The sequence below is a fragment of the Olea europaea genome, chromosome 19 (genome assembly GCF_002742605.1).
Source record: "Olea europaea var. sylvestris chromosome 19, O_europaea_v1, whole genome shotgun sequence".
Lineage (NCBI taxonomy): Eukaryota > Viridiplantae > Streptophyta > Magnoliopsida > Lamiales > Oleaceae > Olea > Olea europaea.
Window position 1 is genome coordinate 10,640,345 of NC_036255.1, and position 69,485 is coordinate 10,709,829.

The window sequence follows — 69,485 nt, forward strand, 5'->3', positions numbered from 1 at the left end:
CGACCTGACCCAGTTGGATCCGTAGATGTCTTTGCTACTTGCTGACAGTCTCCTTCCTAGCTATGCTACCCTTCCTCGCCCATTGCCTTCAAAACATTCCATATAAGATATGCCTATACTTTTACAGACTTTAGATCTATAACTTTATAAGCACCATCCCCATGGAAGTCGTGATCGTGCTCTAGACCTATGGGACTAAGAACCACATTTCAAGGTCTTGCACTCACTCCCTTATCCCCCCAACCCAAAATCTTAGATGCCTGTAGTCGTATTTAGCTAGCCCCTTAAGCTTCTTAAGTTATTTCTCCCTTTCAAAGACCCCTATCATATCACCACGCCCATCTTGCTTAGATCTATAAAAATAAGCCGGTCTTTCGACTAGATCCCCCTAAAAACCATACGTGCAGGTCTCCCCACATGTGGCTCATGCCATTCGAGGTAGCCTAGCCCAGCTCCCAATCTACTACTTTCACACAACCGGCACAGGAAATTTTTTTTTTTTTTTTCACAATAATGGGTCTTAAACAAGGGCTAAAACTAAGCCCCGTTTGATTTCTGTGACGCTCCGATCTTATACGCCTCGGAACGCGCAACACCACATATTCCGACCTGATAAAGACCCGTCCGAAGTGTTTTAATACAAGCGATTCCTATTACTGACCTACCGAAGCACCTCGCCCCCGAGGTTGAGGCCAAGTGGACCCCGATTAGAAGATCCGCCGCCAATTTCAGAAAGAGATTTGTTCCAAGATCCTTCCTGCACATAAGGTTTAAATTGATTTGACGTCTCCATGAGGCTAGTTGATGTGACTTATCAACTTTATGTCAATTCAACTCAGAAGAAACAAACTGTCCGCCCACTCTACAGACGCGGCTGATTGACGCCTATGAGCAGACGCCTCATACCGCCAGATGTATACACGCGTCCCACATCCAACGGTTCATACCACCTATAAATACCCAAGGTTTGGCAAGAGGCAAAGGTAATGAAACTCTTACTACATAGCACTCCATAGTAAGCTTATATATTTTCTCCTCCCCCTTTATCATTGATTTGCACAACCCCTGGGTACTGTTCCGACCACTTAAACTTGACTTAACTGTCGGAGTGTATACGGCCGTCACCACCCCCGTTGGTTCCGGCCGTGTGCGTCTGACTATTCGCTGATTGTGCGCAGGGAGGAATACGTGGAGTAACTTTCAGTTGGCCACGTGGAAGGACCAATTTTCGAGGTCAACAGATTGGCGCCGTCTGTGGGAAACACTCCCCATTCGAAGTTTTGCGTTCTCCATCGGAGAAGTTACCGGAAAACTAGCGACTAACCCTGAAAATGGGACATTCTTGAAAAAGAACAAAGTCGAGTTACAATCCAAGTTCTCACTACCCTTGGAAAAAGAGGTATGATGAGCTACAGCCTTGAAGATGACAACCCCATGAGAGAGGCCTTTGAAGAAGATGTACTCTATAACAATGTTATTCATCAGAGACCACATCGCCGGCGTCGCCGAGGTGGAAGAACAGCCATACTCACTAAAGGAATGGCTCAGATAGCTGCAGGTATAAGAGACATAGCAGCTCAGAATATGGCAATGCAGGAACTCCTCATGCAAGCCCAAGGTCATCAGGGCTATCAAATGCCCCAAGGATCTTATCCGGTGCGGGAAGCCCCTGTATCTCACTCCCGAGGCCACATGAGTCGACACACAAAACGTCCCCTCGAAAGGGAGATGAACGCCGAAACTACATCTTATGTGCAAGGGAGTCAACCATCAGAACCACACTTGGGGGACAATTTCCCTCAGGAACATGAGGACCAAAGGTCGGTAATCGTCTTCGACTGGATAGGGGAGGGTCCTAGCAATAGGGTCCACCCAGCAAGAGGATCAGTTCATCCAGATTACGAACAAGAACATGCTCCCCCTCCTCCTCCTAGAAATAGGAGAGAAAGGAGGAACCTAGTCGATTGGGGAAGTCGAGGAGAAGTACCTCCACCTCCCCAGGACATCCAAGATGATGAAGGGTCAGATGGGCCATGTCGATCTTATGAGATTGACGACGACGATGATAATCTTCCTTTCTCAAGAGAGATCTGAAGCTTCCCAATGCCAACGAATTTCATGCCCCCTAAGATCCCCAAATATGAAGGAAAGGGGGATCCGGAGAAGCACCTCACCAAGTACATGACACAGATGAGCCTGAGGGGAGCCTCACCTGCTTTAAAATACAGAGCCTTCCATTTAACGCTAGGCGGGGCCGTCGAGGTATGGTACAGCAGGCTTCCTCCCCTAAGCATCAGAAGTTGGCCAGATTTGAAGAAAGCATTTTTGAACCAGTACCTCTTACGTAGGGAAGGAGAGGCACCAGTTCAACGCCTGCAAGATATGAGGCAGGCCCCTGGGGAGACACTGAAAAGCTATCTCGCCAGGTTTACAGACGAAATTACACACTGCGAACAGGTCACTGACAGAGAAGCCCTTTCAACCCTGAAGGGTGGGCTCAACATGAACACTTTGTTCTGGAGGGACGTGCGCAGCAAGAATCCCTCCACATATGACGAGCTGGTGGAAATGATGAGAGTGAAAATTGTTAGTGAAGAAATGATTGATCATTGCAATCGTGCCACGCAGGGACTCCCTTCTCCTCAGAGGCAGGTAGGTCGAGGACTCGCAACACACCTTGTTACTCAGCAATGGACCCCAGCAGGACATACCATAGCTCCCACATCCGAACAGGCCCTAGCTTCCGCCACATTGAATGCAGTACTGGAGCTGGCATATGATAATGCCCCTGTCGAAGCGGGACCATCCGGAAGAGCTAATGACAAGAAGAAGAAGAGGGCAAACAGACCCTTGGAAAGAGCAAGGTTTTGTACATTCCATCAACTATATGGACATGACACTAGTGAGTGTCATGATGCCTATCGACGCCCTGATCGAAGCAACCCACACACTTCCAGCAGGAACGAACACCCTCGTAGATCCGCCTCCCCGAGGAGGGGAGGGAGAGGTCACAGGGAACAATCTCCTCGGAGAAGAGAATTAAGGGACCGAGGTCAATCCAGACAGGGAAATCAAGCCCAATTTTTTGGAAGCTAGGTCATCAAGGAAATCGATACTATCATTGGGAGACCTCACGTCGGTGGCAACACCAGGAATGCCCAGAGAAATTACACAAGAGAAGCAAAGGATCCCCCAATGATCACTTACATTGTCAACGAATCAAAATTAGCAAACAGGATGACCCCAATCACCTTCTCCCAGGAAGACTCAGACGGAGTTCACCACCCCCATTGTGATGCATTGGTTGTAAGAGCCGTAGTAGCTAGAAATGGATTAAAACGCATGCTCGTTGACAATGGCAATTTCGTGAACATACTGTTCGGCTCCACTTTTGACAAAATGCAAATTGAACATGGGTTGATCCCCATGACCGACCCACTATTCGGATTCACTGGGGACAGCATCATCCCACGAGGGCTGATCACCCTACCTGTCGAAATGGGTTCGGTACCCCTAGTGGCACAGCACTTCATGAAATTTCTGGTGGTAGATCACAGATCGGCTTATCACGGAGTATTGGGCAGACCCGCTCTGAAAGATCTTTGGGCTGTCACGTCCATTCACTATTTGTGCATGAAATTTCCAACCGAACATGGGATTGCTACGGTTTGAGGCGATCAGATGGGCTCCAGGGCATGCTACCTAAACTCGCTGCGAAAGTCCGAGCCTCGAACTGTTAATGTAATTCTAACTGAGGTACCTGCTGAAGTCGATACGGACGTGGAAATGCTCGACGCCCTTGAACAACGGCATACCTCTAAACAAAAGGGAGACATCGACATGGAAGAGGCCCCTGAACAAGGACACCCTCTTGATGAGCTAGACCCCCGAATAATTGACTCTGAACCAAATGCGACCCCAATGGAAGAATTAGAGACTTTCCCCGTCAACCAGGAAGACCCCAGTTAGGTCTTGCGTATAGGGAAGTCATTGTCACCTGAAGCAAAAGTCGAGATGATACGCTTCCTGAAAGGGAACCTGGATGTCTTCGTATGGAAACATGAAGATATGGTGGGAATAGATCCTAGAATCAGTTGTCATCACCTTAACATCAACCCCTCCTATGCCCCCCATAGACAGAAGAGGCGTGCCCTCAATCCGAAACGGTACGAGGCACTGATAGACGAAGTGAACAAACTTAGCCGTAGTGGTTTCATAAGAGAGGCCATCTATCCAAGGTGGATATCCAACCCGGTTCTGGTGAAAAAGCCCAGCGGAAAATGGAGGGTATGGGTGGACTTCACAAACCTAAATAAGGCGTGCCCCAAAGATAGCTTCCCACTTCCAAGAATAGATCAACTTGTGGACTCTACTGCTGGGCATGAACTACTGAGTTTCATGGATGCATACTCAGGGTATAAACCAGATACCCATGTTCCGACCTGATGAGGAAGCTACATCGTTCATTATAGATAGGGGTCTGTATTGCTACAAAGCCATGCCCTTCGGATTGAAAAATGCCGGAGCAACATACCAGAGGTTAGTCAACATGATGTTTGCCGAACTCATTGGCAAAATCATGGAGATCTACGTAGACGACATGTTGGTCAAAAGCCTCCAAACAACCGAACACGTGAGTCAACTCGACCAAAGTTTTCAGATACTTAGAAAGTATAATATGAAATTGAATCCCCTAAAGTGCACCTTTGGAGTGGCATCGGGCCAGTTCTTGGGGTATATTGTAAATCAAAGAGGAATTGAGGTGAATCCAGCTAAAGTAACGGCCTTGCTAGAAATGAGGTCACCTCAAAAACCGAAGGAGGTCCAAAGTCTCAATGGTCGGATAGCCGCACTCAGTCGCTTCATCTCCAGAGTCACAGATAAAAGCTTGCCTTTCTTCAATGTGCTGAAGCAAGGAAAGAAATTCCAATGGACTTCGGAGTGTGAAGAAGCCTTCGAGGCTCTGAGAAAGCACCTTAGAGAGGCATCCCTCTTGTCAAAACCTCAACTGGATGAATCTCTACTACTGTATCTAGCGGTTTCGGACGTAGTAGTCAGCGCAGTCCTAATCAGGGAAGAAAATGAGCACCAATTGCCAGTATACTACATCAGCAAAGCACTTCTCCCAGCTGAAACACGCTACCCAGACATGGAAAAATTGACACTCGCCCTTATCACAGCCTCAAGAAAGCTGAGGCCATACTTCAAAGCCCACTCAATACAAGTTCTCACCAATTTCCCTCTAAAGCAGGTAATGCAGAAAACTGACGCATCAAGACGCCTGCTAAAATGGACAATCGAGCTCAGTGAGTTCGATCTAACGTTCCGACCTCGACACGCCATCAAGGGCCAGGCCCTTGTTGATTTTTTGGTTGACTTTACCAAATCCCCAGAAATGGAGGCGATAATGGAACTAGCCGAGCCCTCCACATGGAAACTGTTCGTAGATGGGTCCTCAGGAGAGGCTGGCGCAGGGCCAGGGATCGTATTGGAGAGCCCGGAAGGCCACAAGCTAAATTGTGCAGTAAGGTTTGGCTTCAAAGCTTCGAATATCGCCGTCGAATACGAGGCCCTTCTGGCAGGTCTTAGACTCGCTAAGGAGATGTGAGTCAGGAAGCTCCTGGCGAGCAGCGACTCTCAGCTCATAGTAAATCAGGTCAATGGAAACTTCGCAGCCAAAGATGGTAACATGATTGCGTACTTGAAGTTGGTTCTTGACATAATTCCTCATTTTGAAAGGTTCGAACTGACTCAAGTCCCCCGCCTAGAGAATCCACACGCAGACGCCCTCTCAAAATTAGCCAGCAGCATGGATTCAGAGCTGCTAAACATCATCCCTATTGATCACTTATCAAAGCCCTCCACCTCTGAAGGTGAAGAGATACTGTGGATAGAAGGCACCCCATTATGGATGCAGCCCATCATCGCGTACCTGAAGGAGCAAACACTGCCTGCTTCCAGAGGCGAGGCGAGGAAATTAAGAAGAAGGGCTGCACACTTCGTCCTACAAGAAGATACCCTTTACAAGAGAGGCTTCGCCTCGCCTCTTCTTCGATGCGTAGGAGGCGAAGAGGCCACATACATACTCAGGGAAATCCATGAAGGAATCTGTGGAAATCACTCCGGAGGAACGGCTCTGGCACACAAGGTTCTCCGTCAAGGCTACTTCTGGCCGACCCTGAAAAGGGATGCTTGCCAATTTGTCCAGAAATGTGACAAGTGCCAGCGCTTCTCGAACATACAAAGACAGCCTTCTCATAGCCTCTCCGTAGTAACCAGCCCTTGGCCATTCGCCAAGTGGGGCATTGACTTCATTGGTCCACTCCCAAAAGGGAGAGGAAGTGCAACTTTCACTATTGTCGCCATTGACTACTTCACTAAGTGGGTCGAGGCTGAACCCCTTGCCAGAATTACCGAGGCTAATACTACCAAGTTCGTTTGGAAAAACATCATTTGTAGATTCGGCATTCCCCACTCCTTAGTGTCTAATAACGGAAGGCAGTTCGACAACAGGAAGATGCCAGACATATGCGACGAACTGGGCATAAAGAAGGACTTCTCGACACCTCATCACCCCCAAGCGAATGGGCAAGTTGAAGCAGTGAACAAGACTATCAAACACACATTGAAAAGGAAACTTGATACCTCTAAGGGGGCCTGGGTTGACGAACTCCCCCATGTCCTCTGGGCTATCAGGACTTCTTGCCGAACTGCAACCGGTGAAACTCCATTTTCCATGACCTACGGAGCCAAGGCCATGAGTCCGATCGAAGTCGGGGTCCCATCACATCGATGGATACATTTTCAACGAGATCAGTAATGACGAGGCTCGAATAAGCGAACTACACCTCCTTGAGGAAAAGAGAGATACCTCCCAAGTGATCTTGGCAAAATATCATTGAAAGATGACCCGTTATTACAACTCCAAGCTCAGAAACAGAACTCTTCGCTTAGGCGACATCGTCCTCAGAAGAGTTTTCCAATCTTCAAAACCAACCGGGTCAGGAGTGTTTGGCCCAAAATGGGAAGGCCCTTACCGCATCCGCTGGGAATCCCGACCTAATACCTTCGAAATCGAAGATATGTCAGGAAAGGCGCTGCCTCATCAGTGGAACATCGAACACTTGAGGAAGTACTATCAATAATGAGACTTTGTTCCGATCCGATCTCAGTATGTTATAATGAATCGATTGTTCTGATCTGATCTCAGTTGTAAAATTCCCTCTAAGTGCTGGAATTGCCTTTGTAAAGGGTGATGTAATTTATCTTATGTAATGATTCTTCGGTTCCGAGCCATATCAGTTAGTGAATAGTTTCCTCAGTCCTTTAGAAGGTTCATTTAAGCGATCCGATCATCAATTATTAGCTGATTGACGTTAAGGGGCTCTTCATGTTCGCTTAAGTGGTCCGATCTCAAATTATTAATAGGTTGGCATTAAGAGTCGCTTCATACTCGCTTAAGTGTTTAAACTTATATTAACTTGAGTGGTCCGGTCTGCAGTTATTAACTGGTTATTGTCGCGAGGCAATTGGTCTGACGTTTGTCGTTCATACAAGTATAAACAGATAGAAAATACAAAAATGCAGAAGCCCAAATACTTAGCAAAAAATTTCATTTCATTGAATAAATTTAAATACAAGGAGGCCAAAGCCATTACAAAAAGTAACCCTACTATGCTGGAGGGACTTCTACATTGGCCGCCTCCTGGGCCTCCGGAGCCCCCTCGACGAGCCTATCAGGCCGACCTCCAGTTGGCTCCCCGAACTCTGCCTCCAATGAAGAGATGTCCAGAGTGGGGTGCACCTCCTTCAGTCGACCCAATAAGCTTTGGGCACTCCATGAGGCCCAGAAGTTGTCGAAGTCGTCATACAGGGGATGGTCTTCAAAGTGGTCTATGAAGTTCTGGACTGCCACCTCCCCCGCAGACTTCAACTCCTCCTTCAAAGAGGCAATCTCCTCTGACTGAGCCTCTGCCTTCTGCCTCAGCTCTGCCTTCTCTTTGTTGGAGGCCTCCAGAGCATCGGTGGCGAGCTTGTGGTGCTCATTGGCGTGATCAAGCCGCCGAGTCACAGCAGTCACGTGGCACTCCACCTCATACAACTCCTTCTTTAGCCGTTCTACTTCTGCTTTGGCTGCAGTTAGCTGGGCCTCAGCCTCCTTCTTCCCCTCCTCTGCCTGCGTGGCTTTGGCCTGAGCCGCTCGCACGGCATCCCCGTAGTGCATCGCCTCGTCGAGGCGCTTAGCGAGATCCTCCCTCTTAGAGTTCAGATCCTTCACCAAGCCCTCAAGCTGGATGCTTATACTCAGGGCCCGAGCCATGTAGGCGCTGTTCGCGGCCACCAAATCCTCAGCCGTGTAGGAGGCGGTGTGGTCCCTTCACTCCTCTATCCAGTATTTGTTGTGGACCACTGCCACCGCAACTGTTTCTGGAGGAAGAGCCTCCAACACTTCCCTTACGGGCTCTTTAGGATTGGCGCCCAGAAAGTCGACCTCCTTAGAGGGACGGGACCTTTTCCTCTTCTGCTGCCCTGACACTTGGTCAATTGGCACTGCAGCGATGGGTGTGGTGGCAGGGGCAGTGGCAGGCTCAGTTGGGGCGGGCCTTCTCTCTGGGATGGCCACCCCGGTGGGAATTGTGGTCTGCCTCAGAGCTGGGGGTGGCCTCGCCACAGTTGGGCATTTTGGAGGAGCGACACTCTTCTTGCCCTTCCTTCGAAAGTCAACCTCCGGTACCTCCTCCTCCGTCGAAGGCTGAAGCCTCTTACTGGCTTCTACCAAATCCTCCATTTGCTTTTTGTACGAGGAGGAGAAGGCCTTCAACGCCCGTGCCTCTGCCATCATCTTTTGGATGGTCTTGAAGTCGGGGCGCACCGACATCTTCTTATTAAAGTTGTCTGCAAAGAGCAAATAAGGAATTAATACAAGTCTTGGGAGTTCGGAATACAAAGCAAAGACTTCGGTCCAGTTACCTTGGGATGCCATCAGATCGTGAGTAATGAAGTGGATGTTCTTTTGGATCAGCCTATGGTAAGACCTCTTCTTCTGAGGCAGCTGGTAAATGATACAGATGGTGTCAAAGTCCTCGGTTGACAGCTCGCACCGAGGAAGAGCACCTACAAAAGAAATGTAACTGTTAGGTACAATTCGAACCGAAGAGAAATATAAGGAAAAACTATTACTATACTCACTAAGTGTTGAATACTTCGTCGGGACGGTAAGAGGCGCCAGGGGGTCTCCCTCCATTGTGTCCCATTGCCCTGCGGCACAAGCTCTCCCATTCTTTGATGGAGCTCGGCAGATCGACCACAAATGGAGTGTGGGAACCCCATGAAGTAAGGTAATACCATCCCCGGGTCTTATCCCCCCCGGCAGTAACCTTAGGCATATAAAGGGTCTGGAAAACGGAGAGGGGCATCTCCACCCCTAATGACGCCTCTTTCCACAACATCCAGGAGCCCACCATTTGGCTCCAGGAGTTCGGATTGAGCTGCGTCGGGGCTAGCCCATAGGACCTAAGCACCATCCTAAAGAATGGGTGAACGGGCAGCCTAAGTCCGGCCCTAAGGATCGCCTCACTGATGGCCACGCAGCCCGGCCTAGGGTAGCAGGCTCTCTCTTCCGGCCCAGGGAGGATCAAATCTATGCTATCAGGGATCCTATACTCTGTCCTAAGTCTCCCCAGGTCGGCCTCTCTTAATTTGGATGGGTAATCCGATGCCCCCCAATGCACAGAAGTATCTGCTGGGCTATTCGGTCGCTTCCATATATTCCCCCCCCATTATTGCCTCGGCTATTTCTGAGGAGGTCGCCACAATGGGCTCGTCCATCCTCAATAGTTCTAAACCCCTCCCCGAACCAGAACTCCCCTCTGTGGCCATTATTTCAAAATTTAAAAGCCCAAATAGGTACTGAAACTTACGAGTTTGGAGTTTTTCCTAGCCGGAAACGGTGTAAGGTCGTCGGAAGTTTAATTTTCTGGCCGAAATTGCTTAGAAAACACCGAAAATCGCCAATGACTTGAGAGAAAAATATAGTGTTTGTTTCGCAAGGGTAGAAAGCTTGAGAAAACCTTAGAGTCCTCCTTTTATAGAACGACAAATCCGATCTCCACCGTCGAATTCAAATGCGATCAATTTAGGCCGTTCACCGCATCTTCAATCTAGGCCATTGAAATGAAACGCCAGATTTGATCTACGCCCAATATGTCGCTGTGACTTTCATGCTTGCTTAAAATGCATCACCTCGGTTACAACCAGCCGTCAATAATAATTAGTAGCCGCAGCAGCCTTTTAGGAGAATGGGCATGGCACGCAACTGTCAACTTGAAAACACGCAACAGTTGTCAAATCATTTGACGTTCGAATCGCCTCGGATCGAGCTCCTCACTCAACTTTACAAAGCTTGAACGCACCTGACGCGAAGGCCCCTTTGGGTCATCGCCTCGGACGCTACGTTCCCTCCCATGCTTTACAAAGTTTTAGCCATCTCCCAACGCGTCGGCCTTGTGGGTCAGCGCACCGGTGACAGATGAGCTCCTCCCTCAACTTTACAAAGCTTGGACGCACCTGACGCGAAGGCCCCTTTGGGTCATCGCCTCGGACGCTGCGTTCCCTCAACTTTACAAAGCTTGGACGCCCCTTTGGGTCATCTCCCAATGCGTCAGTCTGTGGGGTCAGCGCACCATATTCACGAAGCTTCGACGCACTTGACGTGAAGTTCCATGCTTGTTGACCGCCTCGTACGCTACGTACAGTAACGAAGCTTTGGCACGTCCGCCTGGGATCATAACCTCGATTACTATAATAGATCAACCCCCAAAACTCCCACGACTCGCGATCCGTCAGGAAAGCAAGTCCACCCATGATATAAATATTCATACTTGGACTTGGGGGACCACTATTACACTCCGATCTTATATGCCTCGGAACGCGCAGCACCACATATTTCGACTTGATAAAGACCCGTCCGAAATGTTTAAATACAAGCGATTCCTATTACTGACCTGTCAAAGCACCTCACCCCCGAGGTCGAGACCAAGTGGACCCTGGTTAGAAGATCCGCCGCCAATTTCAGAAAGAGATTTGTTCCAAGATCCTTCATGCACCTAAGGTTTAAATTGATTTGACGTCTCCATGAGGCTAGTTGATGTGACTTATCAACTTTATGTCAATTCAACTCAAAAGAAACAAACTGTCCGCCCACTCTACGGACGCGGCTGATTGACGCCTATGAGCGGACGCCTCATACCGCCAGATGTATACACGCGTCCCACATCCAATGGTTCATATCACCTATAAATACCCAATGTTTGGCAAGAGGCAAATGTAATGAAACTCTCACTACATAGCACTCCATAGCAAGTTTATATATTTTCTCCTCCCCCTTTATTATTGATTTGCACAGCCCCTACCACTTAAATCTGATTTGACCGTCGAAGTGTATACGGCCGTCATCACCCCCGCTGGTTATGGCCGTGTACGTCTGACTATTTGCTGATTGTGCGCAGAGAAAAATACGTGGAGTAGCTTTCAGTTGGCCACGTGGAAGGATCAATTTTCGAGATCAACAATTTCCATTCTTATGAGAATGAAAATGTAAAATACAGTCGTTATGAAATTCACACGAAATAGAAAGTCAAATATAATTACTTGATATGATGAATAATGATTATATTTTTCATTTTTTTGATCAAATAATGAAAAACAAACGGGCTTAAGACCAGTAAAATAACGGATAAAATTTTGATTTTTTCAAAAAAAAAAAATCATTAAACAACGTAATCATTAGTTTACCAAACGACCAACCTTTACTTGAGAAAATAAAAAACATTTGCAGGCCAATTGTATTGGCACAACAAGCAACGTAATTTGGCCGCATAATACCCGCACCCACCATCCAGCTTCTGTGGTCAACGTTCCACTTTGAAAATTCATACCATTGATGACTTAAATTGAAACGTGTCAGTCATATAGGGATGAGAGCCGGTCGCCCATATCTCCAGCCTTTTGCTGTCACTCTAACAGGCTTAGCCGGTTCCCTGTCAATTAAGGCGGGGAAATATAGAGATTTTTGTGGTCAAACTTTCATTCTGGGGGCCCCATATACTACTCCGTCAAACTGGGCCACGTCTGGTTGGTATTATCGGGTGTTGGAAAACAATGGGGTTCGAGAAAAAGAACGCAAAATTTAGCCTTCTTTGAGTCGCATTATTCTCAAAAAAATATATTTATAAATAGTGTATTAATGAAAAATGTATGATTAAAAAATAAATAAAAATTTTGAATTTACGTGTAATATTATTTTATTGAAAATGTGTGATTAAAATGATATCAAATCACTATTTAAGAATGTATTTTTTTTGCCAAAAATGTGGCTCAAACAGAGCCTTAACAACAAAAGAAATTGAAACCAAAATTCCTGATGAGAACTAATTTAAAGGCTTGAAGACGATATCGTTGTCCTATATTTGCCCCATCTCCAAAAGTAATGAGATGCTTAAAATTATTCCGACCAATGATTTAAAAGATTATAACAAGCTTTGATGCAGAAAAAATCAAAGTGCAAATAATTTTCTACCAAAACTTCGAAGAACACAATGAAAATGTGAATATGAATGTAATACGTGATTTGACTATTTGGGGAACCAAGTATGGATTATAAAATGTTTCTAACATTTTCCCTTTGAACATGACCCCTCCATACATAGGCATCGTCCATATACTTGAGATGGTGACAAAAGTCAAGTGAAAGGTCATTAAATTCAAATCCTTAATGTTTAAAAAAAAAAAAAAAAAACGACCACTAACAGTCACAAATTTGTACCGTGCGATCGTATGTTTCATACATACCGAGACCTTACGCCCATGCGAAGGTCCCGTTCCATTCCACAGACTTCATTAGTTGGTTTTGGACAACCAATTCACAACAATGGATCAGGTTGGGATTAGCTTTTGAAAATTGAAAAATCAATTGCTGCAGGGGTTCGTCCTATGGTCTATATAGGTGGTTCCGTTATGGGGTTAACAGTGCTGACTGTGGATCCATGCAACGTGGTCCGTGGAAATAATTCGAGGGAAACTGTAATTCTATTTTAAATAACGATATTCAGCATCATCAATGTCAAACATCGATTTAGATGACAATTACATGACATTAAATGATATGTTAAACAAAATACAATGTCACATTACTCATTTAATTGAAAATATCTAGTGTGGACCTGCTAGATAGTATTATTCTTTTATTTTATGACACTTTTATTCTCGTTTTTAACATATATATATGAAATACTTTAAGAATATTGTTCGATGCCCTACAGGCAATGTCATCCAAGATTAGGGTCGATAGCCCAACTCCTCAAGTTTTATCAAGGCTAAATTCCCAACTTTTTAGTTATTCTTTTGCGTACTCTACTATGCGATTTCGTATAATTAATCTCGTTTCATGTGGTGGTGTTGGAACTGGAAGTGGTATAACTAAAGGCATATTTACCTCAAAGGAAAAGGTCATGTATCGGAGTGTTTTCAAAATACCATATAAATATTAGATGTTCACAATCGTAGAGAGTAAGTGCTTGCAAAAGCTTCAAAATGCTCTTTGATAAGTTACAAATTTCAATATTCTACTTTATTCAAATTATATTTGTTGATGGAAAAAAATATTACTTAAAAAATAAAATGAAAAGAAAAAATAAAGTATTATTGAAGTGTAAACAAAATTATTATTGAAACTTAAAGAATTTTTTATTTTTATAATAAAGAGTATATTTTGAAAATGCTCTCATGCTTACATTTCGTAATTTCACTAGCACAAATAAGGAAATACAAATTCGTTGAATTACATTTCATTGAAAATTAAAAAGAACACGTAATAAATTTTATTAACTGTTCTATCAAGTCCAAGACTATAACAATTGACTAGTTATATAACAAATTGATGAGGTCAAAATTTGTCTCCTTCAAACTCAACCTTGAACTTGAAGATTTGGTAGTTGGGGGTGAGATGGGTGAAGGAAGAAGATGGCCTCTTTTGTTATTCTTCATATTTTGTATGTGCTATTTTATATAATTAAATGAAAACATAATCAAAGATAAGTTTAGCCCTTGTTTGATTTTCATTACATTCCATTCTATTTTTCTCTCTCCTATTTTTAATCACACAATCTTCCATAAAATAATATTACACGTAAATCAAAAAATTTTCTTTCTTTTTCAACCACTCATTTTTCAAAAAACACTATTCTATACATTAAATTTTTCCCGTAATGGGGGCCAAACAGGGGCTTAAAATGAAGTTTAACCATTATCATTCATCACCTATTATAAAGTGTCACGTACTTATCATAAACTAAGTACGGAAGTTTAGTTTTAGCCCTGGTTTGAGTCACATTATTGGAATGAAAATGTATTTTTAAATAGTGTAATAATGAAAAATATGTGGTTAAAAAATAAATAAAAATTTTGATGTACGTATAATAATATTTTATCGAAAAATGTGTGATTGAAATGATTTCAAACATTATTCAAAAATATATTTTTTTCAAAAAATATGGTTCAAATAAGCCTAAATTAAAAAGTTGTTTTGGTCTTTTCATAAAGGCGGAGAAATCGAGAAACCAAAAGAAATCCACCCGAAAAAAGGAAAAAAAAATTCAAAAAAAAAAAAACTCTGCTCTCTCTCTCCACCCATTTCTAAAGGTTGAACCCCAATCTTAGGGGCCCCCACTGATCCTGTCCTGGGTCATCGTGGAGGAGGTAAATCGCAGGATGTGCCTCTCAGGAGCCAGGGTAGAGAGCATATGAATAGGCCAAGGCTGTTAACCCATATGGTAACTCCCGCTTGCAACAAAATCAATTCCACCTTGCGGGGAATCGAACTCTGCACACTGCAGCGCTGAGTCCTATCCGCTCTCCCCTTTGCCACTGGGAGATATGCCTGGGGGCCTCTCCACCCATTTCTCTTTACACGCACAGTAGAGAGAGAAAAAATTATCGCAATCTGGTCTTTCTCCCTGATTTTGTTTGGTTTTTTGTACATATTTATTTATTCTCTCTCTAATCTATTTCTAAAGCCTTTTCTTGTGAGAGAAAGATTTGTTTGTTTTCCTTCTCGGAAATTATATTTTTGCTGCTGTATCGATCGAATCTGACAATGAGGCGAGGCAGAGGAGCGACGGCGGCGGCAAGGCAAATGGCGGCGAACGGCAGAGAGGCCAACGGATCTGGAGGATCTAAGGAGATCAAATTTCGGGGAGTGAGAAAGAGACCATGGGGAAAATTTGCTGCAGAGATCAGAAACCCTTGGAAGAAGACTGGGGTGTGGCTAGGTACGTTTGATTCTGCTGAAGACGCGGCTAGGGCCTACGACGCTGCTGCTCTATCTCTCCGGGGCCACAAGGCTAAGACGAACTTTCCGTTATCCAACACCCAGAACGGCGTCTTCCATGAATTCAACCCTCAAAATTTTAATAATCAACAGATCAGTAATCTGCCTAACGATCCGTTCATGGTGGATCCTCGATTTTACCCTCAGGACCACCAGATAGTTGGCCCGCAGAGGCCTACCTCCAGCGGCATGAGCAGCACCGTCGAGTCGTTTAGTGGACCCAGGCAGCTGGCACCTCCGCAACTTATTCAGCCGCAAAGGAGATATCCCAGGTCGCCGCCGATGTCTCCTGACGACTGTCACAGCGACTGTGATTCCTCCTCCTCCGTTGTGGATGATGGTGAATGCGACGTCGCCGCCTCCTTATGTAAAAAGCCTTTACCTTTCGACCTCAACTTCCCGCCGCCAATGGACGCTTATGGTGTAGACTCTGACGTGTGCGACCTAGCTTGCACGGCCCTCCGACTTTGATGTTGTGTCCTGATGACGACCAAATCATTTGGAAAACTCATCTAGTTAAATTACTTATTTCTTTTCCTTTTTTTAATTTTTTGTTTTTATTTTGCGGAGGAAAACCCTAAAAAAATGAAAAAAAAAATGCTCATAGCTAGGGTAAAGCCTTTGGTGAGATAAAAACTAAAGTGGGTTGGAGGTCAGGCTGCTATGGGTATCCTGTTGTTTGAAGAGGATTTACTTGAATTAGATTTATAAAATTGATGTTATGGAAAATAGAGGATATTATGATGGATGGATATTCAGTGTCCCTTTGTGATATTATTGTCTTTCGATGATTGCGTGTCATCGACTGTCCTATTGACTTCTTTGGAATGTATATGAAATCTGTTGTCGAAGACTTGTGTATTGTTTTATTTACTTTTAAAACTAGATGTAAGAACGTCTACTATCTATTTGTTATGTGTCGTTTCTGGATTTTTTTCTTGCTGATTTATGAAATCCATTTTCGGATCTTTTAATGTAAAAATGGAAGTCTCATCTCATTCAATGCTACAAGAACGACTACTTATGCTGCACTTGTGCGATAAATTTTGTTCCATGTTATGTTCATTTCATTTGTTTCATATGGTTTGCCATTCTTTTGGATGATTTGAGCTGCAAGTTGTTTGCTAGCTTTATATACATCTCATGTGATTAACATGTTGGTCATTAGCTATCCGGATGGACTGGTGTAACTTTAGTTTTTCTTGCAGGCTTGTTTGAATTGTTGTCCTGTCTGCATTTTTAGTTTGGTATGGCTCAGTAGTAAGATTTGATGTACTGGCTTATCTGAGCTTTTACTACTTAGGTTTGCTACTATCTATTGATTCTGATATGCTTGAAGGTATCATGAGTTATGAAAGCAATCTTCTTAGCTTTTTGTCAAGTTCAAGTTTTTGCCTTTGTGCTTTTGTGCTTAACAATAACCCTATCTCTTCCTCGAGGTGTAGGGAGCTTTATGCTATCTCTTTTTTGTTTTTACATGGTTCATGCCCAAGACTTGTGCATGAGGTTTCCTCTTTGTTTAAAATCACTGCATTCAAGTTTAACGTGTTTGATGACTTTCGGGTAACAGTTTCTTATGGTTAGATTTCTATAATGATTAGATATGTGTGGATAAATTCATTTCCTGTACATTTATACTGGCAGATCAATATGGTTAGATTTTATGGATGATTGGTCATTAATATGCCGTTACTGGTTTACAACCTGCATTGTCCATGTCGCGACAAAATAGAAGCAGATTGGAATTTAATACCGTTTACTTAAAAGTAGCTATTCATCAGAATATCTCCTAAGCCTCCTTTTAAGATGCTAAATTGACTGCAATATTGATCGATTAATACCTTTTTAGCATGTTTGTTAGTGTTCTCAGTCATTTTATCGTGTTTATTTCTTTTCATGCTACGTTATACAGTCATTTGTATGCAAGTTCTTTACACATTCACTACCTCAATTCTTTATTGCAAATTCTTTCCCGTAATGGGGGCCAAACAGGGGCTTAAAATGAAGTTTAACCATTATCATTCATCACCTATTATAAAGTGTCACGTACTTATCATAAACTAAGTACGGAAGTTTAGTTTTAGCCCTGGTTTGAGTCACATTATTGGAATGAAAATGTATTTTTAAATAGTGTAATAATGAAAAATATGTGGTTAAAAAATAAATAAAAATTTTGATGTACGTATAATAATATTTTATCGAAAAATGTGTGATTGAAATGATTTCAAACATTATTCAAAAATATATTTTTTTCAAAAAATATGGTTCAAATAAGCCTAAATTAAAAAGTTGTTTTGGTCTTTTCATAAAGGCGGAGAAATCGAGAAACCAAAAGAAATCCACCCGAAAAAAGGAAAAAAAAATTCAAAAAAAAAAAAACTCTGCTCTCTCTCTCCACCCATTTCTAAAGGTTGAACCCCAATCTTAGGGGCCCCCACTGATCCTGTCCTGGGTCATCGTGGAGGAGGTAAATCGCAGGATGTGCCTCTCAGGAGCCAGGGTAGAGAGCATATGAATAGGCCAAGGCTGTTAACCCATATGGTAACTCCCGCTTGCAACAAAATCAATTCCACCTTGCGGGGAATCGAACTCTGCACACTGCAGCGCTGAGTCCTATCCGCTCTCCCCTTTGCCACTGGGAGATATGCCTGGGGGCCTCTCCACCCATTTCTCTTTACACGCACAGTAGAGAGAGAAAAAATTATCGCAATCTGGTCTTTCTCCCTGATTTTGTTTGGTTTTTTGTACATATTTATTTATTCTCTCTCTAATCTATTTCTAAAGCCTTTTCTTGTGAGAGAAAGATTTGTTTGTTTTCCTTCTCGGAAATTATATTTTTGCTGCTGTATCGATCGAATCTGACAATGAGGCGAGGCAGAGGAGCGACGGCGGCGGCAAGGCAAATGGCGGCGAACGGCAGAGAGGCCAACGGATCTGGAGGATCTAAGGAGATCAAATTTCGGGGAGTGAGAAAGAGACCATGGGGAAAATTTGCTGCAGAGATCAGAAACCCTTGGAAGAAGACTGGGGTGTGGCTAGGTACGTTTGATTCTGCTGAAGACGCGGCTAGGGCCTACGACGCTGCTGCTCTATCTCTCCGGGGCCACAAGGCTAAGACGAACTTTCCGTTATCCAACACCCAGAACGGCGTCTTCCATGAATTCAACCCTCAAAATTTTAATAATCAACAGATCAGTAATCTGCCTAACGATCCGTTCATGGTGGATCCTCGATTTTACCCTCAGGACCACCAGATAGTTGGCCCGCAGAGGCCTACCTCCAGCGGCATGAGCAGCACCGTCGAGTCGTTTAGTGGACCCAGGCAGCTGGCACCTCCGCAACTTATTCAGCCGCAAAGGAGATATCCCAGGTCGCCGCCGATGTCTCCTGACGACTGTCACAGCGACTGTGATTCCTCCTCCTCCGTTGTGGATGATGGTGAATGCGACGTCGCCGCCTCCTTATGTAAAAAGCCTTTACCTTTCGACCTCAACTTCCCGCCGCCAATGGACGCTTATGGTGTAGACTCTGACGTGTGCGACCTAGCTTGCACGGCCCTCCGACTTTGATGTTGTGTCCTGATGACGACCAAATCATTTGGAAAACTCATCTAGTTAAATTACTTATTTCTTTTCCTTTTTTTAATTTTTTGTTTTTATTTTGCGGAGGAAAACCCTAAAAAAATGAAAAAAAAAAATGCTCATAGCTAGGGTAAAGCCTTTGGTGAGATAAAAACTAAGGTGGGTTGGAGGTCAGGCTGCTATGGGTATCCTGTTGTTTGAAGAGGATTTACTTGAATTAGATTTATAAAATTGATGTTATGGAAAATAGAGGATATTATGATGGATGGATATTCAGTGTCCCTTTGTGATATTATTGTCTTTCGATGATTGCGTGTCATCGACTGTCCTATTGACTTCTTTGGAATGTATATGAAATCTGTTGTCGAAGACTTGTGTATTGTTTTATTTACTTTTAAAACTAGATGTAAGAACGTCTACTATCTATTTGTTATGTGTCGTTTCTGGATTTTTTTCTTGCTGATTTATGAAATCCATTTTCGGATCTTTTAATGTAAAAATGGAAGTCTCATCTCATTCAATGCTACAAGAACGACTACTTATGCTGCACTTGTGCGATAAATTTTGTTCCATGTTATGTTCATTTCATTTGTTTCATATGGTTTGCCATTCTTTTGGATGATTTGAGCTGCAAGTTGTTTGCTAGCTTTATATACATCTCATGTGATTAACATGTTGGTCATTAGCTATCCGGATGGACTGGTGTAACTTTAGTTTTTCTTGCAGGCTTGTTTGAATTGTTGTCCTGTCTGCATTTTTAGTTTGGTATGGCTCAGTAGTAAGATTTGATGTACTGGCTTATCTGAGCTTTTACTACTTAGGTTTGCTACTATCTATTGATTCTGATATGCTTGAAGGTATCATGAGTTATGAAAGCAATCTTCTTAGCTTTTTGTCAAGTTCAAGTTTTTGCCTTTGTGCTTTTGTGCTTAACAATAACCCTATCTCTTCCTCGAGGTGTAGGGAGCTTTATGCTATCTCTTTTTTGTTTTTACATGGTTCATGCCCAAGACTTGTGCATGAGGTTTCCTCTTTGTTTAAAATCACTGCATTCAAGTTTAACGTGTTTGATGACTTTCGGGTAACAGTTTCTTATGGTTAGATTTCTATAATGATTAGATATGTGTGGATAAATTCATTTCCTGTACATTTATACTGGCAGATCAATATGGTTAGATCTTATGGATGATTGGTCATTAATATGCCGTTACTGGTTTACAACCTGCATTGTCCATGTCGCGACAAAATAGAAGCAGATTGGAATTTAATACCGTTTACTTAAAAGTAGCTATTCATCAGAATATCTCCTAAGCCTCCTTTTAAGATGCTAAATTGACTGCAATATTGATCGATTAATACCTTTTTAGCATGTTTGTTAGTGTTCTCAGTCATTTTATCGTGTTTATTTCTTTTCATGCTACGTTATACAGTCATTTGTATGCAAGTTCTTTACACATTCACTACCTCAATTCTTTATTGCAAATTCTTTTTTTAGTCGTTCCCTTCTTAATTGTTTGAACCGGCCTATCCTTCTGCACAGCAGAAATTTGTTTCTTCGAATTTTCATTAGGATAAGCAAAGTGCATTGTAAAATTGTAAGTTAGCAAATCCATTTTTTTGTTCCTCGTGAGGATCAGTGTTCTATCTGTTCTGCTCTGTTCATTTGGTAGGTTATGATGTGTTCATTCTTACATCATTGGGTGCATGTATTTATCATGGCATTGACAGCACCATTATAATGAAAGCAGATTCTCAGGTTTCAATGTAAACCGCGCGATCACTGTGAATTTTTGTTTGGTTCATAGCATTGATCACTTGTTATGAATTTTCTGTTTGTTGTAGCATGATTTCTTGTTGATGCGACCTGTGCTTCTGGTCGATAACCCGAACTTATCCATTTTTGTTCATTCTGAACAATGTGAAAATATAGTAGTTCTTGATTTTAACCCTAGAACACACCTTGGTTTTATGTTTGACCACTTGGAAAGTGTATATTGTCGTGCTTGGGTAAATGGGTAGTGCAAAGCACAAACATGTAGGTTGTAGCTTTTAAGACTATGCCTGGCCAACCACTTTCACTCTTTTTCTAACCGGCCAAATATATTAGCCCTACCGGTCACGCGTCTTTCGTTCAAAATTTGAACGCTATTAATATTGAATGGTACTAGTATATTCGTTCATATTTACCAACCAATAATTATATTCTATCATCTTTTCAATCATTTTTCTTAAAAAATTCAAATTTTAATTTCAATCATACATTTAAAATTATTGTTCATTATTATCTACACAATATGTGCCCGAGACATCTAACACCTCTCATGAATTATTTTAATTTTTGAACTCAAATAAATAGTAACTACATAAAGGTATATTTCCCAAGCGAGGACATATCACTCAACACCACCACGCAAATTACAGTATTTGATGCCTTCAATTTTGATAGCGCTGAGTCCTATCCGCTCTCCCCTTTGCCACTGGGAGATATGCCTGGGGGCCTCTCCACCCATTTCTCTTTACACGCACAGTAGAGAGAGAAAAAATTATCGCAATCTGGTCTTTCTCCCTGATTTTGTTTGGTTTTTTGTACATATTTATTTATTCTCTCTCTAATCTATTTCTAAAGCCTTTTCTTGTGAGAGAAAGATTTGTTTGTTTTCCTTCTCGGAAATTATATTTTTGCTGCTGTATCGATCGAATCTGACAATGAGGCGAGGCAGAGGAGCGACGGCGGCGGCAAGGCAAATGGCGGCGAACGGCAGAGAGGCCAACGGATCTGGAGGATCTAAGGAGATCAAATTTCGGGGAGTGAGAAAGAGACCATGGGGAAAATTTGCTGCAGAGATCAGAAACCCTTGGAAGAAGACTCGGGTGTGGCTAGGTACGTTTGATTCTGCTGAAGACGCGGCTAGGGCCTACGACGCTGCTGCTCTATCTCTCCGGGGCCACAAGGCTAAGACGAACTTTCCGTTATCCAACACCCAGAACGGCGTCTTCCATGAATTCAACCCTCAAAATTTTAATAATCAACAGATCAGTAATCTGCCTAACGATCCGTTCATGGTGGATCCTCGATTTTACCCTCAGGACCACCAGATAGTTGGCCCGCAGAGGCCTACCTCCAGCGGCATGAGCAGCACCGTCGAGTCGTTTAGTGGACCCAGGCAGCTGGCACCTCCGCAACTTATTCAGCCGCAAAGGAGATATCCCAGGTCGCCGCCGATGTCTCCTGACGACTGTCACAGCGACTGTGATTCCTCCTCCTCCGTTGTGGATGATGGTGAATGCGACGTCGCCGCCTCCTTATGTAAAAAGCCTTTACCTTTCGACCTCAACTTCCCGCCGCCAATGGACGCTTATGGTGTAGACTCTGACGTGTGCGACCTAGCTTGCACGGCCCTCCGACTTTGATGTTGTGTCCTGATGACGACCAAATCATTTGGAAAACTCATCTAGTTAAATTACTTATTTCTTTTCCTTTTTTTAATTTTTTGTTTTTATTTTGCGGAGGAAAACCCTAAAAAAATGAAAAAAAAAAATGCTCATAGCTAGGGTAAAGCCTTTGGTGAGATAAAAACTAAGGTGGGTTGGAGGTCAGGCTGCTATGGGTATCCTGTTGTTTGAAGAGGATTTACTTGAATTAGATTTATAAAATTGATGTTATGGAAAATAGAGGATATTATGATGGATGGATATTCAGTGTCCCTTTGTGATATTATTGTCTTTCGATGATTGCGTGTCATCGACTGTCCTATTGACTTCTTTGGAATGTATATGAAATCTGTTGTCGAAGACTTGTGTATTGTTTTATTTACTTTTAAAACTAGATGTAAGAACGTCTACTATCTATTTGTTATGTGTCGTTTCTGGATTTTTTTCTTGCTGATTTATGAAATCCATTTTCGGATCTTTTAATGTAAAAATGGAAGTCTCATCTCATTCAATGCTACAAGAACGACTACTTATGCTGCACTTGTGCGATAAATTTTGTTCCATGTTATGTTCATTTCATTTGTTTCATATGGTTTGCCATTCTTTTGGATGATTTGAGCTGCAAGTTGTTTGCTAGCTTTATATACATCTCATGTGATTAACATGTTGGTCATTAGCTATCCGGATGGACTGGTGTAACTTTAGTTTTTCTTGCAGGCTTGTTTGAATTGTTGTCCTGTCTGCATTTTTAGTTTGGTATGGCTCAGTAGTAAGATTTGATGTACTGGCTTATCTGAGCTTTTACTACTTAGGTTTGCTACTATCTATTGATTCTGATATGCTTGAAGGTATCATGAGTTATGAAAGCAATCTTCTTAGCTTTTTGTCAAGTTCAAGTTTTTGCCTTTGTGCTTTTGTGCTTAACAATAACCCTATCTCTTCCTCGAGGTGTAGGGAGCTTTATGCTATCTCTTTTTTGTTTTTACATGGTTCATGCCCAAGACTTGTGCATGAGGTTTCCTCTTTGTTTAAAATCACTGCATTCAAGTTTAACGTGTTTGATGACTTTCGGGTAACAGTTTCTTATGGTTAGATTTCTATAATGATTAGATATGTGTGGATAAATTCATTTCCTGTACATTTATACTGGCAGATCAATATGGTTAGATCTTATGGATGATTGGTCATTAATATGCCGTTACTGGTTTACAACCTGCATTGTCCATGTCGCGACAAAATAGAAGCAGATTGGAATTTAATACCGTTTACTTAAAAGTAGCTATTCATCAGAATATCTCCTAAGCCTCCTTTTAAGATGCTAAATTGACTGCAATATTGATCGATTAATACCTTTTTAGCATGTTTGTTAGTGTTCTCAGTCATTTTATCGTGTTTATTTCTTTTCATGCTACGTTATACAGTCATTTGTATGCAAGTTCTTTACACATTCACTACCTCAATTCTTTATTGCAAATTCTTTTTTTAGTCGTTCCCTTCTTAATTGTTTGAACCGGCCTATCCTTCTGCACAGCAGAAATTTGTTTCTTCGAATTTTCATTAGGATAAGCAAAGTGCATTGTAAAATTGTAAGTTAGCAAATCCATTTTTTTGTTCCTCGTGAGGATCAGTGTTCTATCTGTTCTGCTCTGTTCATTTGGTAGGTTATGATGTGTTCATTCTTACATCATTGGGTGCATGTATTTATCATGGCATTGACAGCACCATTATAATGAAAGCAGATTCTCAGGTTTCAATGTAAACCGCGCGATCACTGTGAATTTTTGTTTGGTTCATAGCATTGATCACTTGTTATGAATTTTCTGTTTGTTGTAGCATGATTTCTTGTTGATGCGACCTGTGCTTCTGGTCGATAACCCGAACTTATCCATTTTTGTTCATTCTGAACAATGTGAAAATATAGTAGTTCTTGATTTTAACCCTAGAACACACCTTGGTTTTATGTTTGACCACTTGGAAAGTGTATATTGTCGTGCTTGGGTAAATGGGTAGTGCAAAGCACAAACATGTAGGTTGTAGCTTTTAAGACTATGCCTGGCCAACCACTTTCACTCTTTTTCTAACCGGCCAAATATATTAGCCCTACCGGTCACACGTCTTTCGTTCAAAATTTGAACGCTATTAATATTGAATGGTACTAGTATATTCGTTCATATTTACCAACCAATAATTATATTCTATCATCTTTTCAATCATTTTTCTTAAAAAATTCAAATTTTAATTTCAATCATACATTTAAAATTATTGTTCATTATTATCTACACGATATGTGCCCGAGACATCTAACACCTCTCATGAATTATTTTAATTTTTGAACTCAAATAAATAGTAACTACATAAAGGTATATTTCCCAAGCGAGGACATATCACTCAACACCACCACGCAAATTACAGTATTTGATGCCTTCAATTTTGATACAACTATAATTAATAAAAATGAAATGTAGAAAAAGAACAAAAATGAACGCTCGGATGTGCAATTTTTCCTTCCGAAGATCGGAACTGTTGTGGTGACCCCATCACCACCATCTGCACAAATTTCTCTTCACTGCATCCATGCATGCACCAGCCGGGAATCGAACCCGGGTCTGTACCGTGGCAGGGTACTATTCTACCACTAGACCACTGGTGCATCTTCGTTTCAAATTGCTTTTTTTAAACTAAAATTACAACTTCGACAATATTTTATTCCCCCTATAATCAAATGACATGATTAACCATAAACAATAAGAGATATGGAGAGGTGAACAGTGGAAAATAATTCATTGTTATAATGATTTATAGTTTTTAATGCATGATTGTTATGAAGGTAGTTCGAGACGATCACAATTTATATACCTTGTATAGTAAACAAAACAAATGTGAAATTACAAATACATTTGATTACAACCTTCTTTGTGCATGTGTATTTATTAAGTCAACTAAGAACTCTTTTCATTTTGTCCAAACCTTTTTGTTTATCTTATATAATCTAAGCAAATTTCACTTAATATGTAAGTATTTGATTACAACGGACTTGATTGATTATACAAGACTTACTCGTTGGTTTCATCTAAAGTTTGTTTCGAAAAGGTGAATGAAAAATAAATTAAGCATGGTTCTTCATAAGGACAAAATTAGTCAACTCTGAAACCTTTCGCAAGGGCCTCGACCTCACGAGTCTCCTTCTGGAAGGTCAAATGACCAACCTCTTAAGCTTGAGGTGGCTAATGACTTTGATCTCACTATAGCACTCCTAACTATATATGCATCATTGGTAGGTAGGGGATCCCGACCCCTATGGGCATCCTTGGTAGCTGATTTAGACTTCTATACATCCTTGATAGGTCACCTCTCTCGCGTTTTAAAATTCTCGAGTTTTGACATCTATGACATCATTATCCTACATGGGCTCTACCATTGAAGTCCAAGTGCTCTTCATCCAAAAGAAAAGTATTACTATCAAAGTGTATTCACATGATGTTAATCCGTTGCTTGTTCTTTGTTCTAGCCATATTAGGAATCCTTCTTCATTAGAAGTCAAATCCTATCTCATTGATCCAGCGTTTCACATGTATTCTAGTTCTTTTAAGGTTACATTTCATATGCTAAGTATCAGAGGGCTATAGAGTTAACAATCAGAGCATTTATTGTAAGTTTATGGGAAACTCTATTCGTGAACATAGCTTAAGTCCATGCAAGTTCAAACTCGGGTATACTCAAGTATGACTTTTGACATCAACAATATCATTATTGTAGCTAACAACTAGGAGAGTTTTCTTTTCAAACTTTTCCTTTTATTTTGAAGATAAACATTGTAATAGATAGTATACATGTTTTAACAAATGAAAAAGGAAACATAACAAAAATCGTCCTCGTTTTATTGTTCAATTCGTTTAAGCATATCCATTTGTAGATAAGCATTTTGTGGCATAGTTAGAACGAAGTCGACTAAATGGCCAACACTCAAATTAGTTATTTCCAACATGGAAAAATTTGAAATAACTTCGGGACCATTTCACTATAAGCATCATTTTCCATTGCCTTTGTACTTCTTGTCCTCAGAATGTTTAGCAAGTGATTATAAATCATCTTACAAGTGTTGATAACATGTCTTAACATTTTGTACAGAGTAGTGATAATATGGGGGCGTTGGTGATGATAAATACGGTGTCATTGAAGAACACATTTTACCTTTACATTTTCTCTTCATTTTAATTTTATCTGAAATAACTGAATAATTTGTCCATTGAAGACTCAATTGCACCTAGGTGAAAAGGATAGGTACTGAACTGCATCTTTTTAAAGGTTGAGACCTAAATGCTCTACCATGTATAGGTTTGGGACCCAGGTGTAATTTTCCCCTCGATAATATAATTATACGTTGCATTTCTATACACAGTTCCTTAAACATACTTTCAAGTTCTTGTAGGCGCATGTTCCTCTATTTCTCGGTCTGTGCTGAATCAATGCTCTCTAGTAGTCCAGATTTCAGGTATTAATTCAAGAATCAACCGAGTTTATACATCGCAGTCAAGGCGTTAGGTTAAATTACTGCTAGAAATACAATTCCGCCATCAAACATTTTGGATTGCCGAGTTTAATTTCAGGTTTTCAATTTTCAACTTACTGGCTTCTTGATATTTGGCTGTTATAAAAATTAATGGCTTTTGTATTATTTAAATTACTCTTTGATTGCAGTTACTTGCATAACAGAAAGAAATTTGGGAAAAATGATATCACAGCGGATGAGAAAGGCTGTCATGGACAATCCTAAGAAACTAGCCAATTTGATTGACCTAGTGAATCTCCCTTCAACACTAAGAGAATTCATGGGTCAGTCTCAGAGCTCCCGGTTGGGTTGTTTTAGGCGTGTTTGGTTGCATATCAAGGAAAACAATCTCCAGGTTAAATCCTAGTCCCACTTTCGAAGTATATGATATTGTTGTCTTGGTTCTTAATATGTAGCTATAGTTAAACTTTTAGTTTCTAAAGTTCTACTGTTTGTTCCAAGAACTTTTAACCCACCATTGAGACCGACTTGTGAAATTAACCTGGCTCTGTGGGACTCAATAGAGTAGTTACAATCAACCCGTCCTTCCAGAACCGACATAAGTATACTTTTTCCCAGCTGGATGACTTCCTTTTACTGCAATTAACACTCCTCTCCTCAGGTCTAGGAGATGACTTCTCTGATACCATTGTTACGATTACTATTCTTAAAACTCACCCTTCAAGCTAACTTGTAAGGGGAGGGTGCCCAAGGTGCTCATAGGTCCACTGAGTGACTGAGCCAAGTTAGCCGTGTGGGACTCATTAAAGCTGCTACAATGTCGAGCTTATATTGGTGTTGAATTCCTGATTTTGTATGAAATTAAGGGGAGAATTACTTCGCTTCATTTGAATGTGTTAATCGATCCAATATGTGAAATGCTTGCATATAATTTCATGAGGAAACAAAGATATTTTATTTGTGGAAACTGAAATTACTATACAAGTAGATATTGTTGGAAGCAGATACAATTCCCCTTCTTATGAAGTGGTACACTGTCTGACAATAACCACTATCTCTTATATGAATCCCTTTGAAAGCCCATATTGTCATAATTTGCAATGAGCATGAAAATAGAAATCGAGAGAAGTAATTTATATAAAGTCCTGTAAAGGGACGGGTTTTCATGTTTCTAGCTGGTTATTGCGAAAAAAAGCTTTGCAATATGATTCTCCTGCTCCTAAAAAGCTTCAATTTTTTTTGATTTTTTGTTAATTAGGGTAATATGAAATTAACTTTCAGAATGAGAGACTTGACAAAGAAAAAAATAAACAATTCAGAGTAGGAGGAGAAAGCAGTTTCTGAGAAATTGTTTCCTAAACAAATTCATTGGGAGTGCTTCATATTGAATATGCTTTTTGCCAAAATTAAATCTTTAACCATAAGAATTTGATGCAAGCTAACTAACATTCCCCAGCCTGGATACTAGCAATTTTTTGGAAATTCTTGAGAAAAAGTGAAGTAACTCTTTATTTTTACTTGGTAAATGCTGAAGTATGTTTAATAAACAGAAATAAGAATGCGTACCATCCCTTATATTTCTTTTTGGGGAAGGGGGGAGCTTTCAGAAGATCTAGTAATCAACTCAATATTTTTATCATTGACCAGCATTTATCTTTTATATTTCTAGGATCAAAACAATAAGAATGTCTTCAACTGTGATGAAAAGCTGAAGCATATTTTGTTGGGTAAGTCCCAGGTCGAACTTGTTGAGCTTCCGATGCTTATCAAGCTTCACTTTCCGAAGGAGCCAAAATGACCATTGCAAGTTCATCAAGGTTCCTATCTACCCCTTGCAATTCATCGTTCTCTTAATACATTTCATTATACTTATCTTTTTTATGCACCAATAATTTTGACCCTCACATGCTTTTTGATTGGTTAGCCATTTGACATCGAGGACGTATATGCTTGGCTGCTACTTGTGAGCAAAACATATCAATTGTTTGGAGGGCAAAATGTCTTGTTTACGGAGCTTAACTGATTTGTGACATGGGAGGCACAGTGTTAATTTTTACATCCATACATGGAGTGCTAGTGACACGGTGTTTCTCCTCTTCATTCAATTGAAGTTTTGGATATTTTCTTCATTATGTTTTGTTTGATACCCATGTTTTTCATCTCACTTCTATAGGATTTGGTTCATTGTGGTTCGTTTGTGGTTGCGTTTATGTTTGCCTTTTTAATAGATGACCAGCCATTGAATAGACTATCAAAATGTTAAAAAGATAGACGTAGACTAAGTTGTTATAAAAATTTGATGTAAAGTAAAAAATAGTTTAAGAAATTGTAAGAGGTGCTCAGATGTGATCTCCTCGTCTGAAGATCAGACGGGTGTGGAGACCCAATCACCACTTTTAGCACAAATGTTTCTTCACAGCAGCTCTTTTAATGAAATACATTAGCTGGGAACTCGGGTCTGGACCGTGGCAGGGTACTATTGTATCACTGGATCATTGCTGGTTTTGTGTTATGGTTTTTTAACCACCAATCTTGGCGTACAGACAGGTCCTTGTCAGGGTACTCACATGGTGGGCCTTGCTGCAATTTTTTTTTTTTTTACATGTGGGGTCTGCTGCTACCGTGAGCTATCTGGCAAGCCCCTGTGAACTAATTGTCTATACACCGGGATTAATTGTTTAAGCAATACTTTTGGCAGCATATGACAAAGGTCACTGATTGGGAAGCATAATATCTTAGTCATTTCAAAGAGATAGGTTGCGAGCGAATTAGATAATTCAAGAAAATGAATTGACGAAATATATTCCTTTTACAATATATATGTTGAAGTTAAATATTTTGTAGCCTAAACGATTATATACGAAAGGTTGAAGATTACTCAATTAGTGCAGTACCTCTTTTCCTTATAACCCCATTTCAAATATTTTTCTTGAAGCAAAAATATTCTAACAATAAAATATATGAAATGAGGAAAATAAATATTTTATCGTACTTTTTATTATTATTATTTTAAAAAAAATATGATTAGTAGTCATTTTACAGTCTTTCAACGAATATTTTTGACGGGCATTCTTATCAAAGGTCAAATATGCTAATTAATGAAAATTTGAGGATATAAATGCAATGAAAAAAATGAAAGAATTATAAAGTAAACAAGGATTGAAAATCTTAAATAAAATTAAAACGTGATGTAATAAATAAAAATACGGGGCAAGTATAAGTCTCCATATGGAAATAATTTATATATGTTTTAGTTTATAAATGGATAGAAGAGCATTGGATTAATGAACTGTGTCAATGTATTTTGAACTAAAATTTTAATGAATTTTGTGGATTTGAATATAGCTCCTCTTTATTTCTCATTTTTGGAAGAATGATAATGAAAAATATAGTCGTTATGGACCTTACACAAGATATAGAAATTCAAATTTGATAGTTTGATATGATGGAGAACGGTCATATTTTTCATTTTAATGAGGAAAGAATGTAAACCAAATCTTCTTAGAAACTTTATAAGAATCTCATCAAATATAATGAAATTTCAAAAGATTTGCTTATAGATATTTTTAAGCTAGAATCTATCCAAATCTTTTAAAATTCTTCTATCATTGAGGATATCTAAATTTTAAAGAATTTCATTAAAATCTCAATTGAGGACACTTAAATTTTAATGAGTTTCATGAAAATTCAATAAAATTTCAATTAAAGATACCTAAATTTAGAATAACTTTTAAAATTTATCATAATTTCGGAGGACCTCCCTTGTACTTACGAGTTTCTTTTAAAAAAAAAAGAAAAGAAAAGAAAAAAAAAAGAAAAAAGAAAAGTAAAGTGATTAAAAATAAAGCTTTATAAATTATGAATATGCTGATAAATCAGCCAGGGACACCTGCATTTCTCCGGGTCCCACACTAACTATTTCATTTCTTCTACCCTTTCACTCTCACCGTACTCCCGACACACACACACACACATTTAGATCTGTGTTTACGACCCCAGCCGACCGGTAAGCATTCTTTTTATTCGTTTGATTTTGTATGAATTTGGGAATAATAAATTTATTGAAGATCGTTTGACTGGGGACAATTTGTCTGATTTCACTGAAATGGTTTTGGATTGTGATCTGAGTTTGTCGAAGTTTTATAGTTTCGTTTACTTGAGTTATTTTCTTTCTTTCTTTTTTTCCGTTTTTTTTTTGGTTTTATTTTAGTACGGAAAAAATTGAAATGCTTGTTAAGTTGTTAACTTATTGTGTCCTTGATTGGTATAGCAAAGTTGCTCCAATGCTGGGTTTTTTTCTTTCAGTTGATCTTGATTATGAGCGTTGCCAGTTTTTTTATGCACTATACTGTGGCTTTTTGGGTTTGGCTGTAATATTTCTCTGCATTGTATCCTTTTAAGATATATTGTCATATAAAAGAGCGAGTTTTAATTTGGATTTTCTCTCAGGTTTGTTTCGAGTTAAGGCTGATGGCAGCAGTGGATGCTGAAAAACCTCTCAGTGGACAAATTACGTGTGGTTCTTTGCTACAGCAGTTGCAGGCAATTCACTGTTGAATTCTTTGCATTTACAGTTTTCTCAATCTTTATATTGTAGTACAAACCAGAAGCTTAAACAAATTTTTTTTTGCAATGCAGCAAATTTGGGATGAAGTTGGTGAGAGTGACAGTGACCGAGACAAAATGCTCCTTCAGTTAGAGCAAGAGTGCTTGAATGTGTACAAGAGAAAGGTTGATCACGCTGTGAAATCAAGGGCGTTCCTTCTTCAGACATTGGCAGATGCTAGAGTTGAACTCACCAATCTCCTGTCAGCACTTGGAGAGAAGAGTTATGTTGGAGTAGTGAGTAGTTGCCCTACATGCATATGGGAAGAAATTATGAAATTCGGGGAGCTATAGTGACGAGCACTGTGAATGTAGCAAAATAAAATTTGCTCAAGTTTGTTTCTGTAGATTTTTAATAGTATCTTATTTTGTTCCTTGGTTTCTTTTGCAGCCTGAGAAAACTTCAGGATCAATTAAGGAACAGCTTGCAGCTATAGCACCTGCATTAGAAAAACTATGGAACCAGAAAGATGAACGGATGAAAGAGTTTTCTGATGTTCAATCTCAAATACAGAAGATATGTGCAGAAATTGCTGGAGTTAGTGGGCCAGAGGAGAGTCCTGCAGTCGATGAGTCTGACCTATCCCTAAAAAAATTAGATGAGTTTCATGCTCAGCTCCAAGACCTTCAAAAAGAAAAGGTGAAGTCTTTCTCTTACTAGAAATCTGTTGCTAGTGCATGTGAGGCTGATTTGTAACTAGCAAGATTATCATGCTTCATTCTACATAATTTTGCAGAGTGAGAGATTGCACAAGGTCCTTGAGTTTGTGAACACCGTGCATGATCTTTGTGCCGTCCTTGGCTTGGACTTCTTCCATACTGTCACTGAAGTTCATCCAAGTTTGAATGACTCTGCAGGTGTACAGTCTAAAAGCATAAGCAACGACACACTAGCTAGATTGTCAGAGACTGTCTTATCACTAAAGGAAGATAAGAAGCAGAGGTTTAAAGAAGGTAACTATATAAGTACCAAGCTGATTTTTATGTGAGACCTTTGACATAAATTTTCACACACATTTATATTGTGTCATGATTTCATGTTATAAGCACATTCTCTTACTCTATTGATGTTCTTGCACACCATATAAATCACAAAAACTGCTATCTTCAATTAGCAATAGGAATTTGTGGCATGACATGATTCATTCTACTAGTTCCATATCATTTATTTCTTGGAAAAGCAGTGACTAAGGCTCACATACTGTGTGTCAATTGGACATGTATCCATCCATGGTCATCTCCTTGAATCTAAGATCTTTTGTTATGACAATCATCTGCACAATTATGTCCTTTGAATTTGTTATATTTACAGGTTCAAGAATTAGCGACCCAGCTCGTTGATCTCTGGAATTTGATGGATACTCCCGAAGAAGAACGAAGCCTGTTTGATCACGTTACTTGTAATATTTCAGCTTCAGTGGTTGAAGTTATCATTTCTGGGGCTCTTGCTCTGCAAGTCATTGAACAGGTACCTGTTATTAAAATTAAATTTGAGTATATGATATCAATTGTTCGCTGATTCAGTCATTTTTATTTTGCGAAGACTGAGGTGGAAGTTGACAGGCTTGATCAACTAAAAGCTAGCAGAATGAAGGAAATTGCTTTCAAGAAGCAGGCTGAACTTGAGGAGATATTTGCCCATGCTCATGTTGAGATAGATACAGAGGCTGCTCAAGCTAAAATTTTGGAACTCATTGATTCTGGGAATATAGAGCCTGCAGATTTATTGGCTGACATGGATAATCAGATAGTGAAAGCAAAAGAAGAGGCTTTGAGTAGAAAAGAAATATTGGATAAGGTCGAGAAGTGGATGTCAACTTGTGAAGAAGAAAGCTGGCTTGAAGACTACAATAGGGTAATTAATTTTTTATCCCCCCTTCTCAACCACCACCACCACCACGGAAAATGGCATCCTATTCCAACACACACTTCATCCTTTTGTGGGAAACCCCGAAACAGTAGCTGGAGTTATACATGCGTAGCTTGTGCAATCAGAAATTTACTGCACTACTCGTCTTCACAATCAATTTTGAAAATTTTAAAAACTCATTTGATGTCTGCTGCCAACATCTCCAGGTCCCATGATTTGTTGACATGCCCTAACATAACAATTATTTTGTCATTCTTGTTTAAAGATTGATTGGTTTGTTATTACAAAATGGCATGGAGTGACCTTGTGCACACTTGGCATTATCGTGCCTCTGATAGTTCACTGGTGAAACAGGATGAGAATAAGTATAATGCTAGCAGAGGTGCACACTTAAATTTGAAGAGGGCTGAAAAGGCTCGAATCTTGGTTAACAAGATTCCAGGTACAGTACTGTACTGATCCTTACTTTCGGATTGATTTGCACAGTGTGTTGTTTTTTGGTAAAAAGGGAAGCTGATACTAAAATTCTACAATGCATTTTTACTTTTTTATCAAAGAGCTAAATCTTATTTTCATCATTCCGTAATATATTATACTATGTTCCTTTCACATGCAAATTAGATGATACCTTTGATTGTAGATATACTATAACTTTAATTGTTTCGAGGAGTTCACAAAGTCTAGGTGCATAATAAAAAAACTCTAAACATGTATATTTTTCAGAACCGGAGAGCATTATTTTTGTTTGATGATGTTTATCTGCTTATTGGAAAAACTTCCACTGGTCATACGCCCATCCTCGATGCTTATCTTTTTTGTTGTATATGTACTATGTAGCTATTGTTGACACGTTGATGGCTAAAACCCATACATGGGAACAAGATCGTGGCATAACATTTGCTTATGATGGTGTTCCTCTTCTTGCCATGCTAGACGAGTATGTAATGCTCAGACATGATAGGGAAGTGGAGAAGAAGAGGTTGAGGGTAAGTCAATATTGTCCATATATATCACTACTTAGAGCATGTTTGGCTAAGCTTAAAAGGTTTACCTGTAATTAAATGAGTTTTTCAATAAGTAACTCTTTTATTGATTGAAATTGGAAGTTATGTATTTTATAAGTAACTTTTTTTTACTTAAAAATGTAATTTAAACATGTATGGAACCACATTGCTACTTAAAAGTAACTTCTTCTTATTTTTATTCTTAGCCAAACGTGCTCAGGCTGTTCATCTTTTCACATGATTTTAAGCTCTAGGTTATTCTTAAATAAGAATTCATTATCAATAGATTCTGCATCTGGTCTTTGCAGGATCAGAAAAAGTTCCAGGAACAGTCGAGTAAAGAACCAGAACCAGTGCTTGGTTCAACACCAAGCATAACTCGGCAGCTTAGTACCAAGAAGGTAGTAGGTCCACGAGCAAATGGGAGCACGAATGGGACTACTAGCAGACGACTCTCTCTTAACGCCCATCAAAATGGTTCCAGATCAATAAATAGAGACAGGAAGAGAGACTCTATGCCAGCTGCTCCTGTGAACCATGTCGCCATGTCAAAAGAGGATGCAGTATCTCACATTTCCACCGTGGAGCCTGTTCCAAGTACACCATAAAGTATTTGAAACTCGTAGAGTAGCTGCTACTTTCTTTATGTATCTTCGAGAAATCAGCTGTTGTCAGTTGCTGTAAGAGGATGTAACTTGTTAGATAAAGAGTAATTTCCATAGTAGAGACTGAATTAGCTGTTTGTGTTATATTCGAGTTAGTGAGAAGCTCTTGAGTTTCTGCTCGTTGTGCGACATGACCGCAATTCAAAATCAATCTTTTAAGGCACGATGGATGAACAGTATTTAATAGGATTGAACAATTGAAGGGGTACTTTTTTCCCCTCTTCTAGTGAAGCGTTACCAACTGATAAATTTGTTACTAACAATGTACTCATAAAAATGTGTTACATTTATTTATTAATTAATCAAGAAATTTCCTCTAAATTAAGAGTAATGTTACGTAGCTCTAGTGGAAATATAATTTCAATCTAAACGACGTTACTTGATAGGTTAAAGGAAATGCAAAATTAAATGAGTTATTTAATTTTAAGTGGGGTCAAACTGTATTAGGGTAATTAGCAAAAAAGTCCATATCTTTCAATATTATTATGCAAAATGTCATTTCCTTTCATTTTTTGGTATTTTTATCTTTCATTGCGAAAAATATTATTTTCATCCAATTTTTCAATAAAAAAAATATAAAATAACAAATATGAACTCATATTTAAATAAAACCAAAAAGAAAAGAAAAGAAAAATTAAATAACAAATTGCGGTCATACATCCAAACTTTTTAAAAGGGTAATTAGCACAAAACGTTCATACATTTCAATATTATTATACAATACGTCTCTACCTTTCATTTTTTGCTATTTTCACATTTCATTACGGAAATCATTATTTTCATTCATTTTTTTAATCAAAAGTTGTAAAATGATGAATATACCCTTTCATTTAAATAAAAGAAAAATAAACAACAAGTTGTAACTATACTCTCAAATTTTTCAAAAAAGTATAAATAAATTTCAAATAAATAATTAAAAACAAGCTTTTGTTTTATTTAAATAGGGGGTATATTAATCACTTTACAGCTTTTAATTGACAAAAAGGATGAGAACGATTTCTTAATGAAAATGTGAAAATAAGGGTGAAAATGTCAAAAATAAAAGTTGTGGACGTTTTGCACAATAATATTGAAAGTTAGAGATGTTTTGTTCTAATTTTTCTATTAATAATTTATTTGTATTCATTTGTAGTACTTTAAAAAGTTTGGAGGTATAATTACAATTTGTTATTTAATTTGTTCTTTTTTTGTTTTTATTTAAATATGAGTGTATATTTATTATTTAATATTTAATATTTTATATTATTAAGAAAATAGAAGAAAATGACATTTTTCAAAGTTAAAAATAGGAAAAAAAATGTTAAAAAATAAAAGATAAAAACGTTTTGTGATAATTACTCCCAAAGTAATTATAAGTTTCCAATTCCATCCCATTTTGATGCCTTTGGAAACACGATACGAGTATGACTTTCATATTTCGCGTTTGTAGCAATAACTAATAGCAGCCCCACACCCGCCGGCGATCTCCGACTACTCGATGGCTGCTGACAATGAACCGGCAAAGCTCCTTTTACCTTACCTTCAAAGAGCCGATGAGTTGCAGAAACACGAACCCCTCGTCGCTTACTACTGTAATACTCTATTTTTCTCCCGATCTTTTCGTTTAAACCTTAGTAATTAAGAAAATTTGAAAAAGTTTTCTCCTAATTTTGAGATACAGTGTTTTGATTAAAAATCGTCATTGAGTGGGGATTTTTTGACAGGTCGATTGTATGCGATGGAACGAGGTTTGAAGATTCCTCAGAGCGAGCGTACCAAAACCACCAACTCTTTACTTGTTTCCCTCATGAAACAACTCGAGAAGGTTCCTTTTTTCTTTTATTTTTTATGTCTAGATGATTCATTTTGACTTCCTGTTGATTAATTGTTTATGATCAGGGTAAGTTAAAATATAAGCTTATGATTTGAAGTTACGTGTTCTTGTTTAGGTTTGTAATTATGGTATATGTAGATTGCAAAAGCATTATATTTTGGTTGTATACATTTGTATATGTACATTAAAATTATTTAGCTAGATTTATCTGGTTATAGCTAGGTTTTCTTATGAGTATGTTTTTGATGATTCATTATTTTTTTTTTGCAATTCTTCTGATTTGAGTGTGGCCATGTTTTATGGATATAATCTTGTTTTCATAGTAATGCGGTTTAAAACTTAAATTTATGGGTGATATACAGCAATGCAGCAATAACATTATTTAAAAATTAGCTTTCTGTTGTCTCATGTTTTTGTTCTTTTGCAGGATAAGAAGTCATTGACGTTAGGGCCTGATGACCATCTACATCTGGAGGGTTTTGCCTTGAATGTCTTTGCAAAAGCTGATAAGCAAGATCGAGCTGGGCGAGCTGATTTGTATGAGAAAATTCCCACAACTTTTTAAGCAATTATATTTGTTTCATATGGTTCTTGAGCTGTCATGGTAATTAATGGATTTTGTGCTATCTTAATGTAGACCATATTTAAGACCATGCTTGCTTAATGTGGGTTGTGGGTAGAACTGGAAATATAAAGTACACACATCGACTGGTCTGATTGTGATAGAAGAAGGTGCAGTAGTAATAATGGAGGGTACTAAGCTTTTTAGTGCCCATTTCTGCACACCTTTAAAAAGGGGGAAAATTAATAAAAACACTAATATGACTAAAGTGACCAGAGTAAAATATGTTGGGGGGGGGGGGGGGGTTGGAGAAAAAAAAAATTGTGGGGGGGGGGGGGGGGGATTCCTTATAACCAAGGTTCAGATTTTATATTTGCATGGAAATATATTGATTTTGCCCACTTCAAAAATTTAGGAAAGAACATGTGTAATTTCAGAGCTTTATATTCGACAAAACCCATTGTGTTTCACCTTGCTTATGGATTAATTGAAACTATTAAACATTTTCTTTAAATCTACTATCAATATCAGAAACATTTTTCTTCTACATATGATAAAAGTGGGTAATATTTGGGATAGTGCTTACATGTTTTCAATATGACAAGGCTGTTGCCGAATTTAAAACTATTCTGAACAGATTTCATAGAATCTTTCCAAGTTTACTTTTTCTGAAACTTATGTTGGAAACATGAGTTTAAACCAAGACCATGGTTACTGGGGTCTAATTATTAATCACTTCAGATAAACATGGCTTTCTGGTTACCATGGGTGATATGGTTCATTAACTTACCTAAGAGTAGCTGCACAAGACCCAAATTAAAAGGTACTATTGTCTGGCAGTTGCTTTTTGTTTGGTTCTCCCATTATGTGGGTGCCATGGTTGTTTAGAAGTCTCCATGAATAGATGAAGAGGTTCCCCTGCCCCCACGAAGCCACTTATGAAATCAGGGGAATGAATGGAAAGAAGCAATAATTTTGATGGCTTCTTGTATTCTTCCGTTCACGTGCGAGTCATTTCCGTAGCAGAGGTTTTTAAGTTTGTAACTTGTTGGCACTTCTAGGAGTTATACTTCAAGATACCTCATCCTTGTTCCTTTTGCCATATAACTTCCTAGCTTTACCATATGATATGGATACACACAACTTGTGCTGCAGACTTTGGAGTGCACATTGATAAGCTTTATTGTACCTAGACCTAATTCACAGTTTCTACTATTTTGTTGGGAATTAAATATTTTTAAATGCTGCTAAATATTCCCCCCCCCCCCCCCCCCCCCCCCCTCCTTCTTTCTCTTTTTTTTTTTTTTTTTTGCCATAAAAGAAAGGAGAAAGCCCATACCAGGTCCTCCTGGGGGCGATGAAGATCTATCGGTGCCATCAAGGACGTCAAGTGGTGAACATGTAAATTTTATTCCCTATGAGTTGCTACAATTAATTCACTGATGCGGTATAGTGTCATGGATGGATATAATTTCCTCACTAAAAGATGAAGTAAAACTGGAATCGTGGAGCTAACAAGTGGGAATTGTGCCAATCCCTTGCCTTGTTTTATGATATTTGAAAATGTTTCGTCTATTTCACCCTATTAATGAGTTGGTAATGCATTATGATAGTTGAGGTAAACTAGGAAGTGCTAATGCAATTGTTTAGATGGCCTATGACATTGTGTATGAGTGCAAGTGGCTGCGTTTGGAAATTCGGTACGGAATCAAAATAATATATAATCTTCTAACCTCAGTTCTGCAAAAAAAATGTTTTCGTATTTGCTTGGCAGTGTTCTAGAAGTTACTGTTCCGTAATTTTATGCTTATTGTTAAATGAATTAATGCCATGGAGGTTGCTATAGTTGTCTCAATAAATGCCTTTTTATGTGGAAGATATGGTTTTTGATAAGACGACAAGATAAAGAAATAAATACTTAATTTTAAAAGTTCCAGACACTCACTAAGGATCCACTGTAAACATTTATGGTAATTCTGTCTACTCTCTTTCAGGATCTTGATCCAAGCTCAAATGATTTTGCTGTCAGAACTGAAGCAGGCATAACAGATCCTGCTACAAGAGCTGCACCAGAATCCAATTCATTTTCTGAGTCATATGATAAAGTCAAGTCGCAGCATTCTACAAACATTTCTCCATCAGCATCAAATATCCCACTATCGCCTCCTTCGAACATGTCACCACCACCTCAATATCCTACTGATGACGCTTACCACCAGCCACCTCACTATCCTACTGATGACTCTTACCACCAGCCACCTCAATATCCTAATGATGACTCCTACCACCAGCCACCTCAATATCATAATGATGACACTTACCACCAGCCACCTCACTATCCTACTGATGACTCTTACCACCAGCCACCTCAATATCCTAATGATGACTCCTACCACCAGCCACCTCAATATCATAATGATGACACTTACCACCAGCCACCTCACTATCCTACTGATGACTCTTACCACCAGCCACCTCAATATCCTACCGATGACACTTACCACCAGCCACCTTCAAGCAACAGAACAGAACATTCTCCTTATTCTCATCAGCCGTATCATCCTCCACCCTACCATCAAGAACCAAAGCAGCACTTACCGCAACAGTACCATCCTCACGACGTTCCCCCATACTCATATCCTAATTTCCAGTCATACCCTAGTTTTACCGAAAGTAGCCTTCCTACAGCTCCATCTCATTATCCTTCCCACCATCAAGGCTCTGATACTTCATATTCCAATTCTTCTCCGCTTAACACCGTCAACTCTCCATCAACTACTCAATACAATTCTAGTGGCAGGAACGGGGGCGTTTCAGAAACTTTACCAGCTGCTGCTGCTACACAATCATACCAATATGACAGCAATTACCAGCCTTCACCAGAGAAAATTGCTGAAGCGCACAAGGCTGCAAGATTCGCGGTTGGGGCTCTCGCGTTTGATGAGGTTTCTGTTGCGGTCGACCACCTTAAGAAATCACTTGAATTATTGACAAATCCATCAGCTGGGCAATAGATCTTGTTTTATTTTACTTCCCTTGCCTCTTTCCATGATTTTATTTGTAAAGATGTGTCTGTTTCACAAATATGTTTCCTATGTTTGAATCATGATTGGGGGTGATCACAGAGTGTGTAACTTGAATTTGTTGCGTTTGGGGTGAAATTTAGAAGTTGCATTTCTCAGTTTGTGTCCTGCCAGACAAATAAGGGGATTATGCCCTGAAAACTACCACCGTTGATTTCCTCTTCTCCAGCACTCGGTAAATTTATTTCAAAAATTCTCTCCCCCCGTCTCCTACCATTAAGGCAAATTATATTTAAACTGTATTTAGACATAGAGAATGTTTGATGGAATGCTGAACTATACAGAGGATTAGGAAAGATAATTCTTTATCGTTGTCATAGGGTCGTGACTAATGGTCCTGTACCAGCAAGAAGCTGAAGGGCGGCCTCTGCCGGGATTTTCATTCAAAACAACTAATCTAAGATTATCTTTAATTTGAATTTCAAGAATTTAGACAAACAGGCCATTAAATGATATCCCAATTCTCTCAATTCCTATCTCCCTAACATTTCTATTCAGTAGCCGACAGTAAATAATTAATCTAAATGGAAGTATAAACAAGAGAGGCAAAGTCTTCACATATACATATCTATTAATGCCATAGCATACAACTAAAGTCGAAGGATAATGGAAATAGAAGAAACCATGGAGAAAGATGAAGCAGCTCTCACCTTTACATCAGATCTCCGTGTTACAAATGAAATAATCTGCAACTGTTACACGTCTAAATCTACTCAAAAGAATATAACTGGAGGGAATAACACACAGGGCTACACCTACACAACAATTGTACATATTGCATCCTCGTACACATTAGCACTGATGATAGTTTCACCCTTCCTATATGCAGGGACTAGGCAATCCTAAATCTTTTTGCAGATGCCAAATCACTGCTGATTATAATCCAGGAATCTACACAAACGATTTGAGTATCTTGAAGCTTGTAACCATGGAACGCGGGCAACAAATGTCCTTTCCTGAGTTGTACATTCACGTATGGCAATATCACGGTCTTCAGCATAGTGGATATCACTGACTGCAAATTATTAGAATTTAGTAGGTTATGTGATCAACAGAAAGGAACAGAATCTTCTAATCCAACCCACAAAATCAAAAACCATGAAAACGAGAGAGTACATCAACAAACCAAGTTTTGTTTCTGACTTCAAATACAAAAGTAAAATCCCTCAAAATATCTTTGATCTGCCGTCAAAATAACTCATTTATGCAGAATAAACACAATGAGACAGCCAAGAGCTCAGCTGCTGAAGGCTAATCTATTTTTAAAGTTTAGGCAACTTCTAAATAGTTTATTCAGCCAAATTGACAAGCCAGCAAGAATGCCTGTCAGGAATTTACTGTCAACTAATACCTCAAGGAATAGATGACAATAAGCAGAAATAAGCCGGGAGTACTGGTACCAAATGATGAATGACATTTGGGTGGGGTGGGGGGTGTTGTGTTGATGATAACCCTTTTCTCGACTGAAATTTATTTTTCTATATAGAACATTAGGAATTTCAGTATATGTGCTATCTACAAGATTATTCACATTTCATTAAATGTTCCGATGTATCATTGGTATGAGACTCAATGTCACGAAGTGTGATATTTGTTTGACCATTTTATCAATTCAACCAATTTTTTTGTCTGTCCAACAGGGACCATAGAAATGGTTCTACCAAAATGAGGCAGTAAGAATGAAAGATACAGTAACTTGAAATTCATTTGGATAACATCCCATCTCGATTGGGTAGGATACATAATGGTGGCGTGTGTATGGCAGCAAGAATGTGTGATGCATCTCAGTCGTTCAAATTACGAAGGCATAGTCTGATGCTTCTAAGGTTCTACAAACATTATATGATGATCAGATTTACCCGCTGAAATCAAGGAATCAAACAATGAACTAATATACCTGGACTAGACGCATGTGCAAGTCACCAATTTTGCTCCACTTAAGAGACATGCTGAATTGATTTAACTTCACTCTACCAAATAGAGTGTTCCCTGAAATTTCAGCAGATATTGAAGCACTAATGACCTACAGCAAAACAAAATTCATCACTTCCACCTGTTGGTGACATTAAGATTTGACGTGATAAGAGCAATAGAGTGACAGAACTAAAATAAATCCAACTGACAAACCAGGTTAAGTCAAAGTTCCTTTCAAATTAAATCAACCAATATGTCATGTGCCAGATACAAAAGGTTGTTGATTCAAGTGATTTAACACCTTTGGCTCTCCATGCCCGGGAAAAGAAAAAGTAGAGCATGATAGTTTAGACATCACAGGTGTTTCACTAAACGTACCATTGAAAAGCCTGCAACTGGAATTACTTCTCCCGCATCCAAAACATCAATCACCACATCCAAGGGAATTGTTACATCAATCTGCTGCTTTTCGATTTTAATAGTTGGTAGAGAAGATACAGAAATATTCAGGTTAATTTCATCATTCGGATACATCTTGTACAACTGCGGAATAATAAACCTCCAACTAGCTGTGTTCAAGAGAGATTGATCTGATATGTTGTCAACAATCCAATGCATCTTCTTTGCCTGAAAAGAATAACAAACTTTTATTATCTCATTATCAAATGGTTGTCTTGAAATTGACAATTCTATTATGCGATCCAGCAAAAAATATTAGACCCTATGGATCAGGTAGCTTGGCACATTTGGTTGATGAATCAGATAGTATTATACAATATTAAAGGGAAAAAAAGAAGCTAAAAGAAGGGATCAGCGTCTACTTTGGTTCGTTGTTCTGAAGCACCCCTATACACTGGACCATTGACAGAAGAAATTTCCATTCCAATTTTGCAGTTGTATTCATCCTCTTTGTCAAATTCAATTACAACATGATCGAAAACAGAGGCAATAGATTGCTCAGTGAGAAAAGGACACAATCTCTAACCTATGCTTTGTAATATAATAGACACAAAACAAGCTTGAGCTTGTACAAATTTAGAAAACGTGTCTTTTACTCTTCACAATATAGTAAAAGAAGCTGCAGGAGTGACCTCCTGATCCCGACCCCAACCCCCCACTCTTGGTATATTTTCTATACCATTTTCTAGAATCCACCAGTCTGTCTTGGATAAAGACACCCCAACTTTTTAAATAATTTGCTCTTCTTCCCTATTTTATATGTCTACTTTATCCTTTCAAAAAATAGATCCAAATTTCAAATCCAGTCGACTAATTAAAATAATAAAATTAGAAAAATACTTTGAAGTAGACTGCTGATGCAGATTTAAGAACACCTTCATGCAATGAGATCCTGGCCATCTTATCTACTTCCCTGTAGGAGAATGAAGCTTGTAAAGTTTTATGATAGTGGTTGGAAACTATAATTTTATCCTTGGCAGATAACAACCCATCTATTTCGACATCAAGTGATGATTCACTCAACTTTGGGTCATCAACAAATGTAATGTTCATGGAAGCAATATTAGTTATTGGAACTTCTTTAGGAAGAGATTGCAATACAGAATCAAGCTTTACAATTCCACCTTTTATTTTCTTGGAAACAGCATTTTCAACAGCAGAAACAATTTTACCCTCAAAGGCATCCACCAACCTGAAAAATGGGAGGTGAATCACAAAATGAATACGAATTGTCATGAAAAGTAAGTAAAAGAAAATATATATAACTAGCCCATTCACAGATAGAAAGGAGAGTAACCAAAAACAAAAATTAGGCTTAACTGCTAACATGTTTCCCAGATAAATTTGTCATCGACAAAGAAAATAGTTTCAAAGTGCACCTCGAGGAGGTATTTACATTTCATCTTATGATCAAAATTCATGATGTTCATCTAGGATTTGCATGAGCACAGATAATGCTATGGACAAAATAAAATGTCATATTGGATAATTTCAATTTCCAACTGGCACCAAGAATCAGCATATTTAGCCATGAGGTAAACAGATGTTTATGCAATTAGGTCCTGGCATGACACCGATTACCTATTACTTCCTCATCAATAATTAAATGTATAATTAAAACATAATCTACAAACTCAGCTGGGTGAACACAGAAGTTGTAAAGCAAAAGGATTCCTCACAGGTTCAAAGAATCTATACGTTTAACATTCTAAGGCTCCGTTTTAGCCTCATTTTTTGGGAGAATTGATTTTGTAGTAGAGATTTTTTTGAAGAACGTGTAGTTAAAAAGTAGGATTTTTTTTTTTTTTGTTTCTGTGCAAAATTATTTTATTGAAAGAATGTGTGGTCGAAAATGAGGTTGGAAAAAAAAAAGAGTTTTTTGATAATGTGGCTCAAATAGATGCTAAATCATTAGCTCAAATTCCCAACTATAGAAACAACAAAACCAAGGAAAATTGCCATAGTTCAGAAACATGAAAACGATACCCTTGATAAACCAACGATGCTCCACCATCCAACTTTATAGATATATCTTTCACATTACATCCACAGTCCTGAACAGACAGCATAAGAGATCCTTGTAGATTCTTCAGACTGAGGGTAAGCCCAATGTCCATATCTTCAACCTTAGAAGTAGCAAAATACATCAATTTCCATCGGAGAATATATTAATTGGAGATGATGTCATGATTTCACAAAAGAAGCAAAATTATTGTAAAAATATTTATGATATTAGAAGTTTAAAGTTTGGAGTTTAGAGTCTAGGGTTCTATCACTATCAAGAGTTGCACAACAAGCTGATTAAAACTAAAGAAACAAGTTTTGTCAGGTTTATGTTTCTAAGAATTCAAGGACTTAACTTCCATAAAAAGTTTCTAACGAGGATCATTATATGGAGCTGCAAAATCTAAACTCTAAATGTAAAATAGAACAGAATAGAAAATGTAAGATTGAAACAAGCACTTGAAGCGGAAGTGTTATACTGACAAATGTGTTAAGAATTCTCAACTTTCATAAAAACAGATCATATACATCATTTTGAAGCACTTTGACAACTCTGGAATCTCGTAAAATTATGAGATGAGGAACTAAACTTCATTGTTTTTGCTGCAATGGTAACTGCTTTCCAATCCGTAATACAATCAACATACTTTGAGACATACACCTACATCTTAGTAAATATGCCTATTTTAATTAGTAAAATATCCATTGAGCTTCAGCCTGGCCATTAATGTGATTGGCTATTGTTAGGCTGTGACAGGTTTTCAGAAACATAAATCACAAATACTGCTACTAGTTCTCTCTCCTCCCTCCACACCAAAATCTGCCAAGACCCAACATACAAACTTACAGATGCATGCAGTACATATTATTGCACATAATGACAACAGACTAATCCTGATACCAAATAATTTGAAGTAGGCTGCATGAATCCTTTTCCTCCACTTCTTTCAATTCAATGCTACATGCCTACGTCTATAGCTAATTGCAATACATCATTCATAAACATAACATGTCATAATAAATTTTGATACGTCTCTCCCTCTTCTAACCTATTCTACTAGGATCACATCATTCTAGTGAACAAGAGATTTTTTTAAGTCTACAAAAAAAGTCCTCACTGCCTAAGTCGCATATCTGTTAATTTATCCCCAATTGGTGTACCTTTATTTATTGGCATATATTCGCATTTACTATTGCATCTGTTTTAACATCGCTACAAATTCATCTCAATATCACGATTTCGAGTATTTTCATTTTATCAGCATTCTCAGTATTTTACTTGGAATCATAGAATTTATTCATTTTTCTCGCTTCACACTACACATCAATAATTTTCCATCCTAGATGGACTCTTCACTGAAATTCAACTCTGTGCAATCAACTTTTGGCATCTAAAATGAACAAAAATTACGGCCATTCGAAGTTACCTTCCTATTAATTTGAAATTCACTCAATAAAATATTCAAAAGAAACGATGACTCATTAGATAATTAGAGTGAGGTTCCACGTATACCTTTCAAGACTCCACAAATTATACATGCATTCATAAACTGCATACCCGAATTGTGGCACTTCCTTGATCCGAAACAGCAATAGGAATCAACCAAGTGCTATATGAATACTTCCAATTCATACTTAGATTCGCGGTGGCCCCAGAAACAGCTATGAGTATACCATTATCATCAGTTTTCACGGTTGAAGAAATCACATCGATCCTTTCCATAGTAATATTCGAAAGAACCATATGAACTTTACCCACAATTGGGATTTTAACTGCCTTCTCGATCTTGGGCAGGTAAAGTGGAAGCAACGAAGACTCTGCCTTTTCTATCAACAAATCCTTGAGAAAATCAAGGCCCTTATTCGATATGTCTACTGTAATGTACCCTTCCTGATCATTTGATCGAACATGGGTATAGCAAAAACTAATTAAAAAAAATATTACAAAAATGAAAATTGATCGTGCCATGAAAAAAAAACCCAGGTGAGAAAAATGGGGTTTACTAGACTGGAGTGTCAATTACATTCTTGGAATTGTTTTTTAGAGTTCGAAAATGAGAATAACGTGCAGGGTTAGGTGGATTGCGTAGGTAGGTAGGTAGAAGCATCGTGACTGGCGTCGGCTGGTGTTTTGGCAAATATAGCAGGCAAGACAATCAAGGTGTTGACAATCTTACGGTAAAACTGAAAAAGAAGAAAATGAAATGAATAAAAAGGACGATGAGAAATGAGCAGAGGAAATACAGAGACTTTTATTGAAATTGGATAAATTTCATCAGTCGTCATTTAACTTTGATTGAAATTCAATTTGGTTGCTCAATTTTAACATATCTTATTTAATTTATAGACTTCACTTTTTATTTACCTATCGTCCCCAAACTGCTAATAGTAACAATTGTGATATATTGCATAGCAATTACGTGAAAGATCAGTTCGAGACTTCAATTAGAAATGGACTTTGGTGTCCACGTCACCTCCCATTTTAAATGCAACTAAAGAAATGGAGAAAGTAGACAACCATCTAAAGTAACAACATATTTGATACAATAATTTTTATGATCGGTTATGTTAATAAGTCATACACTTCGGTATAAGGCAAGACAACATCCATATAAGATTACGTTACTAGAGCATTAACCACCACAAATGAGTACACGAACAAAAATATGTGAAGACGGTAAAATGATCCCCTGATGACATACAAATACTATAGCTCCCTCGACACTCAATGGTCAGGAATTTCTATGTATTAGAAAACATAAAGATAGATACGCTTAAGAATGGCACTCTAAGCAATACAATAATCAAAGTATGTTCATATTTCTAAAGAACTTAAATACTATTCATATTTTAAAAATAAAGGCTGAACCCCCATCCTACATTTACCATACCTCTTATCTTGCCAAAAATTGACAAATGAGAAATTCAATCGAAGAAGATGTCTGTACTTGTTTGGCTAATTTTTTAATTACTCATAATTTATGAGTAAAAAGTAAATGAAATAAATTTTAAAATGAGTAGTTATAACACTACCAATTTTAGTTGGAAACGAACTTCTAATGTGAAATGAGAGTAGAAGAAAAGATCAATGACGACGTTGAAGAGTTGATTATATTTGAACTCGATTTAACGTTTCTTTCCTTTCAAAATTTCGTTTTGCTAATCAATAGTGTATTCTGAATCTTCATCATCATCATCACAATAATAATAATAAAGAGGATTTTCTTCCATATTTAATGAATATTGTCGTAATGCCTGCAGCAGAAACGACAATTTGGACGGACAAATCTTGGTGGTGCCGTGGGTTTTCGGTTGATTTGCTTCTTTTAAATTATTCAAACACAGAAATTTGTTCAATCAGCTACTCCAATTCCACAATTCAACTCGCTGATTCCAGTCGTAAAGGTAAACAAATTTTCCTCCTTTAAATTTGATGCAATCGCAGTTTTCTTATAGCCAGTAAACGAGTAATTATGTGTTTTGACGGTATAAATATATACGTGTATATGAGCTAATTCCGAAGCAGTAGTTCTTACTCATTGACCTTTTTTCTTACTCAGTAAATATTACATTCTCTGATTTAAGAGTTATTAGATATATTTTTCAGTTATGCTATTTGTTTTTTTTTTTTTTTTTGGGTAGAATTTTAGGTTTTTCCAACTAAGGTTTATTGAAATGATATCTTGTTAGTCAATACACTACCAAAAAGGTTGTTTCTTGCTTGGATTAAAGGGACAAGAATGGTCCTTTCCGTCTTGCTATAATTTTGGTGCACTTTTTCGTGACTTCATGATCTAAAACTACTTTTTTCTAATTAACTTGTTGAACTTTTCGTTGCATCAATGTGCAATATTGTGTATCCTTGTTACTAATAAATCCATGTGATCTATAGCACGCGTAAAAAGGGTTGTCTGTCCTCGGTATAGCTGATAGGATGATTGTGCTCAGATAAGAGCTTCTTAGTAATGCTAACAATTCCACCATCTTATTCTTCAGACGAATGGCCGCTTCTAGAGACCCGTGGATGAGGGAATATAATGAAGCTGTAAAACTTGCTGATGACATCACTGATATGATATCTGAGAAGAGTTCATTTCCCACCACAGGGCAAGAAACTCAGCGACATTCATCTGCAATACGGAGGAAAATTACCATACTTAGCACCAGACTCGATAGCCTAGAGTCTCTTCTGTCAAAGCTTCCTGCAAAGCAGCCTTTGTAAGTCATCTCTATTGAACTTGCCATTGGATAAGGATGTTGATGTACAATGTTAAAATGATCAAATTGTTATCCAATGTATCTTCTTTGTCTTATGATTCACTTGCTAAATATGTCCAATCCTCAACCTACCTGTACCTCTCATTTGTCCATTTGTTTCCTCTTTGTGATTTCTCCAAGCATGTTTAGATACTCGATCCTTATGGTTCATTTGTATATGTAATCTCCAAGCATATTTGTCTATTATGTTTTTTTTTAATGTTTGTAAAACCCGTTATTTCTTATATGCAGGACACAGAAAGAAATGAATCGTCGCAAGGACATGGTTGCAAATTTAAGATCAAAAGTAAACCAGATGGCTTCCACATTGAATATGTCAAACTTCACAAAGAGGGACAGCTTGCTTGGGCCAGAAAGTAAGTCGGTTGAAGCAATGAGTAGAACAGCAGGCCTTGACAACGCTGGGTTTGTCGGTCTTCAATGTCAAATTATGAAAGGTTATTTTCTGTAAAGATTTTAAAGTTTATATTCTCCTCCTTTTTAATCAATTGTTTCTCTTATGCATATCATCCTTTGTTCGCTTTCTATGCAGAACAAGATGAGGATCTTGAGAAATTGGAGGAGACAGTGATCAGCGCCAAACATATAGCATTGGCAGTCAATGAGGAGCTTGATCTGCATACAAGACTAATCGTGCGTGTCTTATTTTTATCTCACTAACCCAGTTTTATTATCTTCTGAAATCACTGATTTTTGAGTTCATGTCTGTTTGATATATTCCTAGCAGGATAGTTTGGACCAACATGTTGATATTACAGAATCCCGACTACAGGTGATAATTTCTAGTCTCATCATATTATTAGAAAACCTTGTTGAGCTACTGCATGTGTTCTTGGCGTAAAATCACTGAGATGAGCACCATAATTTTTGGCACGAATTTTTCTCAATCTTCGAGCATTTGAATCCTCTTAGTTGGATGATCAAAATAATGCTTGATGCTATTGTTTACAAGGATTCATGTCATAAGATGTCAGGTTCTTTGAACTTCGGACTGCCCTCACGTAACTTCTTCGGTGTATAATTAATCAGAATGAAAGGAGTACAATCTTTATTGTATTAGCGTGTTTTTCTAATTTAACCCTGATTTTTTGGTTCTTCTGTAATGATAACAGCGAGTGCAGAGGAAGCTTGCATTTCTAAATAAACGCACAAAAGGTGGCTGCTCCTGCTTGTGCCTACTTGTTTCAGTTATTGGGATTGTCGTTTTGGTTGCTGTAGTACACATGCTGATCAAATGTTTATAATACAGAACACGAAAGAACCGTTATTGAAAACACACAAGTTTTCCCCTTTTTCTTCTTCTTTTTTTTTTTTTTTTTTTGGTGGTTTTTGGCAATCGTAAAATGATCAATTTATTATGTAAAAGAAGTAAACGTTCTTACTATATCCAAACACATTGCTCTTGTAAAGTAGAGGCAAAAAGATGTCTAATATATTTTTTCAAGTCATTATACGAATCACAGCACAGTTAGCTTGCTTCACTAACCTTACGTGCAAAAGAGAGAAAAGCCTTAGAAGAGTTGAGCAAAACCATGATTATAATTCAGTAGTTACATTGCAAGTTGCATCTCCATGTCTGAATTAGTAGTTATGAAAACAAAGAAATCACTCTCAGAACACAGGAGAGAAATCCAATAACAATTAAAAGTGGGAGAAAATCATCCACAATTTCATTGAGATGATTTAATACAACAGGAATTGATTTTTCCGCAGAAATAAAAAATAAATAATTAGTCAATAGATCTTTGTTCAGGTTCGTCTATCTCTGTCTCCGGTTTGAGGGGTGGGGGGATGTTCTTCGCTATAACTACCAAAATTTAGAATCTGAAACTAGGATCCACATCCATCGCCCAAGTAAATTTTGCCAGGAGAGACTTGTTGAATATCTGCATCAGTGCGAAACACAATTAGTTCACAAGTAACCCATTAAGAGGACGGGGAAGAAATGAAAACTAATCCACCAGAAATTCAAGTTTTCACCTTCTCGATAGGAACTTCATGACGTTTGCACCATGCAACTGTTATTCGAGGATCAAGGTAGTTAATCTTTGAAGTGCCCAATGCTACAGTTTTCAAATCCTCTTTGGTCTCCTTGTCTCGTTCCATTTTTTCAATCTTTGCATTTGTTTGAGCTATCTTTTTCTCTAATCTGCACGTCGTTTCACTATTAGCTACATGATAACTAACACAGAATAACTTAACAATTAGGAGGAAATGTAATTACGCTTCGGGGTTTAGATTCCTTTTTGTTTTCCCATCAGCGCTCTTCAACGGGGGCTTTCCTTTCTTTGCCCTAACCAAATCTGTCGTCAACTCTTCCAAAACAACCTACATACAATAACTAAGTCAAGTTATACACAAGACGTAAATGTTACATCATAAAATTCCCAGACAAGTAACTAGTATTCAGTCCTCACACGACAGTACTGTAAGTTACTTCCAAATAAATTTTCACATTTTATTTATTTTTCACTTGAAAGTGGGCAAAAAGTAAACCGTCTTCTTTTTTTTGGCTATAACTTAGCCAAACATTGCTTTATAGTGACCTAGGCTTGCAACAAGCATCCGATGTTTAGAAGTTCGTTTTTCAACCAGTCAATATAAGTCGTGGTGAACACAAGAATGATCCATCAATGCTCAACTTGAGCAGTGACATCCTCGAATTGGCATCTAACTTTTGCGCTCATAATATTTTAGTAACATCAATTGCATGCAGGGATTAATTAGATTTAGAAGTCATCTATTACCTTTAATTCCTCTATCTTTTCATTCAAACGCAACATCTGGGCACTGTGGGACTTTGAGACAGTACGTTGATGATTACAAATGATTGCAACCTACACAAGAAATACAAATAGAATCACTCTCAACCAAACATGAAAAAAAAAGATGTCATCAGACATTTAGAGTTTAAAATCTTTACCTCCTTGTTTGCATGTTGATAAACAACTATATTCTCAGCTACGTCTCCAGCCTTTGTGTCCTTACTCAACTGCACCAATAATAACAAATTAAACAAATGCTGAATAGAAAAATTAAAATGTGGAATAGAACATTCAGTTAAGGAATACACTTTGTGCCATGAATAAATTTCATTCACTAACTCACAGCATGTAAATTTGTTGCAAATACAGATTAATAACTTCAATTATTTGCCAAATTAAGAATGTCTTGAGCTACGTAAATAGGTGCATCAATTTATAGGAGAGATAAATGTAGCCCGCTAAAAAACTTGAAAGTTCAGTTCTAATTTTTGTAACTGCTATTAGTTTTTGATAGACCATCAAGAGTAAGCACAAATTAATTTTTGTAACAAATTATTAAAGTTCATTATCATTTAGATCTTGTATCAACTTTCGAATTTTTGGATGCAGCCTGCACACATAATCACTTCTCCTCATCTCTTCTATGTTTACCACAGACATTCAGCATATGAACTGATATTAACTTGGAGACTATAAATCCCAGTGTTGAATCTTACCATCTCATCCAGGGTTATTGATGCATTGTATGTACGGAAAACTTTTGCTGTCAGACCAGGCATGAGTTCCTTCAAATGAGCATTTAGTTTACTGGTATCAAGCTTGTCAAAAAGATCATCAGCAGCCTTTTTGCCTGAACGTAATACAGATAATATTTAAATGTGCAAATATAAATTATCAAATAAATATACAGAAGACCATCTACTGACCACTCCGGAACTGTTGGATCGCCTTGAAGACAGCAGATTCAACTTCTACCTCATTTTGATACCTGATAGAATCTTTACCAAGGAAATCAAACTGCAAACACAAACAGATATGCAGTCAGGGTGAAAAAAATCTTTCATGGTTACTATTTTCTATAAGAATCTTAATTCTCAGAACTGTCAACAGTGTAGTAGAAGAAATTGTTTCAACACTCATTTTTTCCTCAGCATCCATCAAACTCGTGAATCTTACAAGGAAAATCTAAAACATAGACATTTGAGAAATAGTTATACTATACATAAATCCACTACCTTCAAAATATTTGGAGGCATTGGTTCTACGTTTTCTACTTTCAACGTGCAGCAACCAACCGTATCAGCTTCATCATCATCCTGTGACATACTAAAAAGTGATGAGAAGTTGCATCGTCTCATATTATTTGTCAAGGGGAAACAACTGTAGAATATGCATAATTAAGAACATGTAGTTGGATCATAATAACTGTGCTTTGCAAATAAATTCCTCTCATCTCCGCAAAGTTTGCAGTAAGTTGACAGCAAGAGTAAACTTTGTCAGATGCTATTAAATGAATCTTAATTCCAGTTCTACCTATAAGTTGAATGAAATGGCAAAAAACAATTTGGAAACAAGCCTTAGTTTGTTGTCATTGCTCAGGAAGTTCTCAAACAATTAAAAATGCATTGTATGGGATGATAAAAACTAAAAACCATAGACCTTATACCTTCTCGTTGCCTGCCCTAAGAGCTAGTTTGTCAATAAGATAGGTAGCAACCGCAATCTGCTTCTTTGTAGGATCTTTACTTGCAAAATCTTTGGTATAAGATGCTCTTATACCTTGTATGTAGTCCTTCAGTCAATAGCAAAGAAATATTTATAATAAGTTAGTCCTACTTTATTAAAGACAGATGATACACGTCGAAGATGTCTATTGGTTAACTACATCTTCAATACCTTCAAAAGTCTTGATTTCTCGTATTTCTCCTTGTCACTTTGCCCTTTCAGGGTGCTGCTTGCTGCAAGGAATACATATTTGATTTCCTTTGGATTGATTGGATCATTCCAAAATGCTAACCATGTCACGGTATTGTCATGCCTTATTTCTTTCCAGCTGCCAATTATTAAATTCTTAATGTTACCTCTTCAAATCAATGCCATTTTAATCTAAAAAATCACCGGCCATTTTCCTGATCTTCAAAAGAGAAAACTAATAAGCAGGAAGAAGAACCTTTCACCAGGGATAGGACACTCCGGAATTGGAGCATCCTTTCCAATATTTATAGTGATGTCGCTAGGACGTATGCGTCTTTTAAGCTTCCCCATCTGTTCAACGCTTTTCTCTCATTAGAACTCTAATATTGCCACCAATTATCATATAAAGAGCAAGAACATAACAAAACAGGAAATTTTAGATGAACTTTAGGTCTCCACTGCTAGCAGAAAGATGTTTAATATACCTTTGGATGCTCTCCACGGCCTCGGAATAATCCAGGCGGTTCAACCCTGAAGTTCCCAACCTGCAAATGACATCGTTGCTAGATACCTCAGACGTGCATCAGAAGAAAGTCACATTAAACTAGTCTACATCGCTATCAGCTAATAACAATGTATTTGATAAAATAGGACACCATGAAAATTGCAAAAGATGAATATAACTATGTTGAACCCTCATCATTTATGCTTCATTAAGAACTAAAGCCAGCTGCACTTCAAAATATTTACCGTTAAGCACATGACCCCATACACATCTTTAGCATTATCAAAATGTTGCAGCTATAATTCTTGATATCTATAAAATATATTTCCTGGTTTGAAGAAAACAAACATGAAAATATACAAAACCGGCTAAAAATGGATAATTCATTACAACTTTGCTTTTTTCACTAATCATTAGCTCTGCAAATTTATAAAATATGCTTCTCTCCAGCTTAATAAAAGTTGCACAGAACACTTTTAAATTGAGACTTCCAAGGCTTTACTGCCGCATTACAAATAGGCAGGATAATATTAAATTATATGCAAAGAAAAGAGGAACAAAAACTTATTCCCCCAAGACATATTTTTACCAGTCAATGAAGAAATATTGAGAATGTTCTACAAGCAACAAAAGCTATGTTTATATCAAACTGTTGAAACCAAACATAAGTTCCCCTGCCCCCTCCCACCCCCTAAAAAAGAGATGAAAAATACAAAAAGTTAGAAAAATACAAAAAAGAGATGAAATTCAACACGATGTAGATGCCACACCTTCTCTTTGACTCCATCAACAATAGCCCACATATACTTCTCCTCTTGCTTCATCTTCTCTTCTTTTATGACCTTCTTCTCCTGCCAAAACAGTAAAGTTCAAATTAGCCGTTGTTCTTATTAGAACATGTCTGCCAATTAATCCACTCTGTAACAGCACCTATTCATATACAAAGTATACAACTAAAGAATTTAGTTTATTTTAGAAACACATAATATTCTAACTGTTCTAGAGCACACAAGCTAGAACAGTAATTGAAGAGGCCCCCCAAAGAAAATTATAAGTTACTAGAAAACAATGCAAAAAAAGATATTTATTTCTATCTATATAGCAAAACTATACCAATAAATTACTTCATAGCAAGTAACTTTATGATTATCATAAGAAGTTTGTAACTTATGAATTACAATAGTCAATAGCCCAGGCATGTAACAGAGTATGTGTGATGGTTGGACAAACTATATAAGTTAATGAGTTAAATATATGCCAGCACTAACACAAGTCTTCCTAATTCAGGTAACATCATAACCAGTCCCTTTCTTTTCCATGTCACAACATATGATAGAATATTCCAAAGTTTAAATGTGAAAACTAAATCTTAAAATACCGAGAGTCTAGCCAAGCTGTCCAAGAGACACATATGTTTTCCTTAGAAATTATGTACACCTTGAAGGCAAAGACAACAAAGAGCTTGACATCGGGCACTGAATAACTACATAAATTCATTGCAATGCGAATACATTGAAAGGCAGCAGAAGCCATATAAGGGTATTGCTTATTGTGTCAGAGGTACTATGTAGAAATCTGATTCAAGACAGAGATATCTCCAAGAAACATCATGGTAACCCTTAGCTTATAACAGAAAGATTGTTGAACGTAAAATCTTCAACAGTTACAATAGGAAACACAACGTATTGTAGTTAAAGTAGATATAAAATCCGTTACTTTAGCTGTCAAAACTCACATGTAAGACAATCAGTGTCTAACAGATAACAAGCAAACTAGTTGATATTGACATATGGTTATCAGCTTGATTTTCAAAATCGTCCCTTATATGTCACGTACAGAAAGTATTGACAAATGTTTAACTTACTTCTGTAGTCATCTGTTTCTTTTTCTCCTTTTCTTTCTGATGCCATTCATATATTGGGGTGAAATCACAGTCTTCCAAGTTTTGAATAATGTGATTTTTTCCCAGTATTTTCCTCCAGTCACTCATGAAATTTTCTTTGAACTTAGGTTTGTTCATGTATTCCGTATCTAACATCACTGCGAACATCGTGGCCACCTAGAAAAGAAAATGGAAAAACATTGCAAGGCTTGGAGCAATTAGAGGACATATTTTTTAAAGATATAAACACAATGAACTAAAAGAAAAGCTAGTAACCGTGTGTGTTGCGAGAGAGAGAGAGAGAGAGAGTGATATTCACCTCCTCCTGTTCGGGTGTTAAGTTCACTGGCTTCCCCTTGTAGAGCATCTTAACCCCATGAGACTGGTATGGAGGTGGAAATATCACACCATTGTGAATCAAGGTAGTCCATTTCTGCCCTTCACCAGAGCCTGGAGGAACCTTTGATGACTTGGAGTACTGAGATTTTTTCACCACCTTCTTCGAATTCTTATTTGTTTTATTAAGTGAAGAAGAAACAACTTTTGTTACTTTCTTAATGGCTGATATTTTCTTATCTGAAGCGGCAGGCTTCTTCATTCTCTGAGATATGGGAATATGGTCATCATCGTCATCCTCTACCTTTGGCTCTGCTTTGACAGATGCTTGCTTATTATTAATAAGCACTGACGCATTGGAAATTTTATGCTTTTTTATTGAAGATTGCCCAGCAGAATTTACCTCACTGGCAGGTCTCTTACTTAAGATGGTTGAAGGTTTCTTCGAACCACTGTCTTGTAAGGGAGACCCATTCTGGTTATTTTTTGCAGCAAGGTGCATTTTTTCATCAGAATCATAGGACTTTCTAGTAGAAGACCCGACATTAGACTTCAATTGGACCTTATGTGACAAAGGCTTTTCATCATCTGAATCTTCTTGTTTGGGGATGCTTGGCTTTTGACCCAAACGTGAAGCATTGGAACCTTTGCTGGCATTGTTCGAGTTGTTCTTTGATAAGCTAGTAGAAAGCCTAGCACTAAGTGGTTTATCATCTTCCGAATCCTCAGAGTCATTTGGTTCAGCAGCAGGCCCAGTTGAAGGCTTCTCCACCTTCATCAGTCGATTAACATTTTCCGAACGTACCGTCACCGAAGGTTTCCGATTTGCCTCTGGAGACCTCAGTGGAGATGCCTTAGAAGATGAGTTAGATGCTTCAGGGCTACGAATGGGTGATTTGACAGGCGGTGCGCTGCTACGAGTTTGCAGCAGCCTCAGTGTTGGCGTTTGAGGTAATTACGAATGACAGAGCGCTACAGCGATGTCATCATGGCGGCATCACAGTGCCGCTTGGGAAGGTCCTTCGATGGCGCCTTCTTGTCTTTCGACGGGATTGGGGAAAAAACTGATAGAGAATGAAAAGAGAGAAGGAGAAGGAAAATGGTAGAGAGAGAAAAAATAAGGAAAAATAATTAGGATTTGAAAATGAAATGTTAAATATGTAGATTTAATTTAATTAAGGATACAGTTATTAGTGTTTATTTAAATAATTAATTTTTTTTTTTTTTGAATAGTGAAACATCCAACATGATTTTTGAATATTGAATTTTTAAAGTAGGGTGGGGTGTAATTTCCACTATTTTTAAAGTTTGAACAATGAGGCCTATTAAGATTAGGAGTGGACATGGTTCTATTTGATTATATTTTCAAGAGAATCGAATCGAACCATAATTCAATATTTTTTTATAGTGGAAAGTGGAAACACTAAACCCTACTCTTGAAGTTCCATTTTCAGAACTATAATCTAAAAGAATTTTATACAAAATTCAGATGATATTTAAATTTTTTAATAATAAATAATATTATAAATTTAAATTAATATACATACCCATTTCTAATCCCCTACAAACCCTAAATCCTTTTTTCTCTCATTCTCTTTTCTCTATCTCACCTCCACCGTTTCTTTATCATATACCAGAAAGGAGACCATCGTTGCTACGACGATGATGCCATTGCAGTGGCATGAACGTTGCAGCGATGACGATGCTCACGCCACTGCAATGAAGTGGCCGTTGCGCACTCTTGTTGTGCCACAATGACGCTACTACAGTGCGACGCAGCCACCTCCGTGCACTACAGTGCCCATTGTTGCACGCTTTGATTACACCGAAAAATCGTCGATGCTGCATTGTCGTTGCCGACGACAATGCCAATGGGTTTTGTGTGGTATGTTTTGGAGGCAACGATGTGAAGAAATTGACTCACGATTGTAGGGAAGATGGTGGTTTGACGCTGCAGTCGACGATTTAGTGTGGATCTAGGGTGAATGTGGTGTTACTATTTTTTATTTTGGATTTGATGTAGATGTAGGAATTGACCAAATGGTACTGACGAGTTGGTGGTAGGGCGGCGATTGTGATGGTGGGGTGGTGGTAGTTGTGGGGGTGGGAAAAGTGTTTTTGTGACCAATCTGTGAACAATAAATTGGCTATTTGTGGATTGGTGGCGATTGCAGGGTTGATGGTAGTGGCAGCGACGGTGATCATGATGGTAGGTTTGGGAATTTTTTGGTTGATCGATGTGGTGTGGTGTGGTGAAGATGGTGATCGTAAGTGTTGATGGTAATCACAGATTATTTAGTTGACCGTCACCATTGAATTAATTAATCTGTGACCAATAAACAATATGTAACTAATGAAAAATATAAATATGATAAAAAAAAATAGTATGTAACCTAAAAAAAGTTAACTAGTGACCAATAACATAATAATTTGTGACTATATAATAAGTTATGAATTATAATATTTGTTTTTTGTGACCGATGAACAAATTGTGACTTGTAAGTTTTTTATTTGTCACAGATGAACAAATTATAACCTATAAAATTTTTGAATTGTGACTACAATGTAAAATAATTTGTGACATATAAAAATTTTGATTTCAAATCGAAAAATAATATGTGACTAACTAAATCATTAATTTGGGACCAAATTATGTACATTTTTGACTTTAATATATTTAATTAATAAAATATATAATTAAATCATAAATAAATTTTAATAAATATCTGATTTTTGAAATTCGAAAACCTTTGTTGTTATATTTTAAATGGGTGATACTTAATCTTATAATTTTGAATTTTTACCCCTTTTTTAATAATAGAACCAATGTTTTATTATTTTTTTAAGATATGGTCGATTTTGATTTGGTTTGATTCTGATTTCATTACTTAAAATTTCAAATGATAAATACAAATTAAAAGCACTATATCCATAAATTTATATATCAAATAAACAAACATCAAACATTTCAACAAAATTCAACATCAAATTATCAATCATCAAATGAAATATTATGTAATAAAATTTATTCACAAAAGTCAAAACTAACAAACAAAACATAGTCATAATTTGAATACAAAAACATCAAGTTCTATCCCCCATACAAAAAATACTGTTTAATAACAATGATTCACTATATAGACAAATGAGTTCTCTCAAAAGTTGAATTTTTTTAGCAAGACTCATTGATTTACAAAAAAAGTTATATTTAAAAAATAAATAAAAATTGAGCTTGATTGTGGGTTCCAGTTCAAATCAGAACCTAAATCAAAATCATTAATTTTTTTTAATTTTTTTTAGAATCAAATCAAATCAAATCATTCAATTTGATTCGATTTTCGTTTGGTCTCATCATTTTGTCTACCCCTAATTAAAATATTTATATTGCAAAAAGATCTAGCTTATTGGGAAACATTATAAATAAATATCTAGATTTGTGTTCATAATTAGAATATAAATACGTTATATTCTTGGACTTTATTAATCTTCTTTATTCACTATAAATTTCCAGATCAAAATCAAAATGCAGTTGAAGTAAAATTTAAGCCCACCTCAACTAAAAGAGGATAAAAATCAACAATTAATTTTGACCACAATTTTGATAGGACTCACAATTTTTTTTAACTTTTCAACGACATGTTTCATCAACTTTTATCAAAATTTACCAAAAATATAATTTTTTACAAAACAGGGACTAATTAGTATATCATGGACCTTATAATTTGCTTAGGATTTGTTATGCAGGTAGTAGATCGTACAGATGTGTGGATGAAAAATATATTCGACTGAGTTAAATTTTGAGGCTTGGTTAAGAACTCATTAATCTCGGTAGAGAGATTACTTTTCAAGTTCTCTGCCCGAAATAGATACAACAATCTGTAGTAAATACATTATTCATTGCCAAACCCATTTTCCAGTGTCATTTCAGATCACAATGCAAAGAAAACGGCCGACTCCTTCTGGTGTTCTTTATCACGATGATAAGTTGCTTCATCGATCCACCAAATATTGGTCTCACGTAGCCATCATTGAATCTTCTCCAGAAGGAATGAATAGTGTATACAGGCATTTCTATTAGTCGATACAAACTATGTTTTGCGCTAAAAATGTTGGTTTCTGCAGATTCGTCAAAGGAAAGCAGAGGAAGCTTCATATCCTCCTTCAAGATACTTGGTTCCCGGGCTATGTTGCTGGCATCGTTATGAGAAAGCAGATAATTTACAAATGGTTTGGTTAACAAGGGCCTCAAATTTGAACCGTACTATGAATGAGGAGTAGACAGGGACGAATCCAGTAGTTTGAGTCAGTACGAGCGACTGTTGACAATTGCCCGCAATAAAATATTAAAAGTCCTTTTGATATCTATTTTTTTCTAAAAAATGCATTTTGGAATGGTGATTTGATGGAGAATGTGTAACTAAAAATAAAGAAAAGTTTTGAATTTACGTGTAATATTATTTTATTGAAGAACATATGAATGAAAAGAAGAAAGAAAAAATGTATTTTTAAAAAAAGAGGGAATCGAACAAGGCCTAAAGTATAAAAATAACAATTATTTTGTTCAAACTGAACATATATAATTCTGTTATAAAAATAAATAGAACTCGTCAAATAACATTGTTGCCAAGTTTTGTATAATTCAAAGGAAGAGCGTGAATTCGAATCTTTAAAATTGTTTGCGTTAAAACATTCAAAACCTAACAAATATCATTTTGTTAAATTTAGTGACACAATTCAAGAGGTATCATAATGGTTAAATTTATCATAATCCTTACTTGAGATCACAGGTTCAAATCCTCATTGTTCTTTTTCTTATTGAATTTTGATAAAAATTATAGAATAAAAATAATAAATAACGGACTTAAAGCATGTTAAAACCGGCTCTCACCAAATAAGATACAGAGAATGTTTGAAAATAAAATCAATTACTAGAGATATAAGGTAAAAATTTTATCTATTGTTAACAAAAAAAAAAAAAATTATCCCAGTAGATCAGTTAGGGCCCACCACCTAGATCCGCCATTGGCTGGAGAATTCAAGAAATTAGGTCCTACAGCTAATTTGATGAACTGAAAAAACTATTCATGAAAGTAAAAGTAACTCATTCCAACCTTCATAGCCAACAAAGTAATTTACTCCATGAACTTTAGATAGGGGCTAATATTTCGTGCATCCATTAAAAAAAAAGTCGAACAAGAGAGGCAAATAGTTCCACAATAAGAGAAAGAGAAGGGTTACCATACGTTCTAAGCTAAAGATTCACTAACTTAACCTTTTGGACAAAATGAGTCACATGCACGTGTACTAATAGAAAAGGTTTAATGTAAATTCTATTCAACCTAATATGTGTTGTTATATTTAATCGGTAGTGTATGGAGTGAAATTGGGCTCTCATATACCATATTTGTGATTTAGACAACGGATTCACACTTACCGTATTTAGCAGTGCAACTCACCGTATTTGCAACTCACCATATTTGACAGTGCGTTAAACATAGAATTTCCACAACTATTTGTTTTCATACAATGATTTTAGATAACATAGAATTTGGTGTTTGTTTTCATACAATTTGAACAAACATAATTTCGAAATAAATTCAGATAAATTTTTTCTTAATTTTATTTTTCACAAATTACTTAGATACAGACTATTATCTAAATCACTACTTGAATAAGAATGACAAATTATATTATTTACATTAACATAAGAGCAGTATAAATTTCAGAAAACTAAATAAAATCTAAAAGCGTGTAAATCTGCAAATAATTAAAGCACAGATACTCGAACTGGAAGCATATATATTTGGAAATAAACTTTTAATCCCGAGACCTGTGTAAACACAGTTCCTTAAGACAAATTCGCCCCCTCACCATGGTGCTAGAGGTTTAGTTCGAGCGCCTGTCTCCTAGGATACAACGGTAACCAGCAGAATTCGAGCATCGCGATTCTACTCCGACGAATTGGACGAGTGTTCGAACAATATCACCTTACTGGAATGAGACGGAACAAAACAGAAAACATAACTGAATTTGAGTATAAACAGCTGGAAATTGCAGACGAAAATTTCAGTGTATGAACTGCTGGAAATTGAGTGAAATTATATAGGCTGAATCTGACCATTAGTTTCTGCATTAACCATTGCAGTTTTTGGAGTTACACTTCGACTTCGATCATTGGAGTTTTAGGAGTTTCAGACACTCAAAAGTCATTTGGAAAAATCACAAAAAAAAAATTGCAAAACCGGACAATCCAAATTGGCTAGTTTTTGCTCGTTTTGTCCGACATTCGTGTGCGCAGGTTACGCCCGCACCTAAGTTCAAGGTCCGAAAACTATTTCTGTCCGTGATTTGCACCCCCCTACGCGCGCACGTGGAGAGAGCCTCTATGCTACACATGATCACACCATCCCAATGTATAGCCATATATAAAGTGGTTTTGGTTTCCATATTTTTCCTATATGGGACAAAGTTAACTATAGTTTTCCCATCAACATAGACCATTTCCAATAGTCCACTTTAAACTCCAATTTTTCATTCACACGAGCTTCATTTTTGGCAAATAAATACATGACTTCGATGTTCTCGCGGAGGAGAACACATATCAACTTTGATATTCCAAATTGGACTAACGGGTCCCATCGAAAATTGTGCCAAAAGTGAGCCGCTCACTTATTTTTTCCAACAATCCCCCACATGAATGAAAATTAGGAGAGACACAAAACGTGAAACATAAGACTTGGTGATAAAGTTCAACGGTTGAAGCCTACATAGGATAGGTAGGTGTTACCCTTTAAACCTTCCCTTGTGAAAGTATATTTACTTTACTGGCTGACCAGTAGACGCGATGTCTTTAAACTGTTCTGCCGTTTGTATAAACGAGGATATACTTCGCACAGAATTCTTCCTAACACCCTTCAGTTCTCATTATCATGTTCGTTTTGGCTATGAACATATTCATGGTTCTGTGAGAGTTTCTAAGAATTGAGCCCCAAACAATTCTCTTAGAAGCAGCCCCACCCACTTCTTTCTCACATAGGTGATTTCTTATTACAAGTAACCCACATTACTTGGCTCGATTTTCGACGCGTAAGAATCATTAAAAGCCTAATTCTTAACTTTCATCCTTACGGGCATTACTGTTATATCATAGGAATGGACAGCAGGTGATACCCCCACAGTGATTTTATCAAGTCTTTACAGTTAGGTTGTCCCTTTGAACCTAGATCTTGGAATCTCCAGTCAACTAGGTTGGGTTTCCTTTGTAATGACTTATTCTTTCAAGGGTATGAGTCTCATTGCTTTCGATTATTTCCCAACTAATTCTCTATTTAAACATTTGGTTAGCGGATCCGCAATATTATCCTTTGACCTAATATAGTCAATTGTGATAACTCTAGCTGAGAGTAGTTGTATAATGATATTGTGTCTACGACGTATATGCTAGACTTACCATTGTACATGTTACTTTGTGTCCTTCCTATTGCTGATTGATTGTCACAATATATGCAAATTGCAGGCACAAGTTTGGACCATCATGAAATATCTTCTAAAAAGTTGTGCAACCATTCGGCCTCTTCACCACATTTATCTAGGGTTATAAACTCAAATTTCATCGTAGATCTGGCTATAACCGTTTGCTTAGAGGATTTTCATAAGATGGCAGCACCTCCCAAAGTGAACACATATCCACTGGTGGATTTTGAGCCTTTTATATTAGATATCCAATTAGCATCACTGTATTCTTCAATGACTGCTGGATGTCTGGTGTAGTGTATTCCATAGTTACGAGTATATCTTAAGTACCTCAGTACTCTTACTATACCTGTCCAGTGATCATTTCCCGGATTACTCGTATATCTACTTAATTTACTGACTGTGTAGGCTATGTCTAATCTTGTACAACTCATTAAGTACATTAGATTTCCAATAACCCTCGAGTATTCTACCTGAAAGACACTTTCACCCTTATTTTTAGATAGATGTTGACTTGTATCTATCGGTGTTCTGGCTAAGCCAATATCATCCTTATTGAACTTTTCCAAAATTTCATCCACATAATGTGACTGGCTTAGAACAAGCCCATCTGATGTTCTTAAAATTTTGACTCCAAGTATAACATCAGCTAAACCCATGTCTTTCATAGCAAATTTCGAATTTAATATATTTTTAGTGGATTCAATCATCTTATTGTTACTACCAACAATAAGTATGTCATCAACGTAAAAACATAAAATGATATAGTCATCTTTAGTATCTTTGACGTAAACACATTTGTCACATTCATTAATTTTAAATCCACTCTCTATCATGACATTGTCAAGTTTTTCATACCATTGTCTAGGTGCTTGTTTCAAGCCATATAGTGACTTCACCAATTTACAGACTTTCTTTTTCTGTCTTGGTGATGAAAACTCCTCGAATTGTTTCATGTAAATTTTTTCTTCTAAATCTCCATTTAGAAAAGTAGTTTTAACATCCATTTAATATATTTCTAGATTTTGTAAGGCAACAATCGCAAGTATCACCCTAATAGATGTTATTCTCGTCACTGGAGAATACGTATCAAAGTAATCAAGGCCTTCCCTTTGTTTGTAACATTTTATTACTAATCTGGCATTGTACTTTTTGAGAGTTCCATCTGCTTTCATTTTCCTTTTAAAAATCTATTTGTAGCCTAGTGGTTTGCATCCAGGAGAAAGATCCACTAGTTTCCATGTATGATTTTGCAGTATGAAATCTATTTCACCTTTAATGACATCTTTCCATTGAGATCTTTCCGAGGAATTCACAACTTCTTGATAACTTTGAGGTTCGCTTTCTAACATATAGGTCAGAAAATTAGGACCATAAGACTTTTCTGTCCTTTCCCGTTTGCTGCGTCTAACCTTAGTCTCCTCTTCTAATTTTTCGTCCTGACTATTTTCAGTTATTGTCTCATATATTCGTTTAGAGGAGCTGGCTTCCTCTTTGGACCTGTATGGAAATACTTTTTCAAAGAATGAAGCATTCCTCAATTCCATTATCCTGTTTTTGTGTATGTCTAGAATTTTTGAATCATATACAAGAAATCGATAAGCACTGCTATTACGTGCATAGCCAATGAAGACACAGTCTATAGTTTTCGGGTCTATCCTTACCTTCTTTGGTGTTGGAATAGCCACTTTTGCAAGACACCTTCACATTCGCAAGTGTTTATAGGTAGACTTTCTTCTTTTTCATAACTCATAAGGGGCCTTTTTCGATTTCTTTCGAGGCACCTTATTTAAAAGGTAATTTGCTGATAACATAGTTTTCCCCCACATGTTCTGAGGTAACCCAGAACTTACTAGCATTGTATTCATCATTTCTTTTAAGGTACGATTTTTTCGTTCAGCTACACCGTTTTGTTGTGGTGAATAAGGTGCGGTGGTTTCATGTATGATTCTGTGTTGTGCAAAGAAATCGACAAACGGTGCTCCATACTCACCACCTCGATCACTCCGTAGTACCTTAATTTTCTTATTAAGTTGAGTTTCAATTTCATTCTTATAGAGAATAAATTTCTCTGTAGTTTCATCCTTACTTTTAAGTAGATACACATAGTAGTATTTTGAGTCATCGTCGATAAAAGTAATAAAATACTTGTTGCCACCTCTTGTTTGTACAAGTTTTAAGTTACAAACATCACTGTGAATTAAATTAAGTGGTTCTGTGTTCCGTTCAACTGACTTAAAGGATGACCTTGTCAATTTTGTCTCAACACAAGTTTCACGCTTATGTTCGGAATCATTATGGAACTTGGGTATGCAATTCGAGTTAATCAGTCTACGTAAAGTATCATAGTTAACATGTCCTAGTCTACCATACCACAAATTGAAAGACTCAAGCAAATAAGCAGAAGAATTTGCCTTATTCATTTTTGGTTTCACAACCATTACATTCAACTTAAACATACCGTCGGAAACATAACATTTTTCGACAAACATTCCACTTTTTGATAGAATGACTTTGTTTGACTCAAATACAATGCGAAAACCATGCTTTTTCAGAAGCGACCCGGACACTAAATTCTTACGAATTTTCGGCACATATAGCACACTGTTGAGAGCCAGCTCCTTTCTCGGGGTCATCTTTAGAACCACATTTCCTTGACCCTTGATTTCAGAGGTTGCTGAATTTTTCATGAACAGCTTCTCCCCGTTCTTAATTGCTTCGAATGTAGCAAACAGCTCTTTATTAGAGCACACATGCCTTGTAGCATCGGTGTCAATCCACCACTCCTTAGAGTTTGAACCCACCATGTCCACTTCAGAAATGACGACTGCGAGATTCATTTCTGAGATATCTTGTGCCATGTAGTCAATCACATTTGCTTCTTTCGTCTTCTTCTTTGGCATTCTGCACTCCGAAGACTTGTGCCTACTTTGTCACAATTGAAACATTTCCCTTGAAATTTCTTCTTAGAAATTTCACCTTTCGGTCCGTGCTTGGTCTTTTTTCCACCGAATGACACAAACTTATTTTTGTAAGTCTTACTGCTTTGACCATGCTCCACAACAGTGGCTTTAGCCACACCAAGATTGAACCACTTCTTTTCTGAACTTTTGTTGTTTTCTTCAATTCGAAATCTAACAATAAATTCTTCAACGTTCATTTCCTTTCGTTTGTGTTTTAAATAATTTTTGAAATCTTTGCATGCGGGAGGCAATTTTTTAATAATTGCTGCCACTTGAAAGGTTTCATTCAACACAATCCCTTCGGCATGAATTTCATGAAGAATCACTTGGAGTTCTTGCACTTGACTGATAACAGTTTTGGAGTCCACCATCTTATAGTCTAGGAATCTGTCGACTATAAACTTTTTAGCCCCGGCATCCTTAGTTTTGTATTTTTTATCCAAAGACTCCTACAACTCCTTAACAGTTTTTATCATGCTATACACATTGTATAGTGTGTATGCTAAACTATTCATAATGTAGTTTCGGCATAAAAAGTCTGAATGCTTCCAAGCATCAAGTGCACTGACTGCTTGAATATCTCCTTATCCTTCATTGAGTACAGTAACAGTCTCAATCAAGAATCTCGCAAGATTCAAGGTGGTCAGGTAAAACAGCATTTTCTGCTTCCACCTCTTGAAATTCAAGCCATTGAATTTCTCCGATTTCTCTCCATGATTAACTGGAATAGTAACTGTTTAGCCAGTTGTTGGAGCCATAGTTTGACTCACAACACGACTAGGCAAGTTAGCCACAGCAGAGCTTGGCCCTTAAGCCATAGTAGAGCCCACAACTTGATTTCCAGCAGGAACAGTTTGGGTCACATCCATGTTGGTTGGTTCGGCAGCCATTTCTGAAAATGAAACAATTATTAGTTTCTAATAAACAAATAAACCTGTTTACTACCAATATGTATTAAGAATTTGTCTTAAATTTGTTGTTATATTTAATTGGTAGTGTATGGAGTGGAATCGGGCTTTCATATATCGTATTTGTGTTTTAGACACCGGATTCACACTTACCGTATTTGGCAATTTCTTACCGTATTTGCAACTCACCATATTTGGCAGTGCATTAAACACAAAATTTCCACAACTATTTGTTTTCATACAATGATTTTAGATAACATAGAATTTGGTGTTTGTTTTCATACAATTTGAACAAACACAATTTCGAAATAAATTCAGATAAATTTTTCTTAATTTTTTTTTTCACAAATTATTTAGATCCAGACTATTATCTAAATCACTGCTTGAATAAGAATGACAAATTATATTATTTACATAAACATAAGAGCAGTATAAATTTCAGAAAACTGAATAAAATCTGAAAGCATGTAAATCTGCAAATAATTAAAGCACAGATACTCAAACTGGAAGCATATACATTTGGAAATAAACTTTTAATCCCGAGGCTTATGTAAACACAATTTTCTTAAGACGAATTCGGTGGTGCTAGAGGTTTAATTCGAGCGCCTGTTTTCCAGGATACAACGGTAACTATCAGAATTCGAGCACCGCGGTTCTACTCCGACGAACTGGGCAATGTTCGAACAATATCACCTTATTGGAATGAGACGAAACAAAAAAAAACAGAACTGAATCTGAGTATAAACAGCTGGAAATTGCAGACGAAAATTTCAATGTATGAACTACTAGAAATTGAGTGAAATTATATAGGCTAAATCTAATCATTAGTTTCTACATTAACCATTGCAATTTTTGGAGTTGCACTTCGATTTCGACCATTGGAGTTTTAGGAGTTTCAGACACTCAAAAGTCATTTGGAAAAATCACAAAAAAAGAATTGCAAAATCGGACAATCCAAACTGGCCAGTTTTTGCTCGTTCGATCCGACATTTGTGTGCGCAGATTACGCCCGCACCAAAGTTCAAGGTCCGAAGACTATTTCTATCCGTGATTTGCACCCCCTACGCGCGCACGTGGAGAGAGCCTCTATGCTACACATGATCACACCACCCCAATGTATAGCCATATATAAAGTGGTTTTGGTTTCCATATTTTTCCTATGTGGGACAAAGTTAACTATAGTTTTCCCACCAACATAAACCATTTCTAATAGTCCACTTTAAACTCCAATTTCTCATTCACACGAGCTTCATTTTTGGCAAATAAGTACATGACTTCGATGTTCTCGTGGAGGAGAACACATATCAACTTTGATATTCCAAATTGGACCAACGGGTCCCATCGAAAATTGTGCCAAAAGTGAGCCGCTCACTCATTTTTTTCCAACAATATGCAGGTTCAGGAGAAAAATATGTAGGTGCAGGAGATATATTTATGAGAGAAGGTAAAGTGTAAGCACCAATCTCCGTCCAGTAGATGAATGTTCGGTGAGTTTATTACGTTAAGTTAGTTGAGCAAGTGTATTGCATTTTAGATGAATCCCTGAGCTTCATGAACATAATTTCATATTTGAC

The 69,485-nt window shown here is 37.6% G+C and overlaps 10 protein-coding genes and 1 non-coding gene across 15 annotated transcripts in view; 7 read left to right on the top strand and 4 right to left on the bottom strand.

Annotated features, from left to right (window-relative positions):
• The first annotated feature begins 14,924 nt into the window (after positions 1–14,924).
• LOC111368801 (ethylene-responsive transcription factor 3-like) lies at positions 14,925–16,254 on the top strand. The gene has a single exon (XM_022990259.1). The coding sequence runs from the start codon at positions 15,152–15,154 to the stop codon at positions 15,854–15,856; it is 705 nt and encodes a 234-aa protein (XP_022846027.1). The 5' UTR covers positions 14,925–15,151; the 3' UTR covers positions 15,857–16,254.
• Positions 16,255–18,022: 1,768 nt separating this feature from the next.
• On the top strand, positions 18,023–19,392 carry LOC111368802 (ethylene-responsive transcription factor 3-like). Its single transcript, XM_022990260.1, has one exon. The coding sequence runs from the start codon at positions 18,250–18,252 to the stop codon at positions 18,952–18,954; it is 705 nt and encodes a 234-aa protein (XP_022846028.1). The 5' UTR covers positions 18,023–18,249; the 3' UTR covers positions 18,955–19,392.
• Positions 19,393–21,448: 2,056 nt separating this feature from the next.
• On the top strand, positions 21,449–22,815 carry LOC111368803 (ethylene-responsive transcription factor 3-like). The gene has a single exon (XM_022990261.1). It carries the CDS (start codon positions 21,673–21,675, stop codon positions 22,375–22,377), a length of 705 nt encoding a protein of 234 aa, XP_022846029.1. The 5' UTR covers positions 21,449–21,672; the 3' UTR covers positions 22,378–22,815.
• Positions 22,816–24,977: 2,162 nt separating this feature from the next.
• Positions 24,978–25,048, bottom strand: TRNAG-GCC. Its single transcript has one exon. It is a non-coding gene; the product is annotated as a tRNA-Gly (tRNA).
• A 1,761-nt stretch (positions 25,049–26,809) lies between these two features.
• On the top strand, positions 26,810–29,137 carry LOC111368804 (upstream activation factor subunit UAF30-like). Of its 4 annotated transcripts, none has more exons than XM_022990262.1 (4): positions 26,810–26,890; positions 27,097–27,302; positions 28,578–28,725; positions 28,833–29,137. In XM_022990262.1, the coding sequence occupies exons 2-3, from the start codon at positions 27,129–27,131 to the stop codon at positions 28,704–28,706; spliced, it is 303 nt and encodes a 100-aa protein (XP_022846030.1). In that variant the 5' UTR covers positions 26,810–26,890; positions 27,097–27,128; the 3' UTR covers positions 28,707–28,725; positions 28,833–29,137. The 4 variants fall into 4 exon arrangements, with proteins under 4 accessions (XP_022846030.1, XP_022846031.1, XP_022846033.1 ...); XM_022990263.1 differs by having other exon boundaries at positions 26,814–26,890; positions 27,084–27,302; XM_022990265.1 differs by having other exon boundaries at positions 26,814–26,890; positions 27,112–27,302.
• A 1,982-nt stretch (positions 29,138–31,119) lies between these two features.
• Positions 31,120–35,181, top strand: LOC111368806 (65-kDa microtubule-associated protein 1-like). The gene is made up of 10 exons (XM_022990266.1): positions 31,120–31,278; positions 31,358–31,450; positions 31,547–31,750; positions 31,905–32,153; positions 32,251–32,479; positions 32,839–32,981; positions 33,057–33,368; positions 33,738–33,825; positions 34,221–34,369; positions 34,696–35,181. Exons 1-10 carry the CDS (start codon positions 31,135–31,137, stop codon positions 34,993–34,995), a joined length of 1,911 nt encoding a protein of 636 aa, XP_022846034.1. The 5' UTR covers positions 31,120–31,134; the 3' UTR covers positions 34,996–35,181.
• Positions 35,182–36,430: 1,249 nt separating this feature from the next.
• On the top strand, positions 36,431–40,608 carry LOC111368342 (protein HOMOLOG OF MAMMALIAN LYST-INTERACTING PROTEIN 5). The gene is made up of 8 exons (XM_022989572.1): positions 36,431–36,623; positions 36,756–36,856; positions 37,293–37,427; positions 37,546–37,704; positions 38,169–38,306; positions 38,543–38,612; positions 38,740–38,828; positions 39,422–40,608. Exons 1-8 carry the CDS (start codon positions 36,530–36,532, stop codon positions 40,439–40,441), a joined length of 1,806 nt encoding a protein of 601 aa, XP_022845340.1. The 5' UTR covers positions 36,431–36,529; the 3' UTR covers positions 40,442–40,608.
• A 436-nt stretch (positions 40,609–41,044) lies between these two features.
• On the bottom strand, positions 41,045–47,110 carry LOC111368808 (putative BPI/LBP family protein At1g04970). 2 transcript variants are annotated; one of them, XM_022990270.1, is made up of 7 exons: positions 46,446–47,110; positions 44,870–45,009; positions 43,908–44,075; positions 43,724–43,796; positions 42,803–43,051; positions 42,408–42,533; positions 41,045–41,525 (listed from the first exon to the last, which is right to left on the bottom strand). In XM_022990270.1, exons 1-7 carry the CDS (start codon positions 46,854–46,856, stop codon positions 41,343–41,345), a joined length of 1,350 nt encoding a protein of 449 aa, XP_022846038.1. In that variant the 5' UTR covers positions 46,857–47,110; the 3' UTR covers positions 41,045–41,342. The 2 variants fall into 2 exon arrangements, with proteins under 2 accessions (XP_022846038.1, XP_022846036.1); XM_022990268.1 differs by having other exon boundaries at positions 43,724–44,075.
• An 807-nt stretch (positions 47,111–47,917) lies between these two features.
• Positions 47,918–50,622, top strand: LOC111368809 (syntaxin-52-like). The gene is made up of 6 exons (XM_022990271.1): positions 47,918–48,292; positions 48,884–49,105; positions 49,397–49,602; positions 49,698–49,798; positions 49,893–49,937; positions 50,278–50,622. The coding sequence occupies exons 2-6, from the start codon at positions 48,888–48,890 to the stop codon at positions 50,407–50,409; spliced, it is 702 nt and encodes a 233-aa protein (XP_022846039.1). The 5' UTR covers positions 47,918–48,292; positions 48,884–48,887; the 3' UTR covers positions 50,410–50,622.
• Positions 50,623–50,685: 63 nt separating this feature from the next.
• LOC111368807 (DNA topoisomerase 1 beta-like) lies at positions 50,686–57,471 on the bottom strand. The gene is made up of 15 exons (XM_022990267.1): positions 56,551–57,471; positions 56,214–56,408; positions 55,120–55,200; positions 54,330–54,389; positions 54,101–54,195; positions 53,827–53,983; positions 53,597–53,722; positions 53,166–53,246; positions 52,857–52,947; positions 52,647–52,780; positions 52,089–52,157; positions 51,913–52,002; positions 51,390–51,493; positions 51,146–51,314; positions 50,686–51,051 (listed from the first exon to the last, which is right to left on the bottom strand). Exons 1-15 carry the CDS (start codon positions 57,343–57,345, stop codon positions 50,983–50,985), a joined length of 2,316 nt encoding a protein of 771 aa, XP_022846035.1. The 5' UTR covers positions 57,346–57,471; the 3' UTR covers positions 50,686–50,982.
• A 10,116-nt stretch (positions 57,472–67,587) lies between these two features.
• The window catches only part of LOC111368343, a 5,410-nt gene continuing 3,512 nt past the window's right edge, over positions 67,588–69,485 (bottom strand). Inside the window, exons 5-6 of the mRNA XM_022989574.1 lie at positions 67,830–67,895; positions 67,588–67,724 (exon numbers count right to left, since the gene is read on the bottom strand). Coding sequence (XP_022845342.1) covers positions 67,588–67,724; positions 67,830–67,895 — 203 coding nt within the window. The remainder of the gene's footprint in view (positions 67,725–67,829; positions 67,896–69,485) is intronic.

Excerpts from the sequence above, each read along its gene's own strand:
- LOC111368809 (XM_022990271.1), top strand. The coding sequence starts at position 48,888 with ATGGCCGCTTCTAGAGACCCGTGGATGAGGGAATATAATGAAGCTGTA. Across the intron at positions 49,106-49,396 it reads CTTCCTGCAAAGCAGCCTTT|GACACAGAAAGAAATGAATC; the intron begins GTAAGTCATCTC and ends TCTTATATGCAG. Across the intron at positions 49,603-49,697 it reads TCAATGTCAAATTATGAAAG|AACAAGATGAGGATCTTGAG; the intron begins GTTATTTTCTGT and ends CTTTCTATGCAG.
- LOC111368801 (XM_022990259.1), top strand. The coding sequence starts at position 15,152 with ATGAGGCGAGGCAGAGGAGCGACGGCGGCGGCAAGGCAAATGGCGGCG.
- LOC111368802 (XM_022990260.1), top strand. The coding sequence starts at position 18,250 with ATGAGGCGAGGCAGAGGAGCGACGGCGGCGGCAAGGCAAATGGCGGCG.
- LOC111368806 (XM_022990266.1), top strand. The coding sequence starts at position 31,135 with ATGCTTGTTAAGTTGTTAACTTATTGTGTCCTTGATTGGTATAGCAAA. Across the intron at positions 32,982-33,056 it reads CTCTGCAAGTCATTGAACAG|ACTGAGGTGGAAGTTGACAG; the intron begins GTACCTGTTATT and ends TATTTTGCGAAG. Across the intron at positions 34,370-34,695 it reads TGGAGAAGAAGAGGTTGAGG|GATCAGAAAAAGTTCCAGGA; the intron begins GTAAGTCAATAT and ends TGGTCTTTGCAG.
- LOC111368342 (XM_022989572.1), top strand. The coding sequence starts at position 36,530 with ATGGCTGCTGACAATGAACCGGCAAAGCTCCTTTTACCTTACCTTCAA. Across the intron at positions 36,624-36,755 it reads ACCCCTCGTCGCTTACTACT|GTCGATTGTATGCGATGGAA; the intron begins GTAATACTCTAT and ends ATTTTTTGACAG. Across the intron at positions 37,428-37,545 it reads AGAAAATTCCCACAACTTTT|AACTGGAAATATAAAGTACA; the intron begins TAAGCAATTATA and ends GGTTGTGGGTAG.
- LOC111368807 (XM_022990267.1), bottom strand. The coding sequence starts at position 57,345 with ATGAAGGTGGAGAAGCCTTCAACTGGGCCTGCTGCTGAACCAAATGAC. Across the intron at positions 52,158-52,646 it reads CAATAACCCTGGATGAGATG|TTGAGTAAGGACACAAAGGC; the intron begins GTAAGATTCAAC and ends TTATTGGTGCAG. Across the intron at positions 51,315-51,389 it reads AGGAATCTAAACCCCGAAGC|ATTAGAGAAAAAGATAGCTC; the intron begins GTAATTACATTT and ends AACGACGTGCAG.
- LOC111368808 (XM_022990268.1), bottom strand. The coding sequence starts at position 46,856 with ATGGCACGATCAATTTTCATTTTTGTAATATTTTTTTTAATTAGTTTT. Across the intron at positions 44,076-44,869 it reads GCATCGTTGGTTTATCAAGG|GTTGGTGGATGCCTTTGAGG; the intron begins GTATCGTTTTCA and ends CCCATTTTTCAG. Across the intron at positions 42,534-42,802 it reads CAGTTGCAGGCTTTTCAATG|GTCATTAGTGCTTCAATATC; the intron begins GTACGTTTAGTG and ends GTTTTGCTGTAG.
- LOC111368804 (XM_022990262.1), top strand. The coding sequence starts at position 27,129 with ATGATATCACAGCGGATGAGAAAGGCTGTCATGGACAATCCTAAGAAA. Across the intron at positions 27,303-28,577 it reads TCAAGGAAAACAATCTCCAG|GATCAAAACAATAAGAATGT; the intron begins GTTAAATCCTAG and ends TTATATTTCTAG.
- LOC111368803 (XM_022990261.1), top strand. The coding sequence starts at position 21,673 with ATGAGGCGAGGCAGAGGAGCGACGGCGGCGGCAAGGCAAATGGCGGCG.